The following is a 72,089-nucleotide window of genomic DNA, read 5'->3' as shown; positions in this document are numbered from 1 at the left end:
GTTGTAGTCTATTCTCAGTGACTTGCAGTTTATGCAAACTGGCTCCTTGGCTTTGTTGGGGCAAGCATTGTAATCATGCCCTTTCTCAGAGCAGTGACCGCAGGTGGGGGTGGTTTGCATGCATGTGTGGGAGGTGTGGCCGTATTTGCAACACCTAAAGCATTTGGACACGGCTATATGCTCCCGGAAGCGGTGGCTTCCCCATTCAATGTAGATCCTGGCTTGATTCTTTATCATCTGCCATGCTTCCGGAGAGAGCTCCACGATCCAGTTTGTACTTGCGCCATTCCTGGATTTAGTAGAGTATCTTGGTATTACTAGATTGTGCGATTCCGCGTCAGGAAGTGTGTTTCGCAAATTTCTCTGATATATTTCTTCTGCTAGGTGTTGTGGTGAGATTTCTTTACTGACGTCAAAAATGGCTATGGACGGTCTCTTTCTTTTGGGTGGCTCAGCTTTCAGTCCAAGGGTTTCAATCTTGGGATTCTTAATGATGCTTTGCACTTCTTTTTCACTCTCTCTTTCAATTACCACTCCCACATTTCTCATCTTTCTAATTCCCTTAATTCTTGTTTGCTTTAAGTCCTCTTTCATGTTGGCTATTATCTTGTTTTTTATGTCCTCGCTAGTACAGGTTTCTTCTGTATCCTTTGGCCGGACTATCACTATATTCGGCGTTGGTAGAAGCGGTTTCGCTGTTGTTGACGGTGTTGGAATCCTCAAGGCATCGGAATAGGAGTGAGAACGCTGTGGCGTTTTATCTCTCTCTCTTCTAGTAAGGCATCAAGTTTTGCCTTAGTTTTTTTCTGTTCCAGATGCTCCGTAAGAAGGATTGTCTCTAACTGGTTCCATAAAGCGACAATGTCGCCGCGAAGGGAAGTAGAAATCCGGCTGGTTGGCTCTTTCATAGGAGTTTCTAGTTTTGTCCTCAATACAAGTACAGTCGGTCCTCGTATAACACGTGTTTACATTACACGATTTATAAATAAGGGAACGTTATCTTATATAACACGAACCGAATTCGCTTATGCACGATTCGCCTTTGTGTTTACAAGAAATGGCAGTCGAATGCAGAATCACCCCAACCGAACGCAACACGATAGGAATGAAGAGATTCTGAAAATGTATTTATGTTTTTTTATATCAGTGAAGGGGAAACACATTTCACCATAATAACGTAAAAACCAACACAATTTCAGCTATCGATATAATCGCAAATGCAATTAGATGGAGTTTACTACCAGTTTATAACAGATTCCACTAGCAGAAATGCAACTGGAAATTGTTTTTATTGTTTTATGGTAGTAACCCCCAGAAATGTGCTTTAGTAAAATGTGAGGAGTTAATAGTGTATCTCTGCCTTTATGGTGTTGTTTATTCAGTTGCTACATGCGCGCAGCTTTGTTTATGCGTATCAAGCGTGCCTCCTCCTTTTGTAATTGTGCTTTATTCCCTAAAAATTAGTAAAATACTTAAAAGGTGTGAAAAGGAAGCGTCCTGGTGAAGACACTGCAGATTCAGAGAGAGAAAAAAAAAAAAAAGCAATATCGATAAACAGAGGCGGACTGGGTCAAAAATTCTTACCCAGGGAAATTTATAGTCGCCTCATACTACGGTTTATGGCCAAAATCACACCGGCCTCCGGCCCACCGTGGTTTCCCCCGTAAGGCTTATGGCCAGTCCGCTTCTGTCGATAGAGAAAAAATATGAAATTGTGAAACGCTTTGAGCGAAATGAAAGACCATGTGATATTGCACGTGCTACAGACCTAAATGAGGCAACGCGGAGAATTACAAAGAATGCAGAGAAAATAAAAACAACTTTCATAGTAGGAACAACTGAAAGTGTAATTAAAATCCATTAGATTAAGACACAAAGAATTGGAAGAGATGGAACGGCTGTCATCTGTTTGGATAGAAAATCAAACAAAAAGCAAGTTTGCTTACGATAGAAGCAAAAGCATTAGCAATATTTTATTACGTAATAGTCGTAATAAAATACGTAAGCATTTTATTACGACTTACGTATTATAAAATACGTATTTTATTCGTAAAAAATACTTTTTAGTATTAAAAAATACTAAAAATACTTTATTATAATATAATAAAACATAAATATTTTTTATTATTTATTATATTATAATAAAAATAAAAATAAATTTATTACCTATTTTAATCGTTATAAAATACGCAAGTATTTTATAACGATTAAAATTACCCGATTATTTATTGTGTTTGGTAATGTTTTGGTTCCAAATGTGTGTTCAATCTTGGGTGGTGGGCACCTAACCCTAGGGCCTGTTGTTTATATTGCAGGATTTTGCATTGCACGAGGGTTTCTAGGAACGCAACTATCGTGCTATATGAGGGCAGACTGTACCTGTTCCAACACTGTACCCTCTGGTAGGGTAGGATCCAAGGATACAAATGATTGCTGTTTGTTTGGGCCATCATTACTTTTTTCTGCTTGCTTTGCTCGGTCGTTCTCTGGGAGAATTTGCGAGTTGTTGTTGTTTCCCTGCGATTCCTTTAGTTCGGATTGGCTCCGTGTCTCACGATCAGAATTGGGTACAACCGTTTTCTTATACTTTTTCTTTGAGGTTGGGGTAGGCTGGGGGTACTCAGTCTCATTCAACAGCTCGACTTCAGGGGCATCTTGGGATTGATTTTCCCTCTTATCCTGGCACACAAATGTTTTCTCCATGATAATTCGCCTTACCGATTATAGTTCGGATAAACGGGATGTCTGTATGTATCTTTTGAAAAAAAATAAAATAAAAAATAAAAATTTTCTTTCCTTTCCCTTTTCTTTCGATTGATGCAAACCACAAGTTCGTGGGATAATTTGTTTTAAAAGCTAAAGTTGATAAACGCTGTCAGACGTCCAAGATTAAGAAAGAGTTGAGAGTCAGCCACGGAAAGTTTATGGAAGTGGGGGAGGGACACAGAATTCATTATAAAATCAGTTGTAGCACAGTGGAAGCGGCGAGCAAGACAATACATGTCTTGGTTTCGCTGTCGTCAGCGAGGGAGGTCAGTGAGACGAGACCTGGTGAGAATTTCAAGGTCAGCAGAGTTCCAGAATGTTCAAATACGCTCAAGTCACAAGCAAATATAAACCCTGTCAGCACACAAGGGGGGATACCCACCCAGTCAAGGTCGCCTAGATATATTCGTGGCGGCCAAAGCACAGAGTGACCGCGCTCTCCAATGCTATGTCTATGGCGGCGTGGTGACCTGACCCATAGACAATAGCGCCAGATAAATAACGAAAATATCTCAGCGCAGAACCCAAAAATCAAAAAATAAACTTACTCCCAGGATAGTCCACACGACGAAGAATCCGGTGGCATAAGTTTTAAAACGAAACTCATTGTTAAGACTAATTTTAAAAGAAAAAATCAGGAGCAGTAAACTTGTGCGACTAACCCTCAGGACACCGAAACACTTCCTCCAAAAATTTTGTGTAATAAAACAACTGAAAACAAAAAATATAAAATAAAATACATAAAATGTGGATTAACTGAATACTTCATACGTATTTTTAAATACCGCCAACTCAAACTTTTTAGAAACCTTCCATTTCATCAATAATCGTTCGTAGATTACGTCAATGTCGATCTCCTGGTGATATTCTGACTTATATTCAGCGAAACTCCAGCAGTTGCTATTGACATTCAAAGGCATTGGCTTGTGTTCGTGTTTGGCATAAGGTCTTTTAAATCAGCTACCATCTTATGGGTTGCCAGCTGTCTTTTCTTATTTTTTTTTTTTCTTTTTTCTTATCGGGAATCCAGTTTTCTGTCTGACTGCTCACTGCGGGTATGATGGTAAATGTCTGTCTTCTAACTTCTCCACTAATGCTGGTATTCCCCAAGGTTCAGTTCTTTCTTCTACTCTTTTCGTGTTTCTGTTATCGGTATCTCTGCATAGATACCAAGCATAAAACTTCACACTACTGACTCAATTATAAAAACACATTTGTCGCATAAAAGCCATTGCTGATGGACTGATCGTTCAAAAATTAAAAAGATTAAAATAATAGCAATCATTAAAAAGAATGCTTAAAGATCAACGAACTGCTAAAATATGTTAGTGTTAAATTGTAATGTTATGCATTTTAATATAACTAATGTTGAAATAAAGTTGTAATGAATGCCATTATATAAAATTTTAACCCTAATATATTTTAACATAGTTCATTGATCTTAGAGGATTCTTTGTAATTAATGCTGATATTACAACCTATTTAAATTTAGAAGGATCAGTCTGTAAATATGCCAAATCTTGGCATACTGAAGGATCAGTATGCCAAGATTAACTCTCTGTCATTTTTATTAGACTGAGGAAACTAATCGTCGTGGCTTAACTTGATTTAGCAAACTTCTATTACGGACGTACGTACCCGAGAAAAGAAATTACCGGGAAAGAAAATGAAAAGTACGTTAAAATATTTATAATTAATCTATACAGCATAAATATAAATAAAATAGATAAATGTAATTTTCAGGAAATGTTGAAATTTCTTTTAATTTTAATTTTTATTAGAAGAAATGTATTAAACACCTTTTCCCTGTATATTTAGCGTTTTTTCTATAGTTGTAATTGTCGAGTTGATTTTATTTTACTAGCACTTACGTGTATAAAAAAAAGTATTTGTGGATATTAGGTGAAAGTTTCAATTTCACCTACGCTTAAGAAACTCTAAAGGAAGGTGAAACGCATCAGGTTTTTATTTCAATTCGGTCGGGTGGGAAGATGCCAGAGGTGGGTGGGGTACAAGGTTATCGGATTTGTAATGTATTAACAGGAAGTTGAAACAAATTTCATTTATCTTAGAAATGTTTTACTGCTTTACCTGGAACAAAATTCATTTGATATTGAAAATAGTCCAGCATTGAAGACACATGATTCTCTCTGGAAATAATGGCCAATCCTGATAGGCGTTCTAGTGCTATACTTTCTTCTTTACCCTCGGATGTCTTTATTCCGTTTTCTGTCTCTCCTTGATGTTCTTGCTGAAAGTCTCAAAAAATCCATTTCTGTGGAATAATGTGTTTTACCCTCGCCTATTCAAAATACAGTTCCCTATAATAGAAGAATCTCTACTTTATTTGAAATATAAGTTCCTTTGTTTGATTTAGAATATTTCTGCTGAGTAGAACGGAATTTAACAAGAGGATAGCTTTTCTCCGTATGTTATTCTCTTATTGATCTCTGCTTCAGATGATGTGTCGCTTTGTAAGATTGACCCAAATTATTTCATTTTATCAACTTCTTTAATTTGTAAACTTTCGATAATTAGAATCTCCTCTTCCTGAAGTCATTCCAGTCTTTCTAAAATTGATATTACACCCCAATAGTTTAAATTCTCCAGGTAACTTGTTATGTTCATAGTCGGCATCTTCTGTCTTTTACTGTCACCACTTAAAGTTCCCTAAATGTTTCCAGGACCTTAAAAATGTACCGTTCATGGTGAATGGCATATTCTGAATGGTACCCACCAAGTGAAGGATTTGTTAAAGTAAATATTTTAATAGTATCACGTAAGGGAATGATTTCTGATGATGATGAAGCAGATGCAGCAGTGTTCCTTTAAACTATAATGTTTTTTTGGGGCAGTTAAAGCTCAAGTTTTTGTTGAAATATCCATATTAACAGAGGTTGTATTATTTAAATTCGAATTAAGATATAGTCTTCCAACAAAGACATTATGGGAAAACAATTAAAGTGGGGTTAATATTTTTTACTAAGAGAGTCTCTTGGTCCAGAGAGAAGTTTCCAGTCGATTGATTAAACACTTATATCATTGTACGGTAGATACTCATACAGGACGTCTTTCAATTTTCAATTCTTCTACAAGAACAGAGATCAGCTTCAGATAACCTGAGTTTGTACAATTTTTCATTTAAGGATTAGTATTCCGTTAATAAAAAAAGAAGTGTGCAGATCCATAGAGAACCAAGTTTTAATTTTCTTATTTAAGGTGAAGGCAACGTGAGGAAAAATACTTTATTGCCAATATCCAGAGATGTAGGTACGCAACGTGTTTGCCATATAAAACGTAGTTCTTACACGCCTAATCTTTATTTGAATATTGATATCCAAAAGCTCAACTGGAATCTGTCCAGTTAATGCGATAGCAAAACTCTGTGTATGTTAGGTGTAATGATATATAATATACACAAATGATATATAAAATACACACAACTCTGTGTATGTTATATATCATCTGTTTTTACAGATGATATATAAAGTGGTCAAGTGGTGAACAAAACAGCCAGCTCCAAATGTCACTCAAATCGCTGCTTTAATTATCAAAGCGATAGATAATACAGTACGAAAGTCTGCGAAGGTTTACTAAGTGGAAGAACTGTTTGAATTTCTGCACAGCACATTATTATAATCAAGATATCACAATAATTGTTAAAGTCGGCAAACACTTCATTATAATTGATTTTTAAGAATAGCTTTTTTATTATTATTATTACTTGAAGTAAGAATGCATTTTTCGCCCTGAAACATCAATTTTACTTTTATCTTCTCTCTGATGCTGGTCCAGACATGCCTTTAAAATTAAAATTACAATACCTAAACTGGTAGTATTTTTTTGTCACCTTCTTTACAATTGACAGACTGAAATATTATTTACATCTTACCGCTAACACAATTTTTTGCCAAATACTGTATATGTCAAATCCTTGGATCTTTCAAAACACTCTGGTGGTGGGATTTCTTTGTAGAAATGTGTTATACTGCTTCACGTGGAACAAAAATCATTTCACACTGAAAATAGTCCAGCATTGAAGAAACATGATTCTCTATGGAAAGAATGGCCAATCCTAAAAGGCGTTCCAGTGCTATACTTTCTTCTTTAAGATAAAAGGGTGTGCGCATTTCAATGGGTTCCTCATCACACAAGTAATTTTTGGTAGTAATTTTTTACCGCCGAACAGCTCGATTTTACTTGGAAAATTAAAGCTCAAGTTGTCATGGAGTCCCGTAAGCCATCTATTCAAATCCTCCTAGGCCTTCTCCTTCCAGGAGATGTCCATTGTAGGATAGCCTTTGGATTTCTAGTTTCTTCAATCCATTTTAAAAGCTTTTCTTCGATAGTAGCAATAATCTTTTTCTATTTCATTTTCTCCTTTATGACTTCATTATGCTTTCTGTCTCTCCTGAAAGTTCTTACTGAGAGTAAAAAAATCCATTTCTTTGGAGAACAATGCGTTTGTCCCACGCCTATTAAAAGATCAGCTCTCAGCTCCATATAATAGAAGACTTTTTGTACTAGTTTGAAATATAAGTTCCTTTGTTTGATTTAGAATATTTCTGCTGTGTAGAACGGAATTTAACATGCGGATAGCTTTTCTCCTGTCTGTAATTCTCTTATTGATCTGTGCTTGAGATGATCCATCGCTTTGTCAGATTAACCCTAAATATTTCAATTTATCAACTTCTTAAATTTGGAAACCTTCGATAATTAGAATGTCCTCTTCCTGAAATCATTCCAGTCTTTCTAAAATTGATATTACACCCCAATCGTTTAAATTGGGGTGTAATATCAGAGAATACAAGAAACAGCACCGTATTCAGTAGTAACGGGCTTGAACCCGCGTCACTCAAGGCACGTGTACTTATGCACCCACACGCCTGACCACTCGTGTGGTCAGGCGTGTGGGTGATTTTCTTATTGATTGAAATTTTCGTATTGATTGAAATTAGATTTTCTTATTGATTGAAATTCCAATTTTATTGGTTAATTTTATTGGGTAATTTTTTTTAAAACCAGTATATCCGGTAGATGTCAATATAAATTTTTAAAAGTGTTGGTAATGTGCAACAACCTTGTGATAAGCGTTTTGAAAAACACATCGAAATTCAGGTGCACTTTAATACTGCCTATGTTATTATTCCTGTAAATTCCTGAAAATTTTGGTAATTCCCGCTTGGAGCTTCAGCACAAAGCAAATCAAGTTTTCCAGGACTTGGATATCTGGTGTCAAACACAAACTTCAAATCTCGACTAATAAAACAAAACAAATGTGTTAAAGGGCTTCTTTCGCGTGAATAGACCACCTGTTATTACTCTAAATGTCGAAATGATTAGCAAAAATACTTAGGAATTTATTTGGATGACCGTCTTAAATTTAATTATCATGCGAAATATGTACTTCACAAAATAAAAGCTATAAAATCATTAAAAAATTACCAAGACTACTTTTGGTGTAAAGAAATCTATTAAATTATATTACTCTTGTATATTGATACCACTTGTGTGTTATGCAGCTGGGTCTAATTCCCTTGTTCAAAAATATCTCACTGAAGCACAAAGATTTTTTCTTCTCGCTGTGAATACAGCATTAAAGTCCGCCGTAGCCGAGTGGTTATGGCTTGTTGTTGTTGTTATTTGGTTTTTTTTAGGAGCATTAGCAACCAAGGCCATATTGCTCCGAGAATATGCGGTTGTCATTCCCTGACCTTTCCGCATCCTCCGTATTTGGTGGTGACGGGTTCGAACTCCGGTCTAATCGAGAAGCGTGTGCTACGCACTGCTACTCCTCCCCACGTGGCTACGGAGGCGCCTAGTGGTTATGAAAGCGGGTGCATAAGTACATGTGCCTTGAGTGACCCGGGTTCAAGTCCGTGACTGCTGAATACAGTGCTGTTTCTTGTGTTCGTCTACCTGTGAACTCCTCTGCCCGTGTGGTTCTCCCGGAATATAAACCAAAAATTTCTTTATTTCGAACTCTCTCTACAGCTGCGCGAAAGTATACAACAGCATAACGTTACTGCTTTGCATGAAGTAAACGTAAGAAGGTGAAATTCAGGGGTGCGTATTACACAGCAGCTGCTTACTGCTGAAAACCAAAAAACACGAGATCCATTCTTTGCCGATTTATGCCAAGCAATGGTTGCTGCAAACATTCCTTGGAACAAAGTGAACAATCCGGCCTTCAAAAGCTTCTTGAAAAAATACTGCTCCCGAAAAATTCCTGACGAATCAACGTTACCTTGATGTTACTGTTATAAATCGGTATGCTCTCATTGATTTAATTAGTTTCTTTATTTATTTACTTACTTGCAGTGTGTAAACAATATTCGCGAAGGAATTTTAATCAGCTGCGTTTGGGGTTCAGTTGATGAAACCACGCATTGTGAAGGCAGATTTCATTGTCGGAAAGCTTGATTCAGATGAACCATCTTAAACGTATCTCTCTTCTGCAAAGGTTGTGGATAAAACTAATCATACAACTGTTGCTAGATTTCTTAATGATTCTCCTCTTGTTAAGTACCGTATCTGTCTGATCAACTGAACGATGCTACATTGGAATTGGAGTCTACGCGGTTAAAATTAAACTTATTATTTATATTTAATTAAATAATGAATTAATTACTTATCATTTAATTATTTAAAATTGTAAATGTATAATTTATAAAATGATAAATTAAATTAATGTACAATTACTTATTTGTTTCAGGTATTTTGTGGCCGGAAAATGTAAAAACTGGTCTTTTATTAACGGATTCAGGGTGCCTCCATTGCTAGGTGGGCAGGAGCAGCAGTGTATGGCACTTTTTGATTAGACCGGAGATCGAGCCCGTGACCACCAAATACGTAGGATGCGGAAACGTGATGGAATGACCACCGCATATCCCTGGACAATACGCCTTAGTTGCTAATGCTCCTAAAAAACAAATAACAAACAACCGATTCAGCAGCCTGGATGCTCAGAGCCGGGAAAGCATTGGAAGATTTTTTTTCGAGCATGATACATCTTATTTGTTTACCCCATGGTCTTCACTATGTATCGGAAAAAGTACGTTTTGAATTGAAAGATGTTGACAAGCTGATATCGCTGACTAAAGAGGTCTTCCTTAATTAAGACGCCCTCAAGAGTACAGCTCTTAAAAGAAATGCACGCTGATCTGCCACTTCTACCCGAGCCAGTAATCACAAGATGGGAGACCTGTCGACCGGGGTAGCTGGGTGGGTAAAGTGCCTGCCTGTGGCAACCCAAATGTCACAGGTTCGAATCCCGCCTCGGACTAGGATAGGAGTAGTGCAAAAACCTTGGGAGGTGCATTATGGCCACAGAAGCCGATTCGCAAACAACTAACAAAAAAAAAAAAAAAAAAAAAATGGGGATCCTGACTCGATGCTGTGTGGTATGACTGCTGACATTTTACAGCAAATGTCAGCCGTTTTAAATAAAACTTAAACTTAAACTCATGGTATTTAAAGCCTTGAATAATTTTATTTTTATTTACAGCTAATTGACAACTTGGTACCGGAGGAAGCTAAACCCATATCTCTGAAGCGCAGGAAATTATTGCTAAGGAGAAGGTATCCCACGATGTTGCTTATATTGACAGTAATTTCTCTTCCCTATCTTCCTCGATCTCTAAACTGGAGGCGAAAGATTTGCTTCTAATTAAGGCTATAGAATCGTTAAAAAAGTAGAGAACAAGATGAAACAAGTTCCTGGGGGAATCGAGAGAAAATTGTTAATAAATTAGATGCAGTTTTCGCTAGAAACCCGGCTTATCCCACCATTTGCAAAATTTCCCAAGTTTTAGAGGATACGGCCGTTGAAGGACTTCCTCTAGCTCCAGATGTTATTAAGGCGTTTAATTTTGCCCAGATCGCATCTTGTGATGTTGAGAGGTCCGTCTCTGCCTACAAGCAAATATTAGCCGATGATAGACGGAGATTAAATTCAAAACATTTCGAGTGGATACAGGTATCACAATGTGATGGAAAGTACTTAGCAACTTAAGTGTTAGTAGCCTAGTACCTTAGCCTATACATTTTTGTTTTTGTAGGTTTAAAAGAATTTATTTTAAGGTTTATATTTAAAAAAAAAAAAATTGCAAATTGTGAAATTTTCATTATATTACTCGTTACAAATTTGTATAACAAGTCGTACAAATTTATAAGAATAAAAAAAAAAAAGTAAATATAATTTATAAGGTAGGTACAGGTTTTTAGTCAGATTTAAAGTCATATTTGGTTAAATTTAATGACATATTTTCATAATGTTTTGACCTTTTTAAGGTCATAAAAATCCGAACCCTAATAATTACAGATAAAGTAGTGTAACCGAAAGAGGCTGGAGAGCCTACGGATTTGTTCCTTGGGCGATCTTATCTTGAATAGGGATAAGGGTTGTAGGATTAATGTAATGTTTGAGGTCATTATCGTGGATAGAGATGAGCGTTTTAATGAGGGAACAACCAGTTTGTTCATAACCCACTGAAAGCTCGGAAGGACCAGGAAAGGTTGTATGCCAAATTTGATGTTCTCATGTATCAGGAGAGAGATGGAGAATATAATTATATATATGTGTGTGTAAATATATTTTACGTTGTCAAACACTTCAGAAAAGTGGGTCAAAGATAAGTAAAAGGAGAGAGAGAGAGAGAGAGAGATAAGTTTCCACTATTGTTTGTTCTGAAGCATTTAAAAAAAAAAAAGGTTTGATTAATTGAAAGGGAATAACGAAATTACCTTTTGTCTTATGTACGTAGAAGAAGGGCTAAAAGAATGTGCATAGCATGAACATATGTGTATGTGAGGGTAGGGATTTTACGAGAGGTTATCCATTGGTATTGCAGTGAAGTAGTATGAATGCAGTGAAGGTATATGCTGATTAACTTAGTAGTGTTATTATTTTGCTCATGTGCTTAACAGGATTAGAAAGGCATAGAAAGGAAAGAGGTATGTGTGAGTCTAGTTATTTTTTAAAGTAGACGAAGGCTATGGGTAATTGTATATTTATGATTTATTCAAAGTTTGTATTTTCTTTATGATTATAACTGTGAAATAATCTTTCTTATGTTGGCAGTGTAAATGTCTCATCATTCAAGAGAAATACACACAGCTCTATAGTAAATAACCGGACTTATATGGTCGGGGGAAACGGAAAAGAAAATCCTCATTACATGGAATCTTCTGATACTAGGAAAGGAAAATAAAATAAAATAATTGAGCAGCAGAAAGCTTTTGGACGTTGGAAGAAAGTGAAGACACCTGTTCTGTACTTGAAACAAACAGCAACAGCCCATTGAGGTTCCAAGGTAAGCTGGGGGGATTATAGCAAAAATAGAATTAAAAGAGAATAAAATTAAGAATTTAGCATTCCTATGACCCTGTTTCCACAACATAAAGGCTATTTACAATGATAATGATACAAAATAAACACTGGGCTTCGGAGTCCAGCAGACGGATCAATACATCACGTAAGAGAATCTAAAACGGAAACAGTTTACAAACAAGCGAAAGTGATCAGCCCCCAACAACCCGATAAGCGTTACAAATTTTATAGTTCAGAAGAGTAGTTACAATTTCTGGTTTCCAAAACAATAGAAAAAGGGCCGTAAACCCTTCCATCTAAAATTCAAAACCCAAATAAAGTCTTTCCAACCAACCGACAGATGGCGGTATTTTATTATCAATTGACATTAAGTTTGTATTTCACTGAACCTGAAGAGTAAGAATGCTTTTCCTCCTTTTAAACATTTTCCCCGCGTAGGTGGAGAAGGCGGCATAATACTCAGGACAGGTAACAAATCTTTGCAGTTCAGAGCAATCGAATACATTTGTGAGAAGTCGAAAGTCCAATCATCTTATAGAGGACAATGAAAGACGAGGTGCTCAACAGTTTCTTGAGCACCACAACTGCAGCGAGGAGTGTTACTTATTCCGAATGTTTGTTTGTTATTTGGTTTTTAGGAGCATTGGTGGTCACAGGCTCAAACCCTGGTCTAATCAAGAAGCGTGTGCTACACACTGCTGCTCCTGCCCACCTGACTACGGATGAGCCAATCCGAATGAGAACAATTTAGAGTTAAGACTACCATGACCAGTACATAGAAACGTAACATATACACAGGATTGAACCAGTCCATTTCCTTATCATAATCAGCAACCTCGGGAAAAAGCCTCAAGCTCTCCCTGCCCAAGGTAGAAGTAGACCAAGTGTTTTGCCACGCTCTACAACATTCATTTCTCATTCTTTTAATGTCTACATTTTCTTGTAAACCAGTATTATAAGTAAAACCGCAGGAACATTTTTTCTTCTACAATATAAAAGACAGTGTAACGTACTGCATGTTGGATTGGCAAGCGACACTAAGGACTTGAGAGCAGACACATTTCGACAAGTTCTACTTACACCGAGAAGAAAAAATCTTTGTGCTTGGGTAAGATATTTTTGAACAACGGAGTTACCGAATCTGTATCCCCAGGCCCCAGCCGCATAACACACTTATTAAATTATTGGTATAATTTAATGGAAGATTTCTTTACACCAAAAGTACTCCTGGTAATCTTAATAATTTTATAGGTCATATCTTTTATTTTCTGAAGTACATATTTTGCGTGGTAATTAAAATTAAGACGTTCATCAAAATAAATTCCTAAGTATTTATGGTGCAGAGTACTCCTAATCATTTCTCCATTTAGCCGAATAAGAGGTGGTCTATTCATGTCAAGGAAGCCCTTTAGCAACATTTGTTTTGTTTTGTTAGTCGAGATTTGAAGTTTATGTGTTTGTCACCAGATATTCAAGACCTCACGAACTTCATTTGCTTTGTGCTCAAGTTCCTGGCGGGTATTACCAAAATTTTGTGTATAGTGTATAGTGTGTTTGTGTCTAACGGCACCAGGGGTTTCCCCCATCTCCGCGTTGCTTTCATTGTGGGTGTACCAGTTCACTGGGAAGGCCAGAGATTTAAAAGTGTATGGATTTTGTAAGTGTAGTGTTGTGTTCCGCTGTTCTTCTGGCCATTTAGCCGCTAGACCCCTGCTGGGACCCAACGTTTTCCTCACTATGCCTCGTGGAGGCAGACCAGGTACCCAGTAATTTTAAGTTTTCACTCTGGCAGGTCCTGTTACCTAATTTCCTGAGATTTCAGTGGCAAGGATCTAAAAAAAAAAATAATAATAATAAAAAAAAAAATTTAAAAAAATTAAAAAAAATTAATAAATAAAATAAAATAAAAAAATAAAATAAAAAAATAAAATAAAATAAAAAATAAAAACAAATAAATAAAATAAAATAAAAAATAAAAATAAATAAATAAAATAATTTAATAGTATTGGGAAGTAGTCGCTGAAAGGTAGGCCGAAAGGGGTTTTCATATGCATTTGGAATTTTGACAATTTTTTTTTTTTTTTTTTTTTTTAATTTTGACAACCGCTAGTGTTTAGGCAGAGTAGGGGGAAGACTGAAGACAGGGGGGGAGAGCCAGAAATATGGAGCCAATAGGGAAGGTGACCCCAGGTCAGAGATTTAAATTTAGACTATGTGGGGTTATGCTGTGAAAGTGAAGGCTAGGGGGAAGGAAATAGGAAGTAAGGGGTCGATAGAGGAGGTGACCCCTGTGGTCAGTGGGGCAGGCCCATGTCCCACCAGGAGGAAAAGGAGGGCGAGGAGGGGAAGAGACAGTGAAACCATCTCCTTCCCTCCCCACGGAAGTGGAAAGAAAGTACCGTGCAAGAGAGCACCGGTATAGCCTGTGGCGTTGGCAGCAGAGCTGCAATGAGGTCAAGTCCATGGTAGGTCTTCCATTTGAGTTCTACTTCTTCTAAAGAGATGTCAACTTCTAGGATTGTAGGTCATTCCTGGGACAAGTCCTGTATTTGCAGTTCAGGTTGTGGAGGTTGTGCTTGCAGTCTATCATCAAGTTTTTCGGTTTTAATCTTCTTTAATTTAAAGAGGAGAAATGCTAGTTGGTGATGTGTTTTGTCTTTGTGTTGTCATGGTTGAGTGGCATTTCTTCTTTTCCTCAGTGAATGGCAATTTGCACCCTTCTTCTCGCGAAGAGGTCCTGGGCGAATCGTGACAATGCTTTATAATCCTCTTCGGTTTCAAGGAAGAGAAGTTCTTGTCCTCTTGGAAGATATCTCACTTTTGCAATTAGAATACATCTTAGGTCTTCATATATGGGACAGTCAAACATAAGATGGTTCCAGTCTTCTATTTCTCCACAAGTGCAATGTGGGTTGTCTGTGAGTCTGAAGCCAGCGAGCTTTGCATTGAAGGGGCCATGCCATGTTATTAAGTACGTTGTATGAAGTCCTGGGAAGAACCATGATGGTGATTTCGGGTATACTCTATTTGTGTGTGGAAAAAACTTGCGGGTGATCTCTCCTTTGGTGGTACCAGCCCATCTGTTTTGCCACTCCTGTAGCAGGTGGTTCTGTAAGCGTACTTTTTCTGCCTTCTTATTATTAGTGGGATCAGTTGTAAAATTCAGAAAGGTAACTGGGACTCCTTTGGAAAGGTAATAGAGCATTCCAGTTCTAATGATTTCTAAGTCTAATGGGAGCGTTCCTGCTATTACTTGTAAGGCTGGTGAACTCACTGTACTGCATGCGCGAGTTATGGTGCGGAGAATGGATCGCTGGGTAGAATCCAGCGTTCTTCTATTCACTACTAGCGTGGTCTTATCGTACCATATGGCCGAAGCATACTAGATTGCTGGGATGAAAACTGTCTTATAATAGAGTGCCAGGGTTCTCTTGTTGAGGCCCCAGACTCTATGTGAGACCCTGGTCACCAGGGCCGAGTAGTTCCTGATCTTTGTTCTGATGTATTTAAGGTGTGGCTGAAAGGATAGTTTGCTGTCTAGGAGAATACCTAAATATTTGAGCAGTGGTGCCAATTTTATCGTGCTCTCATCAATTTTAATTTGGGTTGGTCTACGCAGGTCGAGAGAGCCTTTAAGGAGAATGGATGAGGTTTTCGCAGGTGATATTGTGAGAAAGTTCTTTGCTGCCCAAGTTTGAAGCAGTCGAAGGGCATGGTTGGCCTGGGTCTCAAGCTGAGCTCTTGAGTTTGCTTCCACTGTAAGGATCAGGTCATCTGCAAAAGCGTGGGATTTGACTTCTCCTAGGTCCATTCTCAAGAACTCATCGAAGACAATGTTCCAGAGCAATGGGCCCAGCACAGACCCCTGCGGACAGCCTCTGTAGATCTGTTTTACTATATTCTTGTACGGGGTATTGATCTCGACCTTTCTCTGTGATAGGTAATCTTTTATGGTGTTGAATAGATTTATTGGCACCCTGGCCTCCCTCAGCCTACCGAGGACACTTGGCCACCAGAGTGAGTCAAATGCCCCAGCGAAGTCGATGGAGATCAGGAGGAAGTATTTCCTGCTGCATTCCCTCGCTGCAGTGAGCAGGTTTTTCAATGCATCTATCATGGAGGAACCTGGTTTGAACCCATATTGGTTCACCGCTGGTAGCCCTGCTGCTTCATAGTGCTGGGAAATTCTTTTATGCAGCAATCTTTCATATAGTTTACTCACCACTGATAGAAGTGCAATGGGTCTATACGAGTCTGGATTCTCTGGCTGTTTGGTTGGGTTCTTCAAAATTAACTTAATATTTGCTGTCTTCCATTCACATGGGTATTTTCCTGCTTCCATACAGCAGTTAAACAGATCCAGCAGAAGCTTCGGTGCATATTCAGCTACCCTTTTAACGATTTCCAGCTCGAACAGATCTAAGCCTGGACATTTCTTGGGTTTGATCCCTGCGACGGCTACTAGGAGCTCCTCCCGTGAGAAAGGGGTCTCCTGCTGTGATGTGTCATAATTCTCGTTTTCTTGGCACAATTGGTGCTGTTCTTGTTGGATTGGTATAGCTGGGTCCTTGAAAATAACGCTGAGAATATTTTCCATTGATTGCTCCCAAGTTGTGGTGAGTACACCCTGCGGTGTCCGAGTGGATGTTAAAACTTCGGCTCTGGGGAATATGTTGTTGGTGACTTTGTAAACCACTCCCAAGGGGTTAGAATTTCCTGTTGTGGAGACCAAGCCCTCCCATGATCTCTTTTTACTTTTCTTGATAGTTTCTGTATAATGATTCCTGACATCTCTGTAGTGCTGCCTAAGCACTTCAACTTCTGCAGCTGGCCAGGTCCTCCGTACTCTTTGGAAGTCTTTCCTTCTTTTAATTACTTCTCTCCTTAGTTGCTGAATCTCAGGTGTCCACCAGGGAACTGCACCAGGCATTGGATTTTTTTCTTTTTATAGCTGTTGCACTGGCACTTGTAATAATTTCTGTTACCTTGCGTTGGCATGAGTCAGGATCACTCCATTGGTCCAGCATCTGTTGGTTATTTTCTACCGTTGCAGTCAAGGTGTTCCTGAAGAGCTCCCAGTCTGCTTTACTTATGGAAAATCTGTTATGGAGTTGCTTGATTGGTGGTGTTCTTGTTAGAGTTCTGGTAATTTGAAAGGTTATTACACGGTGATCTGATGTTGTCCATGAGTCTTGCACCCTCCAGTTGGTTACGAACGGTGCAATACTTCCTGTAGCAAGAGAGACGTCAATCGTGGATTCCCAAAGGGTGCTGCAAAAGGTCGGAAGCTGGTGTGGCTAATTAAGGACTGAGATCTGGGAGCCGATGAGGAACTCCTCAAGAAGTTGGCCGTTCCTGGTACACCGTCTGTCCGGTGTTGTGCTAAACCAGGCTGGCGAGCGGCAGTTTACGTCTGAACCAATTATTATCTTTTGATTCGGTAGTACATCAAGGAGGTGTTGTAAGTAATTAATTGCAAAAGTGATTTCTTCTCCGGGCCTACAATATAGTGCGACAATGTAAAAGGCGCCCAAACTGTAATAATGTGGGCACAGGCAGCCCAAGCCGTACAAAGTTGTGTAATTCTGGTAGCAGTAATATTTTGGTTCCTGATTAGGATAGCCGCCCAGGGGGTGTCTACATCCGTCTGAATTATCTTGTAGTTCAGGGGATATCCCCTAACACTCTTTGCGTTCACATATGGCTCCTGGAGTATGACAATATCAGCATTTTCTTCGTCCGCTTTGACACGGATTTGGTCGGCCAATGCTCTGGCCCTCTGCGCATTTACTTTAAAGAACTTAATCATAGTAGTGTTAAACTTTTTAATACGTGTCCCCATAATTGATTCTTCCTTGGTATAAACTTCTGGCTTTTATGTAGGTTGGACACTTGGGATCCCTGATTGAATGGTTGTAGTGTGTGTGTGGGGGGGGGGGGTTATGTTTTATTATTCTGTTACTTTTTATTAGACCTTATTTTAAGACCCTATTTATATCTATCCCTTAGCTATTTCTTTCCCCCTTTTTCTTGGAACCATAAAGGCTGTTGTTGTTATTTTCTTTATTCCTTTAAACAGGGGGGTCCTCACTTCCCTTCCAAGGCCCACACACTACCTGCTGCATAATATATTATTCCCTTAATTTTATCCTGTTTGTTCATTAGAAGATCCAAGTACTGAGGACTTTATTTTATTATTTTTTCTCTTTATATTAGCTTCCCTAGCTTGGATAGTTCGTACTACTAATTATAGCTCTGAGATCCGTCTATTAAGACGATACAAGGGGAATTAACGTAACAAGTATTTATTTGCCATTGTACAAGGATTATTTACACATTCATCATTATTCATAATATCAAAACTTTACAACACAGTAATTATCATATACATGAAAAGGTGTCTTCCCTTAATTACTCTTCTTAAACAATCCATAAACTTCCACTATGTTTCATTACAAATTCTTAAATATTTTTTCCTATACATATGGTCATATATATATATCCTTTTCAACATATACAGAATAACTCCAATAATATTTCAATCTCTCTCTTACATACTTTAAGGAGGAGATTTCTATCGAATACAATTAACTCCGTTAATAGCAATTAGGCAATTCCTGAAACCCACTGTTTTACTTTTAACACATTTCTTTAAAATTTCTCATCAATACCTCTAGTCACAGATGAGTAACATTCACTCACTCTCTCTCTCTATTTCTATTATATCTTATTCCTATCTTTACAAATTAGTATTCTACACGTTACAATACTTCTAAAACTGTCCTGTCCAATTTTCTCCCATGGATTTCTTTACAACCCCGTTCTCGTTAGTAACATTCACTAAGCTGACTTACTTGGTATCTTTCTCTACCACCTGGGTGAGTTTCTGATCCTTCAGGTCTTCCTTCGATTTCTTCCCTGATCTGCTGGACTTACGGCTCTTTTCTGTCTCCACGTTGACTTTCCCACACTCAGGACTTCCTCCAGGTCATTCTTCCTTTCGCTACTATCTACACCCACTAAACTATGATTTTTCGGAACATTCTATATGCGTTTCCTGCACTCCCAAAAAAAATTATCTTTCCGCCACTCTCACGCCTCTCCCCGGAATTTTCTCCGGACCCTTTCTTCCAGTTTTCGGGACACTGACTCACGGGCTCTGGCTCATCAGAGTTTTGTTTTCCTCTCTCCCTTATTTTCCGTCCAATCATAGTTTTTCTCTCCCTCTTCATCTTTAACCTCATTTGCTCATCTTTTCTTTCGCGTCGTCCCGACCCGCGTCTGGTAGGTCGAGCTCCCTTCTTTGTGTCGAGAACATCCGGGCTCTAACCAATCTCAAGAACTATCTTTGGGATGCCCGCTACCACTTACCTCTTCCTTCACGCTTCCTTCCAAGACACCGCCTGTGAAATTTGTGAGAGTGCCTCCCGTGTCGGCCTGTTTGTACTTTGTTTACAGCACGGACACGGTGAGCTCTCTGATCTGGGTCTTCCCTTTGGACGGAGTCCGAACCACTTTAGGGGTGTGGGCGTTCTTTTGTCCCCCACTACCGTCAGCAGGCCACAGCCCTATTTTTTCTGTAGGCACGAACTGCGTCAAACTGGCCTACCCATTGTATCACAGTCTGGTCAGTGTCCCTCCTGCTGCTACACTAATCTCTCACTTTCGAAGTGTAAACAGACCAGCAATTCTGCTGAGTGCTTGACTGTTTTTAACTTAGTTATTTATTAAAATTTGATAATTTATAAATTCCTAAAAATAAGTGTAAGAATAGTTCTTACAGTAGTCTATTCTCAGTGACTTGCAGTTTATGCAAACTGGCTCCTTGGCTTTGTTGGGGCAAGCATTGTAATCATGCCCTTTCTCAGAGCAGTGACCACAGATGGAGGGTGGTTTGCATGCATGTGTGGGAGGTGTGGCCGTATTTGCAACACCTAAAGCATTTGGGCACGGCTATATGCTCCCGGAAGCGGTGGCTTCCCCATTCAATGTAGATCGTGGCTTGATTCTTTATCATCTGCCATGCTTCCGGAGAGAGCTCCACGATCCAGTTTGTAGTTGCGCCATTCCTGGATTTAGTAGAGTATCTTGGTATTACTAGACTGTGCAATTCCGCGTCAGGAAGTGTGTTTCGCAAATTCCTCTGATATATTTTTTCTGCTAGGTGTTGTGGTGAGATTTCTTTACTGACGTCAAAAATGGCTATAGACGGTCTCTTTCTTTTGGGTGGCTCAGCTTTGAGTCCAAGGGTTGCAATCTTGGGATTCTTAATGATGCTTTGCACTTCTTTTTCACTCTCCATTTCAATTACCACTCCCACATTTCTCATCTTTCTAATTCCCTTAATTCTTGTTTGCTTTAAGTCCTCTTTCATGTTGGCTATTATCTTGTTTTTTATGTCCTCACTAGTACAGGTTTCTTCTGTATCCTTTGGCCGGACTATCACTATATGCGGCGTTGGTAGAAACGGTTTCTTTGTGATTGGTTTCTTTCCCTCTGTTGTTGATGGTGTTGGAATCCTCAAGGCATCGGAATAGGAGTGAGAACGCTGTGGCGTTTTATCTCTGTCTCTTCTAGTAAGGCATCAAGTTTTGCCTTAGTTTTTTCCTGTTCCAGATGCTCCGCAAGAAGGATTGTCTCTAACTGGTTCCATAAAGCGACAATGTCGCCGCAAAGGGAAGTAGAAATCCGGCTGGTTGGCTCTTTCATAAGAGTTTCTAGTTTTGTCCTCAAGACAAGTAGAGTCGGTCCTCGTATAACACGTGTTTACATTACACGAATTCGATCATACACGATTTATAAATAGGGGAACGTTATCTTATATAACACGAACCGAATTCGCTTATGCACGATTCGCCTTTGTGTTTACAAGAAATGGCAGTCGAACACGGAACCACCCCAACCGAACGCAACACGATAGGAATGAAGAAGATTCTGAAAATGTATTTGTGTTTTATATCAGTGAAGGGGAAACACATTTCACCCTAATAAGGTAAAAACCAACACAATTCCAGCTATCGATATAATCACAAATGCAATTAGATGGAGTTTACTACCAGTTTATAACGGATTCCACTAGCAGAAAGGCAACTGGAAATTGTTTTTATTGTTTTATGGTAGTAACCTCCAAAAATGTGCTTTAGTAAAATGTGAGGTGTTAATAGTGTATCTCGGCCTTTATGGTGTTGTTTATTCAGTTGCTACACGCGCCCAGCTTTGTTTCTGTGTATCAAGTGTGCCACCTCGTTTGTAATTGTGCTTTATTCCCTAAAAATGAGTAAAATACTTAAAAGGTGTGAAAAGGAAGGGTCCTGGTGAAGACACTGCAGATTCAGAGAGAAAAAGAAAAGCAATATCGATAAACAGAGGCGGACTGGGTCAAAAATTCTTACCCGGGAAAATTTATAGTGGCCTCATACTACGGTTTATGGCCAAAATCACACAGGCCTCCGGCCCACCGTGGTTTCCCCGGTAAGGCTTATGGCCAGTCAGCCTCTGTCGATAGAGAAAAAATATGAAATTGTGAAACGCTTTGAGCGAAATGAAAGACCATGTGATATTGCACGTGCTACAGACCTAAATGAGGCAACGCCGAGAATTACAAAGAATGTGGAGAAAATAAAAACAACTTTCATAGCAGAACAACTCAAAGTGTTAGATTAAGACACAAAGAATTGGAAGAGATGGAACGGCTGTCATCTCTTTGGATAGAAAATCAAACAAAAAACAAGTTTGCTTACGATAGAAGCAAAAGCATTAGCAATATTTTATTACGTAATAGTCGTAATAAAATACGTAAGCATTTTATTACGACTATTTTATTTAATATAATAATTTTTTACGAATAAAATACGTATTTTATTCGTATAAAATACTTTTTAGTATTAAAAAATACTAAAAATACTTTATTATAATATAATAAAAAATAAATATTTTTTATTATTTATTATATTATAATAAAAAATATATATATTTTTTATTACCTATTTTAATCGTTATAAAATACTTGCGTATTTTATAACGATTAAAATTACCCGATTATTTATTGTGTTTGGTAATGTTTTGGTTCCAAATGTGTGTTCAATCTTGGGTGGTGGGCACCTAACCCTAGGGCCTGTTGTTTATATTGCAGGATTTTGCATTGCACGAGGGTTTCTAGGAACACAACTATCATGATATACGAGGACAGACTGTACCTGTTCCAACACTGTACCCTCTGGTAGGGTAGGATCCAAGGATACAAATGATTGTGTTTGTTTGGGCCATCATTACTTTTTTCTGCTTGCTTTGCTCGGTCGTTCTCTGGGAGAATTTGCGAGTTGTTGTTGTTTCCCTGCGATTCCTTTAGTTCGGATTGGCTCCGTGTCTCACGATCAGAATTGGGTACAACCGTTTTCTTATACTTTTTCTTTGAGGTTGGGGTAGGCTGGGGGTACTCAGTCTCATTCAACAGCTCGACTTCAGGGGCATCTTGGGATTGATTTTCCCTCTTATCCTGGCACACAAATGTTTTCTCCATGATAATTCGCCTTACCGATTATAGTTCGGATAAACGGGATGTCTGTATGTATCTTTTGAAAAAAAATAAAATAAAAAATAAAAATTTTCTTTCTTTCCCTTTTCTTCCGATTGATGCAAACCGCAAGTTCGTGGGATAATTTGTTTTAAATGCTAAAGTTGATAAACGCTGTCAGACGTCCAAGATTAAGAAAGAGTTGAGAGTCAGCCACGGAAAGTTTATGGAAGTGGGGGAGGGACACGGAATTCATTATAAAATCAGTTGTAGCATAGTGGAACCGGAGAGCAAGACAATACATGTCTTGGTTTCGCTGTCGTCAGCGAGGGAGGTCAGTGAGAGGAGACCTGCTGAGAATTTCAAGGTCAGCAGAGTTCCAGAATGTTCAAATATGCTCAAGTCACAAGCATATCTAAACCCTGTCAGCACACAAGGGGGGATACCCACCCAGTCAAGGTCGCCTAGATATATTCGTGGCGGCCAAAGCACAGAGTGACCGCGCTCTCCAATGCTATGTCTATGGCGGCGTGGTGACCTGACCCATAGACAATAGCGCCAGATAAATAACGAAAATATCTCAGCGCAAAACCCAAAAATCAAAAAATAAACTTACTCCCAGGATAGTCCACACGACGAAGAATCCGGTGGCATAAGTTTTAAAACGAAACTCATTGTTAAGACTAATTTTAAAAGAAAAAATCAGGAGCAGTAAACTTGTGCGACTAACCCTCAGGACACCGAAACACTTCCTCCAAAAATTTTGTGTAATAAAACAACTGAAAACAAAAAATATAAAATAAAATACATAAAATGTGGATTAACTGAATACTTCATACGTATTTTTAAATACCGCCAACTCAAACTTTTTAGAAACCTTCCATTTCATCAATAATCGTTCGTAGATTACGTCAATGTCGATCTCCTGGTGATATTCTGACTTATATTCAGCGAAACTCCAGCAGTTGCTATTGACATTCAAAGGCATTGGCTTGTGTTCGTGTTTGGCATAAGGTCTTTTAAATCAGCTACCATCTTATGGGTTGCCAGCTGTCTTTTCTTATTTTTTTTTTTTTCTTTTTTCTTATCGGGAATCCAGTTTTCTGTCTGACTGCTCACTGCGGGTATGATGGTAAATGTCTGTCTTCTAACTTCTCCACTAATGCTGGTATTCCCCAAGGTTCAGTTCTTTCTTCTACTCTTTTCGTGTTTCTGTTATCGGTATCTCTGCATAGATACCAAGCATAAAGCTTCACACTACTGACTCAATTATAAAAACACATTTGTCGCATAAAAGCCATTGCTGATGGACTGATCGTACAAAAATTAAAAAGATTAAAATAATAGCAATCATTAAAAAGAATGCTTAAAGATCAACGAACTGCTAAAATATGTTAGTGTTAAATTGTAATGTTATGCATTTTAATATAACTAATGTTGAAATAAAGTTGCAATGAATCCCATTACATAAAATTTTAACACTAATATATTTTAACATAGTTCAATGATCTTAGAGGATTCTTTGTAATTAATGCTGATATTACAACCTATTTAAATTTAGAAGGATCAGTCTGTAAATATGCCAAATCATTCCTTATGGATTAACTCTTTGGCATTTTTATTAGACTGAGGAAACTAATCGTCGTGGCTTAACTTGATTTAGCAAACTTCTATTACGGATGATCGTACCTGAGAAAGGAAATTACCGGGAAAGAAAATGCAAAGTACCTTAAAATATTTATAATTCATCTATACAGAATAAATACAAATAAAATAGATAAATGTAATTTTGAGGAAATGTTGAAATTTCTTTTAATTTTAATTTTAATTAGAAGAAATTTATTAAACACCTTTTCCCTGTATATTTAGCGTTTTTTCTATAGTTGTAATTGTCGAGTTGATTTTATCGTACTAGCACTTAGTTCATAAAAAAAAGTATTTGTGGATATTAGGTGAAAGTTTCAATTTCACCTACGCTTAAGAAACTCTAAAGGAAGGTGAAACGCATCAGGTTTTTATTTCAATTCGGTCGGGTGGGAAGATGCCAGAGGTGGGTGGGGTACAAGGTTATCGGATTTGTAATGTATTAACAGGAAGTTGAAACAAATTTCATTTATCTTAGAAATGTGTTTTACTGCTTTACCTGGAACAAAATTCATTTGATATTGAAAATAGTCCGGCATTGAAGACACATGATTCTCTCTGGAAATAATGGCCAATCCTGATAGGCGTTCTAGTGCTATACTTTCTTCTTTACCCTCGGATGTCTTTATTCCGTTTTCTGTCTCTCCTTGATGTTCTTGCTGAAAGTCTCAAAAAATCCATTTCTGTGGAATAATGTGTTTTACCCTCGCCTATTCAAAATACAGTTCCCTGTAATAGAAGAATCTCAACTTATTTGAAATATAAGTTCCTTTGTTTGATGTAGAATATTTCTGCTGTGTAGAACGGAATTTAACATGAGGATAGCTTTTCTCCGTATGTTATTCTCTTATTGATCTCTGCTTCAGATGATGTGTCGCTTTGTAAGATTGACCCAAAATATTTCAATTTATCAACTTCTTTAATTTGTAAACTTTCGATAATTAGAATGTCCTCTTCCTGAAGTCATTCCAGTTTTTCTAAAATTGATATTACACCCCAATAGTTTAAATTCTCCTGGTAACTTGTTATGTTCATAGTCGGCATCTTCTGTCTTTTACTGTCACCACTTAAAGTTCCCTAAATGTTTCCAGGACCTTAAAAATGTACCTTTCATGGTGAATGGCATATTCTGAATGTTACCCACCAAGTGAAGGATTTGTTAAAGTAAATATTTTAATAGTATCACGTAAGGGAATGATTTCTGATGATTATGAAGCAGATGCAGCAGTGTTCCTTTAAACTATAATGTTTTTTTGGGGCAGTTAAAGCTCAAGTTTTTGTTGAAATATCCATATTAACAGAGGTTGTATTATTTAAATTCGAATTAAGATATAGTCTTCCAACAAAGACATTATGGGAAAACAATTAAAGTGGGGTTAATATTTTTTACTAAGAGAGTCTCTTGGTCAAGAGAGAAGTTTCCAGTCGATTGATTAAACACTTATATCATTGTACGGTAGATACTCATACAGGACGTCTTTCAATTTTCAATTCTTCTGCAAGAACAGAGATCAGCTTCAGATAACCTGAGTTTGTACAATTTTTCATTTAAGGATTAGTATTCCGTTAATAAAAAAAGAAGTGTGCAGATCCATAGAGAACCAAGTTTTAATTTTCTTATTTAAGGTGAAGGCAACGTGAGGAAAAATACTTTATTGCCAATATCCAGAGATGTAGGTACGCAACGTGTTTGCCATATAAAACGTAGTTCTTACATGCCTAATCTTTATTTGAATATTGATATCCAAAAGCTCAACTGGAATCTGTCCAGTTAATGCGATAGCAAAACTCTGTGTATGTTAGGTGTAATGATATATAATATACACAAATGATATATAAAATACACACAACTCTGTGTATGTTATATATCATCTGTTTTTACAGATGATATATAAAGTGGTCAAGTGGTGAACAAAACAGTCAGCTCAAAATGTCACTCAAATCGCTGCTTTAATTATCAAAGCGATAGATAATACAGTACGAAAGTCTGGGAAGGTTTACTAAGTGGAAGAACTGTTTGAATTTCTGAACAGCACATTATTATAATCAAGATATCACGATAATTGATAAAGTCGGCAAACACCTCATTATAATTGATTTTTAAGAATAGCTTTTTTTATTATTATTATTACTTGAAATAAGAATGCATTTTTCGCCCTGAAACATCAATTTTACTTTTATCCTCTGTCTGATGCTGGTCCAGACATGGCTTTAAAATTTAAATTACAATACCTAAACTGGTAGTATTTTTTTGTCACCTTCTTTACAATTGACAGAGTGAAATATTATTTACATCTTACCGCTAACACAATTTTTTGCCAAATACTGTATATGTCAAATCCTTGGATCTTTCAAAACAGTCCGGTGATGGGATTTCTTTGTAGAAATGTGTTGTACTGCTTTACGTGGAAGAAAAATCATTTCATACTGAAAATAGTCCAGCATTGAAGAAACATGATTCTCTATGGAAAGAATGGCCAATCCTAATAGGCGTTCCAGTGCTATACTTTCTTCTTTAAGATAAAAGGGTGTGCGCATTTCAATGGGTTCCTCATCACACAAGTTATTTTTGGTAGTAATTCTTTACCGCCGAACAGCTCGATTTTACTTGGAAAATTAAAGCTCAAGTTGTCATGGAGTCCCGTAAGCCATCTATTCAAATCCTCCTAGGCCTTCTCCTTCCAGGAGATGTCCATTGTAGGATAGCCTTTGGATTTCTAGTTTCTTCAATCCATTTTAAAAGCTTTTCTTCGATAGTAGCAATAATCTTTTTCTATTTCATTTTCTCCTTTATGACTTCATTATGCTTTCTGTCTCTCCTGAAAGTTCTTACTGAGAGTAAAAAAATCCATTTCTTTGGAGAACAATGCGTTTGTCCCACGCCTATTAAAAGATCAGCTCTCAGCTCCATATAATAGAAGACTTTTTGTACTAGTTTGAAATATAAGTTCCTTTGTTTGATTTAGAATATTTCTGCTGTGTAGAACGGAATTTAACATGCGGATAGCTTTTCTCCTGTCTGTAATTCTCTTATTGATCTCTGCTTGAGATGATCCATCGCTTTGTCAGATTAACCCTAAATATTTCAATTTATCAACTTCTTAAATTTGGAAACCTTCGATAATTAGAATGTCCTCTTCCTGAAATCATTCCAGTCTTTCTAAAATTGATATTACACCCCAATCGTTTAAATTGGGGTGTAATATCAGAGAATACAAGAAACAGCACCGTATTCAGCAGTCACGGGCTTGAACCCGCGTCACTCAAGGCACGTGTACTTATGCACCCACACGCCTGACCACTCGGCTACGGCGGCCTAGATTTTCTTATTCATTTACAATCCAATTTTATTGGTTAATTTTTTTTTAAACCAGTATATCAGGTAGATGTCAATATAAATTTTTAAAGTGTTGGTAAGGTGCAACAACTTTGTGATAAGCGTTTTGAAAAACACATCGAAATTCAGGTGCACTTTAATACTGCCTATGTTATTATTCCTGTAAATTGTCTTAATAATGCTAATCAATTATTCATTAGTACTTGCTTCTTTCAGTGCTGCAAAGGGAAAACATGCAACGGTAAGAACACGGCTGACCTTGAACAACAATTTCATGTCCTGTTTCTTGCAAACCCCATTTCTTCACACCCCCATTCACGCAGACACCTGAAGCCCACTTAAACGCATGTGAAATCACAGAGCAAAATCATCTCAGTTATTGAGGCAATGACAATTACATACATAGAAAAAAGGCTAAATATACTTCGAAAAGGTGTTTTAAAAATTTCCTCTAATTCAAAATAAAGTTAAAAGAGATTTCAACGTTTCCTTAAAGTTACATTTACACTTTTTCTTTTATTTATTCTGTATAGAGGAATTATAAATATTTTAACTTACTTTGCATTTACTTTCCCGTTAATTTCTTTCCTCATGTACGAGCATCCGTAATAACAGTTGGCTAAATCAAGTTAAGCCACAATAATTAGTTTCCTCAGTCCAATAAAAATTCCAAGCGTTAATCCATAAGGAATGATTTGGCATACTTACAGACTGATCCTTCTAAATTTAAATGAGTTGAAATATCAGCATTAATTACAAAGAATCCTTTAAGATCAATGAATTATGCTAAAATATATTAGTATTAAAATTTAATGGCATTCATAACAACTTTATTTCAACATCAGTTATGTTACGATGCATAACATTACAATTTAATACAAACATATTTTAGCAGTTCGTTGATCTTTAAGGATTCTTTGTAATGATTGCTGTTATTTTAAACTTTTTAATTTTTGAAGAATCAGTCCGTAAGTAATGTGTTTTGGGCGACAAATGTGTTTTTCTAACTCAATCAGTAGCGTGAAATTTTACATTTGGTATCTATGCACAGGTACCGATAACAGAAACACGAAAAGAGTAGAAGAAAGAACTGAAGCTTGGGGAATACCAGCATTAGTGGAGAAGTTAGAAGACAGATATTTACCATCATACCCACAGTCAGCAATCAGACAGAAAACTGGATTCCCGATTAAAAAAAAAAAAGAAAGAAAAGAAAGTTGGCAACCCATAAGATGGAAGCTGATTTAAAAGACATTTATGCCAAACACAACACAAACCACTGCCTTTGAAATGTCAAGAGCAACTGCTCGAGTTTCACTAAATTTCTCCGTTGAATCACTCCTTAGATGGGTAATATAAACCAGTAGATCGACATTCACGGAATCCACAGTCGCGATTATTGATCAAATAAAAGGTTATTAAAAAGTTTGAGTTGGCGGTATTTAAAAATAGGTATGAAGTATTCAGTTAATCCAATTTTTTTATGTATTTTATTTTATACTTTTACATTTGCAGTTGTTTTATTACCCCTGTTTATGTCCAATAGGAAAATTTTGATAATTCCCGCTTGTAGCTTCAGCACAAAGCAAATGAAGTTCTCGAGGAATTGGATATCTTGAATATCTGGTGTCAAACACAAACTTCAAATCTTGACTAATAAAACAAAACAATTGTTGTTAAAGGGCTTGTTTCGCGTGAATAGACCACCTGTTATTACGCTGAATGTCGAAATGATTAGCAAAAATACTTAACAATTTATTTGGATGAAATTTAATTATCATGCGAAATATGTACTTCTGAAAATAATAGCTATAAAATCATTAAAAAATTACCAAGACTACTTTTGGTGTAAAGAAATCTATTAAATTATATTACTCTTGTATATTGATACCACTTGTGTGTTATGCGGCTGGGTCTAATTCCCTTGTTCAAAAATATCTCACTGAAGCACAAAGATTTTTTCTTCTCGCTGTGAATACAGCATTAAAGTACGCAATAGCCGAGTGGTCATGGCTTGTTGTTGTTGTTATTTTTTAGGAGCATTAGCAACCAAGGCCATATTGCTCCGGGCATATGCGGTGGTCATTCCCTGATCTTTCCGCATCCTCCGTATTTGGTGGTGACAGGCTCGAACCCCTGTCTTATCAATAAGCGTGTGCTACGCACTGCTGCTCCTTCCCACCTGGCTACGGAGGCGCCTAGTGGGTATGGAAGCGGGTGCATAAGTACACGTGCCTTGATTGACCCGGGTTGAAGCCCGTGACTGCTGAATTCGCTGCTGTTTCTCGTGTTCTATCTACCTGTGAACTCCTCTGACCGTGTGTTTGTCCCGGAATATAAACCAAAAATTTATTTATTTCGAACTCTCTCTACAGCTGCGCGAAAGTATCCCAATTACAACAGCATAACGTTACTGCTTTGCATGAAGTAAACGTAAGAAGGTGAAATTCAGGGGTGCGTATTACACAGCAGCTGCTTACTGCTGAAAACCAAAAACACGAGTCCATTCTTTGCCGATTTATGCCAAGCAATGGTTGCTGTAAACAATCCTTGGAACAAAGTGAACAATCCGGTCTTCAAAAGCTTCTTGAAAAAATACTGCTCCCGAAAAATTCCTGACGAATCAACGTTACCTTGATGTTACTGCTGTAAATCCTATGCTCTCATTGATTTAATTAGTTTATTTATTTATTTACTTACTTGCAGTGTATAAACAATATTCGCGAAGGAATTTTAATCAGCTGCGTTTGAGGTTCAGTTGATGAAACCACGGATTGTGAAGGCAGATTTCATTGTCGGAAAGCTTGATTCAGATGAACCATCTTAAACGTATCTCTGTTCTGCAAAGGTTGTGGATAAAACTAATCATGGAACTCTTTCTAGATTTCTTAATGATTCTCCTCTTGTTAAGTACCGTATCTGTCTGATCAACTGAACGATGCTACATTGGAATTGGAGTCTACGCGGTTAAAATGAAACTTATTATTTATATTTAATTAAATAATGAATTAATTACTTATCATTTAATTATTTAAAATTGTAAATGTATAATTTATAAAATGATAAATTAAATTAATGTACAATTACTTATTTGTTTCAGGTATTTTGTGGCCGGAAAATGTAAAAACTGGTCGTTTTCTTCTTTTATTAACGGATTCAGGGTGCCTCCATAGCTAGGTGTGCAGGGGCAGCAGTGTATGGCACTTTTTGATTAGACCGGAGATCGAGCCCGTGACCACCAAATACGTATGATGCGGAGAGGTTAGGGAGTGACCACCGCAAAATCCCTGGACAATACGCCTTAGTTGCTAATGCTCCTAAAAAACAAATAACAAACAACCGATTCAGCAGCCTGCATGCTCAGAGCCGGGAAAGCATTGGAGGTATTTTTTCCAAGAATGGTACATCTTATTTGTTTAGCTCATAGTCTTCACCATGTATCGGAATTTAAAGATGTTGACAAGCTGATATCACTGACTAAAGAGGTCTTCCTTAATTAAGACGCCCTCAAGAGTACAGCTCTTAAAAGAAATGCACGCTGATCTGCCATTTCTACCCGAGCCAGTAATCACAAGATGGGAGACCTGACGACCGGGCTAGCTGGGTGGGTAAAGTGCCTGCCTGTGGCAACCCAAATGTCACAGGTTCGAATCCCGCCTCGGACTAGGATAGGAGTAGTGCAAAAACCTTGGGAGGTGCATTATGGCCACAGAAGCCGATTCGCAAACAACTAACAAAAAAAAAAAAAGGGGGGGGGGACCTGACTCGATGCTGTGTCGTATTACGGCTGACATTTCACAGCAAATGTCAGGCGTTTTAAATAAAACTTAAACTTAACACATGGTATTTAAAGCCTTGAATAATTTTATTTTTATTTACAGCTAATTGACAACTTGGTACCGGAGGAAGCTAAACCCATATCTGAAGCGCAGGAAATTTTTGCTAACGAGAAGGTATCAAACGATGTCGCTTATATTGACAATAATTTCTCTTCCCTATCTTCCTCGATCTCTAAACTGGAGGCAAAAGATTTGCCTCTAATTAAGGCTATAGGATCGTTCAAAAACTAGAGGATAAGATGAAACAAGTTCCTGAGGGAATCGAGAGAAAATTGTTAATAAACTAGATGCAGTTTTCGCTAGAAACCCGGCTTATCCCACCATATGCAAAATTTCCCAAGTTTTAGAGGATACGGCCGTTGATGGACTTCCTCTAGCTCCAGATGTTATTAAGGCGTTTAATTTTGCCCAGATCGCATCTTGTGATGTTGAGAGGTCCTTCTCTGCCTACCAGCAAATATTAGCAGATGATAGAAGGAGATTAACGTCAAAACATTTCGAGTGGATACAGGTATCGCATTGCGATGGAAAGTACTTAGCAACTTAAGTGTTAGTAGCCTAGTACCTTAGCCTATACATTTTGGTTTTTGTACGTTTAAAAGAATTTATTTTAATGTTTATATTTAAAAAAAAAATTGCAAATTGTGATATTTTCATTATATTACTCGTTACAAATTTGTATAACAAGTCGTAAAAATTTATAAGAATAAAAAAAAAAAAAAGTAAATATAATTTATAAGGTAGGTACAGGTAAATTATTTAGTCAGATTTAAAGTCATATGTGGTTAAATTTAATGACATATTTTCTTCATGTTTTGACCTTTTTAAGGTCATAAAAATCCGAACCCTAATAATTACAGATAAAGTAGTGTAACCGAAAGAGGCTGGAGAGCCTACGGATTTGTTCCTTGGGTGATCTTATCTTGAATAGGGATAAGGGTTGTAGGATTAATGTAATGTTTGAGGTCATTATCGTGGATAGAGATAAGCGTTTTAATGAGGGAACAACCAGTTTGTTCATAACCCACTGAAAGCTCGGAAGGGCCAGGAAAGGTTGTATGCCAAATTTGATGTTCTCTTGTAACAGGAGAGAGATGGAATATATATATATGTGTGTGTGTAAATATATTTTACGTTGTCAAACACTTCAGAAAAGTGGGTCAAAGATAAGTAAAAGGAGAGAGAGAGAGAGAGAGAGAGAGAGAGAGAGAGAGAGAGATAGAGATAAGTTCCCACTATTGTTTGTTCTGAAGCATTTAAAAAAAAAAAAGGTTTGATTAATTGAAAGGGAATAACGAAATTACCTTTTGTCTTATGTATGTAGAAGAAGGGCTAAAAGAATGTGTATAGCATGAACATATGTGTATGTGAGGGTAGGGATTTTACGAGAGGTTATCCATAGGTATTGCAGTGAAGAAGTATGAATCGAGTGAAGGTATCTGCTGATTAACTTGGTAGTTTTATTCTTTTGCTCATGTGCTTAACAGGATTAGAAAGGCATAGAAAAGAAAGAGGTATGTGTGAGTTTAGTTATTTTTTAAAGTAGAAGAAAGCTATGGGTAATTTTATATTTATGATTAATTCAGTGTTTGTATTTTCTTTATGATTATAACTGTGAAATAAACTTTGTTATGTTGGCAATGTAAATGTCTCATCATTCAAGAGAAATACACACAGCTCTAGAGTAAATAACCGGACTTATTCTGGTTGGGCGAAACGGAAAAGAAAATCCTCATTACATGGAATCTTCTGATACTAGGAAAGGAAAATAAAATAAAATAATTGAGCAGCAGATAGCTTGTGAACGTTGGAAGAAAGTGAAGACACCTGTTCTGGACTTGAAACACACAGCAACAGCCCATTGTGGTTCCAAGGTAGGCTGGAGGTATTATAGCAAAAATGGAATTAAAAAAGAATAAAATTAAGAATTTAGCATTTCTATGACACAGTTCCCACAACATAAAGGCTATTTACAATGATAATGATACAAAATAAACACTGGCCTTCGGAGTCCAGCAGACGGATCAATACATAAAGTAAGAGAATCCAAAAACGGAAACATTTTACAAACAAGCGAAAGTGGTCAGCCCCCAACAACCAGCTAAGCGTTACAAATATTTATAATTCAAAAGAGTAGTTACAATTTCTGGTTTCCAAAACAATAGAAAAAGGGCCGTAAATCCTTCCATCTAAATTTCAAAAACCCAGTAAAGTCTTTCCAACCAACCTACAGATGTCGGTATTTTATTATCAATTGACATTATGTTTGTATTTTACTGAACCTGAAGAGTAAGAATTCTTTTCCTCCGTTTAAACATTTTCCCCGCATAGGTGGAGAAGGCGGCATAATACTCAGGACAGGTAACTAATCTTGGCAGTTCAGAGCAATCGAACACATTTTTGAGAAGTGAAAGTGCAATCATCATGCAGAGGACAATGAAAAACGAGGTGCTCAACAGTTTCTTGAGCACCACAACTGAAGAGAGGAGTGTTACTTAATCCGAATGAGAACAATTTAGAGTTAAGACTGCCATTACCGATATATAGAAAAGTAACCTGTAAGCCAGGATTGAACCAGTCCATTTTCTTATTATAAACCGCAACCTCGGGAAAAAGCCTCAAGTTCTCCCTGCCCAAGGTAGAAGAAGACCAAGTATTTTGTCACGCTCTACACCATTTATTTCACATTCTTTTAATGTCTACATTTTTTGCAAGTCATTATTTTATGTTATACCATTTACAATCTCAAGAAGGTTTTTTCTTCTACAATATAAAAGATAGTGCAACATTACTTCATATTGGATTGGCAGTCGATGACTGAGAACCTGGAGAGCAGCTGTAGACACAGTTCGACAAGGTCTACTTAAAGCGAGAAGAAAGAATCTTTGTGCTTGAGGAAGATATTTTTGAACAAGGGAGTTACCGATTCAATATCCCCAGGCCCCAGCCGCATAACACACAATTGGTATAAATATACAAGAGTAGTATAATTTAATGGAAGATTTCTTTACACCAAAAATACTCCTGGTAATCTTAATAATTTTATAGATCACAGCTTTTATTTTCGGAAGTACATATTTTGCGTGGTAATTAAAATTAAGATGTTCATCAAAATAAATTCCTAAGTATTTATGCTGGCTAATACTCGTAATCATTTTTCCATTTAGCCGAATAAGAGGTTGTCTATTCATGTCAAGGAATCTCTTTAGCAACATTTGTTTTGTTTTGTTAGTCGAGATTTGAAGTTTATGTGTTTGACACCAGATATTCAAGTCCTCGTGAACTTCATTTGCTTTGTGCTCAAGTTCCTGGCAGGAATTACCAAAATTTTGTGTAATGAAACAATTGCAAACGAAAAATATAAAACAAAATACATAAAAAAATTGGATTAACTGAATACTTCATACATATATTTAAATACCGCCAACTCAAACTTTTTAGAAACCTTCCATTTGATCCATAATCGCGAGTATTTAATACGTCTATGTCGATCTACTGGTGATATTCTGACTTATATTACCCATCTAAAGAGAGATTCAATGGAGAAATTCAGCGAAACTCGAGCAGTTGCTATTGACATTCAAAGGCATTGGTTTGTGTTCGTGTTTGGTATAAAGGTCTTCTAAATCAGCTTCCATCTTATGGTTGTCAGCTGTGTTTTCTTGTTTTTTTTTTTCTTTTTTCTTATTGGGAATCCAGTTTTCTGTCTGACTGCTCACTGCGGGGATGATGGTAAATGTCTGTCTTCTAACTTCTGCAGTAATACTGGTATTCCCCAACGTTCAGTTCTTTCTTCTACTCTTTTCGTGTTTCTGTTATCGGTATCTTTGCATAATACCAAACATAAAACTTCAGGCTCTGACTCAGTTATAAAAACACATTTGTCGCCCAAAAGCCATTACCGATGTACTGATCCTTCAAAAATTAAATAGATTAAAATGATAGCAATCATTAAAAAGAATGCTTAATGATGAACGAAATGCCAAAAAATGTTAGTGTTAAATTGTAATTTTATGCATTATAATATAACTGATGCTGAAATAAAGTTGCTGAAATAAAGTTGTTATGAACGCCATTACATTAAATTTTAACATAGTTCATTGATCTTAAAGGATTCTTTGTAATTAATGCTCATATTCCAAACTATTTAATTTTTGAAGGATCAGCTGCAAATATGCTAAATCATTGCTTATGAATTAACTCTTTGGCATTTTTATTAGACTGCGGAAACTAATCGTTGTGGCTTTACTTGTATTAGCAAACTGCTATTATGGATGATCGTCCCTGAGAAAAGGAATTACCGGAAAATAAAATGGAAAGTAATTAAATTTTTTATAATTCATCTATATAGAAAACGTATACATAAAATGTATATTTTTAAAAATTTTGACATTTATTTTAATTTTAGTTTGAATTAGTGGATATGTCTCAAACACCTTTCTAAGTATATTTAGCGTTATGTCTAGTCGCGTTATCCTTGGTTTCAAGGTACACTGAAGGGCGCTTAGGCTCTTATTTCAATTACTGCTTTACTGCTTTACTTGCAACAAAATTCATTTGATAAAGAAAATAGTCCAGCATTGAAGAAACATGATTCTCTCTGGAAAGAATGGCCAATCCTGATAGGCGTTCTAGTGCTATACTTTCGGATGTTTTCTGTCTCTCCTTGATGTTCTTGCTGAGAGTCTCAAAATCCATTTCTGTGGAGAACAATGTGTTTTCCCCTCGCCTATTGAAAATCCAGTTCTCAGCTCCATATAATAGAAGAATTTCTACTTGTTTGAAATATAAGTCCCTTTGTTTGATTTAGAATATTTCTGCTGTGTAGAACGGAATTTAACATGCGGATAGCTTTTCTACCGTATGCTATTCTCTTATTGATGTCTGATTGAGATGATCTGTCGCTTTATAAGATATACCCTAAATATTTCAATTTATCAACTTCTTTAATTTTGAAACTTTCGATAATAAAAATGCCTAAATTGATATTACACCCCAATAGTTTAAATTCTTCTAGTAACTTGTCATGTGCATAGTCTGCTTCTTCTGTCTTTTACTATCACCACTTAAAGTTCACTAAATGTTTCCCGGATCTAAAAATGTACTGCTCATGGTGAATGCCATATTCTGAAAAAAGATCCATAGAGAAACAAATTTTAATTTTCTTATTTAAGGTGAAGGCAACGTGAGGAAAAATACTTTAGTGCCAATATCCAGAGATGTAGGTACGCAACGTGTTTGCCCTATAACACGTAGTTCTTACACGAGTAATCTTTATTTGAATATTGATATCCAAAAGCTCAACTGGAATCTGTCTAGTAAATGCGATAGCAAAACACTGTGTATGTTAATCGTAAAGATATATAATATACACAAATGATATATAACAGACACAAAACTCTGTGTATGTTATATATCATCTGTTTTTACAGATGATATATAAAGTGGTCAAGTGGTGAACAAAACAGTCAGCTCAAAATGTCACTCAAATCGCTGCTTTAATTATCAAAGCGATAGATAATACAGTACGAAAGTCTGCGAAGGTTTACTAAGCGGAAGAACTGTTTGAATTTCTGCACAGCACATTATTATAATCAAGATATCACGATAATTGTTAAAGTCGGCAAACACTTCATTATAATTGATTTTTAAGAATAGCTTTTTTATTATTATTATTACTTGAAATAAGAATGCATTTTTCGCCCTGAAACATCAATTTTACTTTTATCTTCTCTCTGATGCTGGTCCAGACATGCCTTTAAAATTAAAATTACAATACCTAAACTGGTAGTATTTTTTTGTCACCTTCTTTACAATTGACAGATTGAAATATTATTTACATCTTACCGCTAGCACAATTTTTTGCCAAATACTGTATATGTCAAATCCTTGGATCTTTCAAAACACTCCGGTGATGGGATTTCTTTGTAGAAATGTGTTGTACTGCTTTAAGTGGAACAAAAATCATTTCATATTGAAAATTGTCCCGCATTGAAGAAATATGATTCTCCACGGAAAGAATGGCCAATCCTAATAGGCGTTTCAGTGCTATACTTTCTTCTTTAAGATAAGAGGGTGTGCGCATTTCAATGGGTTTCCTCAGCACACAAGTTATTTTTGGTAGTAAATTTTTACCGCCGAACAGCTCGATTTTACTTGGAAAATTAAAGCTCAAGTTGTCATGGACTCCCGTAAGCCATCTGTTCAAATCCTGCTAGGCCTTCTCCTTCCAGGAGATGTCCATTGTAGGATAGCCTTTGGCTTTCTAGTTTCTTCAATCCACTTTAAAAGCTTTTCTTCGATAGTAGCAATAATCTTTTTCTATTTCATTTTCTCCTTTATGACTTCATTACGTGTTCTGTCTCTCCTGAAAGTTCTTGCTGAGAGTCAAAAAATCCATTTCTTTGGAGAACAATGTGTTTATCCCACACCTATTAAAAGTTCAGCTCTCAGCGCCATATAATAGAAGGCTTTTTGTACTAGTTTGAAATATAAGTTCCTTTGTTTGATTTAGAATATTTCTGCTGTGTAGAACGGAATTTAACATGCGGATAGCTTTTCTCCTGTCTGAGATGATCCATCGCTTTGTCACATTAACCCTAAATATTTCAATTTATCAACTTCTTAAATTTGGAAACCTTCCATAATTAGAATGTCCTCTTCCTGAAGTCATTTCAGTCTTTCCAAAATTGATATTACACCCCAATCGTTTAAAGTGGGGTGTAATATCAGAGAATACAAGAAACAGCACCGTATTCAGCAGTCACGGGCTTGAACCCGCGTCACTCAAGGCACGTGTACTTATGCACCCACACGCCTGACCACTCGGCTACGGCGGCCTAGATTTTCTTATTCATTGACAATCCAATTTTATTGGTTAATTTTTTTTTTAAACCAGTATATCAGGTAGATGTCAATATAAATTTTTAAAAGTGTTGGTAATGTGCAACAACCTTGTGATAAGCGTTTTGAAAAACACATCGAAATTCAGGTGCACTTTAATTCTGCATATGTTATTATTCCTGTAAATTGTCTTAATAATTCTAATCAATTATTCATTAGTACTTGCTTCTTTCAGGCTGCAAAGGGAAAACATGCAGCGGTAAGAACACGGCTGACCTTGAACAACAATTCCATGTCCTTTTTCTTGCAAGCCCCATTTCTTCACACCCCCATTCACGCAGACACCTGATGCCCACTTAAAGGTATGCGAAATCGCAGAGCAAAATCATCTAAGTTATTGAGGCAATGACAATTACATACATCGAAAAAAGGCTAAATATACTTCAAAAAGGTGTTTTAAACATTTCCTTTAATTCAAAATAAAGTTAAAAGAGATTTCAATATTTCCTTAAAGTTACATTTACACTTTTTCTTCTATTTATTCTGTATAGATTAATTATAAATATTTTAACTTGCTTTGCATTTTCTTTCCCGTTAATTTGTTACCTCAGGTAGGAGCATCCGTAATAACAGTTGGCTAAATCAAGTTAAGCCACAATAATTAGTTTCCTCAGTCCAATAAAAATTCCAAGCGTTAATCCATAAGGAATGATTTGGCATACTTACAGACCCTTCCAAAATTATATAGGTTGAAATATCAGCATTAATTACAAACAATTCTTTAAGATCAATGAACTATGTTAAAATATATTAGTGTTAAAATTTAATGTAGTGGCATTCATAACAACTTTATTTCAACATCAGTTATGTTACAATGCATAACATTACAATTTAATACAAACATATTTTAGCAGTTCGTTGATCTTCAAGGATTCTTTGTAATGATTGCTGTTATTTTAAACTTTTTAATTTTTGAAGAATCAGTCTATAAGTAATGTATTTTGGGCGACAAATGTGTTTTTATAACTCAATTAGTAGTCTGAAATTTTATATTTTGTATCTATGCAGAGATACCGATAACAGAAACACGAAAAGGGTAGAAGAAAGAACTGTACCTTGGGGAATACCAGCATTAGTGGAGAAGTTAGAAGACAGACATTTACCAACATACCCGCAGTCAGGAATCAGACTGAAAACCGGATTCCCGATTAAAAAAAAAAAGAAAAGAAAGTTGGCAACCCGTAAGATGGAAGCTGATTTAGAAGACCTTTATGCCAAACACGAACACAAACCACTGCCTTTGAAATGTCAAGAGCAACTGCTCGAGTTTCACTAAATTTCCCCATTGAATCTCTCCTTAGATGGGTAATATAAACCAGAATATCACCAGTAGATCGACATTGACGGAATCCACAATCGGGATTATTGATCAAATAAAAGGTTATTAAAAAGTTTGAGTTGGCGGTATTTAAAAATATGTATGAAGTATTCAGTGAATCCAATTTTTTTATGTATTTTATTTTATACTTTTACATTTGCAGTTGTTTTATTACACCTGTATATGTCCAATAGGAAAATTTTGGTAATTCCCGCTTGGAGCTTCAGCACAAAGCAAATGAAATTCTCGAGGACTTGAATATCTGGTGTCAAACACAAACTTCAAATCTTGACTAATAAAACAAAACAAATGTTGTTAAAGGGCTTCTTTCGGGTGAATAGACCACCTGTTATTACGCTAAATGTCGAAATGATTAGCAAAAATACTTAGGAATTTATTTGGATGACCGTCTGAAATTTAATTATCATGCGAAATATGTACTTCAGAAAATAAAAGCTATAAAATTACCAAGAGTACTTTTGGAGTAAAGAAATCTATGAAATTATATTACTCTTGTATATTGATACCACTTTTGTGTTATGCGGCTGGGGGGCTGGGCCTAATTCCCTTGTTCAAAAATATCTCCCTCAAGCCAAAGAGTTTTTCTTCTCGCTGTAAATACACCATTAATGTCCGCCGTAGTGGTCATGGCATGTTGTTGTTGTTATTTGGTTTTTTTAGGAGCATTAGCAACCAAGGCCATATTGCTCCGGGAATATGCGGTGGTCATTCCCTGATCTTTCCGCATCCTCCGTATTTGGTGGTCCCGGGCTCGAATCCCGGTCTTATCAAGAAGCGTGTGCTACGCACTGCTGCTCCTTCCCACCTGGCTACGGAGGCGCCTAGTGATTATGAAAGCGGGTGCATAAGTATACGTGTCTTGAGTGACCCGGGTTCAAGTCCGTGACTGCTGAATACAGTGCTGTTTCTTGTGTTCAATCTACCTGTGAACTCCTCTGACCGTGTGGTTGTTCCAGAGTATAAACCAAAAATTTATTTATTTCGAACTCTCTCTACAGCTGCTTTCCTGGTCCTTAGTCATCGATTATCAATCCAATATGAAGTATGTTACGCTATCTTTTATATTCTAGAAGAAAAAATGTTCCTACGGTTGTAAGTGGTTTAACTTATAATATTGATTTACAAGAAAATGTGACATTAAAAGAATGAGAAATGAATGTTGTAGAGTGTGGCGAAATACTTGGTCTACTTCTACCTTGTGTAGGGAGAACTTTAGGTTTATTTTAGGTAAGTTCGGATTTTTATGTATTATCATATTCATTTTTCGTTTACATAAAGGCATGAAACTTAGTGGGACCACCTTACATGGTCTGAGGATCCTGAAGAAGCCTGTTTGTAATTTCATATTTCATCATAATTTACACATTAGGTCATAATTTTAAAAATATATGAAATATATTTAATAGCATATTTTATACTTGTCGACATAAAATTTTCATATTTCTTCTTAAGATACTCGACAAATTATTTATCAATTTGATTTAAAATATATTTCCAAAAAAAACCGCGGGAATTTACTTTTAAACATTTCACAATCCAGCGTGGGCGGGCACGAGCGTCTAAATTCCAAAGTTATTTTGATTGGCTCTTTACTCACTCACAACTACACTGTACTGTAATCTTAGCTAGAATTTAAAACTTTGCAGTAGTTTTCGCCTTGTACTGAGCTCAACGAATTATTCGTTCAACTTATTTTATACAGTAGAAACTTCAACTGTTGGCGAAATGAAGCCAAAATTGAGCTTTTTTGAACACACATACCAAACGGATGGAAAAATAATATTTTGTAACGCGAGCAATAAAGAGGTATGGAAATTAATTAATAAATATAATATCGGTGTAGATACACCATAGGTAACTCTTAAAGAACAATTACGAAAGTAGCGTGAGAGCCATAATTTCGTCTGTATCTTCTATTGTGCTCTTCCTTCACGAGTTGCCCATATACTGCACTCTTCCTTCATAACGAGTTGCGCATATACTGCACTATAACAAATAAGTAATACTACACTAATAGAGAAGAGGATTTTTCCTTATTCTCAGTGAGTACCATCACACAGGCGGCACCGTTTCAAAGCTAGTTGGCTTTTCATCGGTGTGTGGTGGTAAGACAAGTAACAAAAGTCTTCCCTATTAAAGTAAATTCATTTATTACCTGGTAACAGATCTATCATAATTTTTATTTTTGGATGCTTCCACATATGGACATCCCAAATTGAATGCTCGTGCGTATTTAGTTTTTCCGTACAATTTTTCGTATAAATCGGAAAATAATAATAATTTTTATTTATAAAAATGTTATAAATAACATTGCCGTAGAGAGATTTTATATTGGGCTCCAATTTAGTCAGCTTCAGTCTCAAGTCTCCCCGTTTTGTGATATCCAGTCGATTTCTTTTCTTTAGGAACAAATCATTTATGGCACTAAATCCACATTCAGCTAAATATGAAGATGGTACCAGTAGCTCTCTTGCAAAGTTGGTTGAATTTGGGTATTTAATTTCTGTTTCATCACAAAGCCATGCCATCGCTCCTTTTATATTGAATAAAGTTTTAACTGACTCATCATTTTGCATTTCCGAGAGTTCTTCTTGGTACTGCGTTGATACCTCAGACAAATCCACTAACATTGGTTGTATCATCCAGATTGGAAAATCAATTTGTTTTAAATCAGAAAACCTTTCTTTTAAATCAGCGGACAGAATTTTCAGATGATCGACAATAACAAGTACAGCGGTATCAGTCACTTCACATTTTTGCAGCCAACGAAACTGTTCAAAATTTTTGTTACAAATATATTTTTGACATAATTCAATAAATGCAATGAAACCAAATGTCTTCGCTTTTGCATCGACGAGAGTTTTATTTGTTCCTCGAAGTTGTTTATTTAATATATTTAGTTTTTCAAAGATATCAGCTATATAACTCACAAATGCTTTACCATTGACCATTAACAGATGCTTCATTTCAAGTTTGTCACTTAAAAAGTCACCAATAGTATCAAATAGTTCCATAAATCTTTTCAAGCAGTTCCCTTTCGAGAGCTACCTTACTTCGGTGTGAAGTAAAAGTCTCACATGGTCTGCATTTTGTTCTTCACAAAAAAGCTTGAAGAGACACTCACATTTGGCATTAGCTTTAATAGCATTGACACACTTTATAACTGATTTTAGTACTTCATTAAGAACAAGCGAAATATTTTTAGCTACCAAGTTTTCCCTATGAATAACACAATGCACAAGAAGCATTTCTGGAGTCTCATCTTTCATCAATTTTAAACATCATTGTTGTTGAGAAAGGAGGCGGAAGCCCCCGAAAGCTTCAGTCAATGTTTTATCACTTTTAATTTTATTGTATTTTAAATACTTTTATCTATATTTTATTGTATATTTTAAAAATTTTATCCTACATTTTATTTTGTAAATTAGTTTTTTGCATATATTATTTTACAGTACAGTATCGATTGGTACATTTTATAGTTTTCAATATTAAACCACTATATTTAAACGGTTGGTGTATTTGTTTTAAATTCTGGATATCTTCACTCATTTCATCTATTCTTCTGCTAACAGTATTGTTATTGAGTGGCATAGCTTTCACGTCTTTGTCATCTTTTTCCAGAACTGTTTTAAGAAATGCTGATATTGATGGTTTGATTAGATTCTCTCCTATAGTATGATTTTTCCCAGATTTAGCAATGAGTAAATAAATTTCATAACTAGCCTCAAGAGTACGATTGACAGTTGCAGTATGAGCAATACACAGAGACTTTAATGTTGCTCTTTTTTCAAAATTCTTCTTTAAAGTTTGAAAGTAATTTAAATCTGAATTTACACGAGCATTATGTTTCGCCTTCAAATGCGCCTCAAGACGACCTCGCTTCATTGATTCGTTGGTCAAGCATTGTTGGCATAAAAGTCAAAAAGGTGACCTTTGATCGTGGACAGCGGGTATGAAACCAAATTTTAAGTATTCCTCTGAATACTGACGAACTTTTTTTGTTCTTGCACTACTCATTTTACTGCGCAACTGAAAGAAAGAAATATAAGATAAATCAAAAACTAAAAATAAACTATGCATTAAAGTTAATTTAATTTTATTTTAATATATCAAAATTAATTATTAGTATGCTTTTTTTGAATGAATAAATCACACAAATTACTGAATTCGGGTTATTAAATCTGTGGTCTCTGTGAACAAGCAGATAGGTCTAAGTTGTCAAAAATGAGATAAGTGCACTATAATAAAATATTTATTATTTACTATTATGTGAAATGCAGATATCTTCGTTATTGTAGTTTTAGCGTGAGTAATAAATATTTGTATATTCAAATATATGCATGTTTATATGAGAGTGTGGAGTTTATTTTTCCTCTCCTGCAAATTCGAGTTTTTGGACTTATTTGCTTATTTACTGAGACCACAGAAATATACATATACGACAAATAGATACCATTGTGTATCACAGTTCTTCATTAATAATAATTCTGTGCGCAGACAAAGTAATTTTTTATTTTAATCTGAGATCGCCGAAACTATTCAAATGTACAGTCACGACGCCCAAACGAGCGTTTGTATGAAAGGAATTTAAAGATGTTGACAACCTGATATCACTGACTAAAGAGGTCTTCCTTAATTAAGACGCCCTCCAGAGTACAGCTCTTAAAAGAAATGCACCCCGATCTGCCACTTTCCCCCGAGCCAGTAATCACAAGATGGGAGACCTGCCGACCGGGCTAGCTGGGTGCGTAAATTGCCTGCCTGTGGCAACCCAAAGGTCACGGGTTCGAATCCCGCCTCGGACTTCGATAAGAGTAGTGCAAAAACCTTGGGAGGTGCATTACGACCACAGAAGCCGATGCGCTAACAAAAAAAAAAAAAAAGAAAAAAAAATGGGGGACCTGACTCAATGCTGTGTCATATTACGGCTGACATTTTACAGCAAATGTCAGCCGATTTAAATAAAACTTAAACTTAAACTCATGGTATTTAAAGCCTTGAATAATTTTATTTTTATTTACAGTTAATTTACAACTTGGTACCCAAGGAAGCTAAGTCGATATCTGAAGCGCAGAAAATGTTTGCTAACGAGAAGGTATCAAACGATGTCGCTTATATTGACAGTAATTTCTCTTCCCTATCTTCCTCGATTACTCAACTGGTGGCGAAACATATACCTCTGATTAAGGCTATAGAGATCGTTAGAAAGTAGAGGACAAGATGAAACAAGTTCTGGGGGGAATCGGAGAGAAAATTGTTAATAAACTGATGCAGTTTTCGCTAGAAACCCGGCTTATCCCACCATATGCAAAATTTACCAAGTTTCAGAGGATACGGCCGTGGAAGACCTTCTTCTAGCTCCAGATGTCATTAAGGCGTTTAATTTTGCCCCGACCGCATCTTGTGATGTTGAGAGGTCCTTCTCTGCTTACAAGCGAATATTAGCAGATGACAGAAGAATATTAACTCGAAAACATTTGGAATGGATACAGTTATCTCAATGCGATGGAAAGTACTTAGCAACTTAAGTTTTAGTAGCCTAGTACCTTACCCTATACATTTTGGTTTTTGTATGTTTAAAAACGTTTATTTTAATGTTTATATTTAAAAAAAAATTGCAAATTATGATATTTTCATTATATTACTCGTTACAAATTTGTGTAACAAGTCGTACAAATTTATAAGATTAAAAAAAAAAAAGTAAATATAATTTATAAGGTATGTACAGGTAAATTATTTAGTCAGATTTAAAGTCATATTTGGTTAAATTTAATGACATATTTTCATCATGTTTTGACCTTTTTAAGGTCATAAAAATCCAATCTCTACTTATTACAGATTAGGTAGAGGGTTTCTGTAACCGGAAGTGGCTGGAGAGCGTAAGGATTTGTTCCTTGGGTGATCTTATCTTGAATAGGGATAAAGGTTGTAGGATTATTGTAATTTTTCAGGTCGTTATCGTGGATAGAGATGAGCGTTTTAATGATGGAACAACCAGTTTGTTCATAACCCAGTGAAAGCTCCGAAGGGCCAGGAAAGGTTGTATGCCAAATTTTATGTTCTCTTGTAACAGGAGAGAGATGGAATATATATATATATATATATATATATATATATATATGTGTGTGTGTGTGTTTGTAAATATATGGTAGGTTGTCAGATTCTTCAAAAAGGTGGGTCAAAGATAAGTAAAAGGAGAGAGAGAGAGAGAGAGAGAGAGAGAGAGAGAGAGAAGTTCCCACTATTGTTTGTTCTGAAGCATATAAAAAAAAAGGTTTGATTAATTGAAAGGGAATAACGAAATTACCTTTTGTCTTATGTATGGAGAAGAAGGGCTAAAAGAATGTGTATATGATAAACATATGTGTATGCGAGGGTAGGGATTTTACCAGAGGGTATCCATAGGTATTGCAGTGAAGAAGTATGAATCGAGTAAAGGTATTCTTAATTAACTTAGTAGTTTTATTATTTTGCTCATGTGCTTAACAGGATTAGAAAAGCATAGAAAAGAAAGAGGAATGTGTGAGTTTAGGTATTTTTTAAAGTAGAAGAAGGCTATGGGTAATTGTATATTTATGATTTATTCAGTGTTTGTATTTTCTTTATGATTCTAACGGTGAAATAATCTTTCTTATGTTTGCAGTGTAAATGTCTCATCATTGAAGAGAAATACACACAGCTCTATAATAAATAACCGGACTTATTCTGGTCGGGGAAACGGAAAAGAAAATCCTCATTACATGGAATCTTCTGATTCTAGGAAAGGAAAATAAAATAAAATAAAATAAAATAATTGGGCAGCAGATAGCTTTTGGACGTTGGAAGAAAGTGAAGACACCTGTTCTGGACTTGAAACAAACAGCAACATCCCATTGAGGGTCCAAGGTAAGCTGGGGGTATTATAGCAAAAATAGAATTAAAAGAGAATAAAATTAAGAATTTAGCATTCCTATGACCCAGTTCCCACAACATAAAGGCTATTTACAATGATAATGATACAAAAGAAACACTGGGCTTCGGAGTCCAACAGACGGATCAATACATCACGTAAGAGAATCCAAAAACGGAAACAGATTACAAACAAGCGAAAGTGATCAGCCCCCAACAACCAGCTAAGCGTTACAAATATTTATAGTTCAAAAGAGTAGTTACAATTTCTGGTTTCCAAAACAATAGAAAAAGGGCCGTAAATCCTTCCATCTAAAATTCAAAACCCAAATAAAGTCTTTCCAACCAACCGACAGACGGCAGTATTTTATTATCAATTGACATTATGTTTGTATTTTACTGAACCTGAAGAGTAAGAATTCTTTTCCTCCGTTTAAACATTTTCTCCGCATAGGTAGAGAAGGCGGCATAATACTCAGGACAGGTAACTAATCTTGGCAGTTCAGAGCAATCGAATACATTTGTGAGAAGTTGAAAGTCCAATCATCATACAGAGGACAATGAAAGACAACAGTTTCTTGAGCACCACAACTGAAGAGAGGAGTGTTACTTAATCCGAATGAGAACAATTTAGAGTTAAGACTGCCCTGACCGGTATATAAAAGCGTAACGTATAAACCAGAATTGAACCAGTCCATTTTCTTATCATAATCAGCAACCTCGGGAAAATACCTAAAGGTCTCCCTACCCAAAGAAAGAAGTAGACCAAGTATTTTGCCACGCTTTACAACATTTATTTCTCATTCTTTTAATGTCTACATTTTCTTGCATGACAATATTTTATGTTATACCATTTACAATCTCAGGAACGTTTTTCCTTCTACAATATAAAAGATAGTGCAACATTACTTCATATTGGATTGGCATTTGGTGACTGAGGACCTGGAGAGCAGCTGTAGAGACAGTTCGACAACCTCTACTTACAGCGAGAAGAAAGAATCTTTTTGATTGAGGAAGATATTTTTGAACAAGGGAGTTACCGAATCTGTATCCCCAGGCCCCAGCCGCATAACACACAATTGGTATACATATACAAGAGTAGTATAATTTAAGGGAAGATTTCTTTACACCAAAAGTACTCCTGGTAATCTTAATAATTTTATAGGTCACAGATTGTATTTTCTAAAATGCATATTTTGCGTGGTAATTAAAATTAAGACGTCATCAAAATAAATTCCTAAGTATTTATGCTGGCTAATACTCGTAATCATTTTTCCATTTAGTCGAATAAGAGGTTGTCTATTCATGTCAAGGAAGCCCTTTAGCAACATTTGTTTTGTTTTGTTAATCGAGATTTGAAGTTTGTGTTTGAAAACAGATATTCAAGTCCTCGGGAACATCATTTGCTTTGTGCTCAAGTTCCTGGCTGTAATTACCAAAATTTTGTGTAATAAAACAATTGGAAACGAAAAATATAAAACAAAATACATAAAAAAATTGGATTAACTGAATACTTCATACTTCATAGGTATTTTTAAATACCGCCAACTCAAACGTTTTAGAAAACGTCCATTTGATCCATAATCGGGAGTATTCATTACGTCCATGTCGATCTACTGGTGATATTCTGACTTATATTACCCATCTAAAGAGAGATTCAATGGAGAAATTCAGCGAAACTCGAGCAGTTGCTATTGACATTCAAAGGCATTGGTTTGTGTTCGTGTTTGGCATAAAGGTCTTCTAAATCCGCGTCCATTATGGGTTGCCAAATGGCTTTTTTTTTTTTTTTTCTTTTTGGGAATCCAGTTTTCTGTCTTACTGCTCACTGCGGGGATGATGGCAAATGTCTGTCTTCTAACTTCTGCACTAATACTGGTATTCCCAAGGTTCAGGTCTTTCTTCTATTCTTTTCGTGTTTCTATTATCGGTATCTCTGCCTAGTTAGCAAACATAAAACTTCCGGCTACTGACTCAGTTATAAAAACACATTTGTCGCCCAAAAGACATTACCGAAGGACTGATCCTTCAAAAATTAAATACATTAAAATGATGGCAATCATTAAGAAGAATGCTTAAAGATGAACGAACTGCCAAAAAATGTTAGTGTTAAATTGTAATGTTATGCATTTTAATATAACTCATGCTGAAATAAATTGGTTATGAATAACATTACATTAAATTTTAACATAGTTCATTGATCTTAAAGGATTCTTTGTAATTAATGCTGATATTCCAAACTATTTAATTTTAGAAGGATCAGTCCGTAAGTATGCCAAATCATTCCTTATGGATTAACTCTTTGGCATTTTTATTAGACTGAAGAAACTAATCGTTGTGGCTTAACTTGATTTAGCAAACTTCTATTATGGATGATTGTACTTGAGAAAAGAAATTACCGGAAAATAAAATGCAAAGTAATTAAAATAGTTATAATTAATCTATACAGAATAAGTATAACTAAAATGTTCAATTGTAATTTTCAAAAATATTGCAAGTTATTTTAATTTTAGTTTCAATTAGTGGATAGTTCTCAAACACCTTTTCTAAGTATATTTCGCGTTATTTCTAGCCGCGTTATCCTTCGATTAACCCAACTCACTAACCGAAATCTCAACGTATTTGTGGATATTAGGTGAAAGTTTCAGATTCGCCTACACTTAAGTAAGCGAAAGTTATACGCTGGGGGGCGTTGCGGTTCTTATTTTAATTCGGGAGGGATGCAAGGTTATTGTAATGTGTTAATAGCAGTTGAAACAAATATCATTGCTATTTACACATATAGTTATAGTTATTACCCAGTTTATTAACAAAAACAAATTATAATAAAATATAATAAGATAAAACCAGTAGCTTTCGGACGCGTGTCCCTTTGTCAACAATACAACGAGCAAAGTGGCACGTTACTCATGCGTCATTGTTGTAGCACGAACGTGTGCTGCTTCTACCCCACTGATCATCCAGCAATAAAACGGTAGTTTTTCCAGGATGGGATGTAGACGCATGCCTTTCTGGCGATTTAATGCCTTAGGATTGTTTATTATATTGAGTGACTCTAGCCATAGTCGGTGGCGAAAGTGTCGTGAGTGGTCCACTATCTCAAAGTCGCGTTTGGGGTCAAGATCGTGGTTGGTGGCCCAAAAATGTTCTGCGACCGCGGACTGGTCAGTTTCGGCAAGCCGGATTGCTCTGTCGTGTTCCGTGAGGCGATCTTGGAGACGTCTTGATGTCTCCCCTATGTACCAACTGTTACAGTCTCTGCAGGTGATACGACACACCACATTGCTGCGTAAGACAGGTGTGACAAGGGTCTTCACGTTGGAGACAAGTGACCGTAGGTTCCTGCAGGGTAATTGCACTCATTTGATGTTGTAACTTCTCAGGATCTTCGAGATACGTCCTGACACTCCTGGATAGTACGGAATGTAGGCGGACGATATACCGACCTGCTTCGGAGGTCTTGGGTTGGATGTGAGCTCTTCTGCCTGTAACAGGCATCTGCTTAGTACATGGGGTGGATAACCGCATTTGGTTAGGTCCATCTTCACACGGGAGATCTCGTTACGCCTAATTGTGTCGGTCCTGGAATGGCTCCAAGCCCTGGAGAACAGGGTGCGGGCAGTGCTATTGAGATGGCTTGGTGCGTGGCCGGACCGTAGTTGGTGAATTGACCGCACCACATGGGTTTCCGGTATACTGAGGTCTCTAGATGTGGGCCTACGCGATGTACCAGGACACCTTTTCTAAGTATAGAAAAGCCGGATTGCGGCTTTTTGCGGAAATTGCGGTAGTCTAGAAACGGGAGCGAACCGTTCACCTCTGATTCTATGGTAAACTTGATGAAATTAGACAGGGAGTTGAGATATTCCAGCAGTGCAGTTTCAGAACCCCGTGGTATTACGGTAAAGATATCGTCAAGGTATCTACACCATGTTGTAATAGGTGTAGGTGGGTTCTGGTGTATCTGCTCCTCTAGGTCTTCCATGGCGATGTTAGCTACTACGGAACTGACAGGGGCACCCATAGCAGTGCCATGTACTTGTTTGTAGAGTGAGTCTTCAAAGGAGAAGTTGCTGCTTGATAAGCATAGGTTGAGGGCGGTACAGATGTCATCAGTGGATAGTGATGTCCTGGATTGGAGGCTTAAGTCGTTCTCGAGGAGCCTTCTGGCGCAGCGCACGGCCTGTTGGACGGGAATTGAAGTGAATAAAGAAACCACGTCAAATGATGCCATGACAGAGTTGTCAGGGATTGAAAGGTCCTTAATGAGGTGGATGAACTCACTGCTATTTTTAACGGTGTGCGATGTATTACCTATAAGAGGTGAGAGGAGGCGCGCGATATGTTTGGACAGTTCATACGTTGGGGTACTGCAGCAGGACACTATAGGTCTGAGGGGAATATCCGGTTTGTGGATCTTTGGTAATCCGTAGAATTGCGGTAGTTGGCAGCCAGTAGCACGTAGAAGATGCTGAGTTGTGGTCGAGATCTTCTTATCTTTAAGCCATGCGTGGACAAGTTTATTGACATGTGTCTCTAGACGTTTCAAGACTTTAATGGGTGGATCAGGTAGAGGTTCATATACGTTTGGGTCTAGTAGTAGGGTCAAGGCTTTCTCTCGGTAGGTTGATCTGTCTAACACAACGGTCCGGCGCCCTTTATCCGCAGGAAGTACGACGATGGAGTTGTCTTTTCTTATAAATGATAGGGCGGCACGCTGACGATGGTTGAGGTTTGAGTAAGTTTTCCGAGTGCTGCGGAGGATTGCGGCAGTCTTGAAGCGGATCTCGTTGGCAGTTTCTTCGGGAAGGTTGGTAATACTGGATTCTATACCCATAGCGAGCTGCGTGATAGGAGGTTTTGATGGTATAACGGCGAATTTCATACCGTTGGATAAAACATTCAGCTGCTCGCTGGACAGTTGTCCATTTCATTGGAGAACAATTTGTTTTCCCCTCGCCTATTGAAAATCCAGTTCTCAGCTCCATATAATAGAAGAATTTCTACTTGTTTGAAATATAAGTCCCTTTGTTTGATTTAGAATATTTCTGCTGTGTAGAACGGAATTTAACATGCGGATAACTTTTCTCCTGTCTGTAATTCTCTTATTGATCTCTGCTTGAGATGATCCATCGCTTTGTAAGATTGACCCTAAATATTTCAATTTATCACCTTCTATAATTTGGAAACCTTCGATAATTAGAATGTCCTCTTCCTGAAGTCATTCCATTCTTTCCAAAATTGATATTACACCCCAATCGTTTAAATTGGGGTATAATATCAGAGAATACAAGAAACAGCACCGTATTCAGCAGTCACGGGCTTGAACCCACGACACTCAAGGCACGTGTACTTATGCACCCACACCCATGACCACTTGGCTACGGCGGCCAAGATTTTCTTATTGATTGACAATCCAATTTTATTGGTTAATTTTTTTTTTTAAACCAGTATATCAGGTAGATGTCAATATAAATTTTTAAAAGTGTTGGTAATGTGCAACAACCTTGTGATTAGCGTTTTCAAAAAAACACATTGAAATTCAGGTGCACTTTAATTCTGCATATGTTATTATTCCTGTAAATTGTCTTAATAATTCTAATCAATTATTCATTAGTACTTGCTTCTTTCAGGCTGTAAAGGGAAAACATGCAGCGGTAAGGTCACGGCTGACCTTGAACAACAATTCCATGTCGTTTCTTGCAAACCCCATTTCTTTACACCCCCATTCCCTGATGCCCACTTAAACGTATGCGAAGTCGTAGAGCAACATCATCTCAGTCATTGAGCCAATAACAATTACATCAATAGAAAAAAGGCTAAATATACTTCAAAAATGTGTTTTAAAAATTTCCTCTAATTCAAAATAAAGTTAAAAGGGATTTCAATATTTCCTTAAAGTTACATTTACACTTTTTCTTCTATTTATTCTGTATAGATTAATTATAAATATTTTAACTTACTTTGCATTTTTTTTCCTCAGGTACCAGCAACCGTAATAACAGTTGGCTAAATCAAGTTAAGCCACAATAATTAGTTTCCTTAGTCCAATAAAAATTGCAAGCTTTAATCGATAAGGATTGATTTGGTATACTTACAGACCGATCCTTCTAAAATTAAATAGGTTAAAATATCAGCATTAATTACAAAGAAACCTTTAAGATCTATGAATTATGTTAAAATATATTAGTGTTATTATTGTGTTGTTAATATATATATAGTTAATATATATATAGTGTTGTTAATATATTAACAACTTTATTTCAACATCAGTTACGTTACGATGCATAATATTACAATTAAACACTAACATATTTTAGCAGTTCGTTGATCTTTAAGGATTCTTTGTAATGATTGCTGTTATTTTAAACTTTTTAATTTTTGAAAGATCAGTCCGTAAGTAATGTCTTTTGGGAGACAAAGGTGTTTTTATAACTCAATCAGCAGCCTGAAATTTTATATTTGGTATCTGTGCACAGATACCGATAACAGAAACACGAAAAGAGTAGAAGAAAGAACAGAACCTTGGGGAATACCAGCATTAGTGGAGAAGTTAGAAGACAGATATTTACCATCATACCCGCAGTCAGCAATCAGACAGAAAACCGGATTCCCGATTAAAAAAAAAAAAAAGAAAAGAAAGTTGGCAACCCATAAGATGGAAGCTGATTTAGAAGACCTTTATGCCAAACACGAACACAAACCACTGCCTTTGAAATGTCAAGAGCAACTGCTCGAGTTTCACTAAATTTCCCCATTGAATCTCTCCTTAGATGGGTAATATAAACCAGAATATCACCAGTAGATCGACATTGACGGAATCCACAATCGGGATTATTGATCAAATAAAAGGTTATTAAAAAGTTTGAGTTGGCGGTATTTAAAAATATGTATGAAGTATTCAGTTAATCCAATTTTTTTATGTATTTTATTTTATACTTTTACATTTGCAGTTGTTTTATTACACCTGTATATGTCCAATAGGAAAATTTTGGTAATTCCCGCTTGGAGCTTCAGCACAAAGCAAATGAAATTCTCGAGGACTTGAATATCTGGTGTCAAACACAAACTTCAAATCTTGACTAATAAAACAAAACAAATGTTGTTAAAGGGCTTCTTTCGCGTGAATAGACCACCTGTTATTACGCTAAATGTCGAAATGATTAGCAAAAATACTTAGGAATTTATTTGGATGACCGTCTTAAAATTAATTATCATGCGAAATATGTACTTCTGAAAATAATAGCTATAAAATCATTAAAATTACCAAGAGTAATTCTGGTATAAAGAAATTATTAAATTATATTACTCTTGTATATTGATACCACTTTTGTGTTATGCGGCTGGGGGCTGGGGCTAATTCCCTTGTTCAAAAATATCTCCTCCAAGCACAAAGAGTTTTTCTTCTCGCTGTAAATACAGCATTAAAGTCCGCCGTAGCCGAGTGGTCATGGCTTGTTGTTGTTATTTTGTTTTTTAGGAGCATTAGCAACTGAGGCCATATTTTTCCGGGAATATGCGGTAGTCATTCCCTGACCTTTCCGAATCCTCCGTATTTGGTGGTGACGGTCCTGAACCCCGGTGTAATCGAGAAGCGTTTGTTTCGCCCTACCGCTCCTTCGCACCTGGCTACGGAGTCTCCTAGCGGTCATGGAAGCGGTTGCATAAGTACACGTGCCTTGAGTGACCCGGTTTCAAGTCCGTGACTTCTGAATTCGGTGCTGTTTCTTGTTTTCTATCTACCTGTGAACTTCTCTGACTGTGTGGTTGTCCCGGAGTATAAACAGAAAATTTATACTCTAAAGGAAGCCCTTTATCAACATTTGTTTTGTTTTGTTAGTCGAGATTTGAAGTTTGTGTTTGGCAACAGATATTCAAGTCCTCGAGAACTTCATTTGCTTTGTGCGCCAAGATCCTGGCGAAAATTACCAAAATTTTGTGTTAGTCAAAGTCAAGTCAAAGTATTTTATTATTTTTTAGCGGGCTCCAGGGTTTCCCCTAGTCGCCGCTGAAAGTAATCTATACATTGTGTACAATTTATAATGATTAATTATACATGAAAAGTAGAATGATTAATTATACATAAAAAGACTATTTACAATGATGGTATAGAAAAAGACTATATACAGTGAGGATACATAAATAAATACTGGGCTTCGGAGTAGCCCAGTATTTATTTATGTATCTTATTTACTAATTATGTATATTAATTGTGTAATAAAACGATTGAAAACGAAAAATATAAAATAAAATACATAAAAAAATTGAATTAACTGAATACTTTATACGTATTTTTAAATACCGCCAACTCAAACTTTTAGAAACATTAGATCCACAATCGCGAGTATGGATTACGTCTATGTTGAGCTACTGGTGATATTCTGACTTATATTACCCATCTAAAGAGAGATTCAATGAAGAAATTCAGCGAAACTCGAGCAGTTGCTATTGACATTCAAAGGCATTGGTTTATGTCGTGTTTGGCATAAAGGTCTTCTAAATCAGCTTCCATCTTATGGGTTGCCAACTTTCTTTTTTTTTTTAATCGGGAATCCAGTTTTCTGTCTGATTTCTGACTGCGGGTATGATGGTAAATGTCTGTTTTCTAACTTCTTCACTAATGGTGGTATTCCCCAAGGTTCAGTTCTTTCTTCTACTCATTTCGTGTTTCTATTATCGGTATCTCTGCATAGATACCAAACATAAAACTTCACGCTACTGACTCAGTTATAAAAACACATTTGTCGCACAAAGGACATTACTGATGGACTAATCCTTCAAAAATTAAATAGGTTAAAATGATAGCAATCATTAAAAAGGATGCTTAAAGATCAACGAACTGCTAAAATATCTTAGTGTTAAATTGTAATGTTATGCATTGTAACATAACTGATGTTGAAATAAAGTTGTTGTGAATGCCATTACATTAAATTTAAACACTAATATATTTTAACATAGTTCATTGATCTTAAAGGATTCTTTGTAATTAATGCTGATATTTCAACCTATTTAATTTTAGAAGGATCAGTCTGTAAATATGCCAAATCATTCCTTATGGATTAACTGTTTGGCATTTTTATTAGACTGACGAAAGTAAACGTTGTGGCTTAACTTAATTTAGCAAACTTCTATTACGGATGATCGTACCTGAGAAAAGAAATTACCGGGAAAGGAAATGCAAAATAATTTAAAATATTTCATCTATACAGAATAAATAAAAATAAAATGGAAAATAAACACTTATCCATAAATGTTAAAATTTCTGTTAATTTTATTTTTATTTTGAGGAAATATTTATAACACCTTTTCAAAATATATTTAGCGTGTTTCCTTTAAATGTAATTGCCGAATTGTCTTTTACTTAGCGAAATTTCTCTCAAGTTAGGTATCGTTTCTTTTTCTATTTTGTTGGTCAGGCAGGACACGGGATTTTAATTTTCATTTTCATTAAGGAACCGAGATTAATTAAGGGGAGTGACTCAGGCTGTTTCGGTTCACGAGATAAAAGGATTAACTCCATTATGGAGGCAAGAAATATCAGTTGGTCTTGAAAACAAGAGAAAGGGGTTTTCTATTAGAAACGTAAACCTGTGCAAATTGGTAACATACGCAAAGTGGTTACTATTGACAGGTTTCCGGTAGAAATGTCTAACAGTCTTGTCGAGAGTTTTTTTTAACAAGTTTCGTAAGGTTGTTAAAATTCATAGGAAAGAATATGAGGAATGGCCAGGCGTGGAAACAGGTACGGTGCAAATTCATATTGATTTGATGAGTCATCGATTTAATGGGTCATAGGTTATTAATAAATTACCCTGGCGTTCAGAAAGTTTGTTTGAGGTGTGGAGGTAAAGACGATTTTGGAGCAGAATGCCAATAATCACGTTGTTTTAATTGTAATGGCACCGGTCATATTACGGCCAACTGCCTTAATAATTGTAAAAAATGCGGAGCTTCCACGCATAAATTCATTCAATGTCCGGAATGCACATTTGCCGAAAGAGTTGCTGGTGGGGGAGGACAGCAGAAAGCGAGCGAGCCGCTAAAAGATATGCCTAACGCTGAGAGCGCGGAAACTATAGTTTCGCAGAGGGGTGAGACGCAGATTAAAGAAATCACACCAACGTTTACAATAGCGTACGATATGTCGGCAACACAAGCGGAACACGCAGAACGAACCGAGGATATGGAAGCGGAAAATACAGTACAAAATGTACATAAACGGGGGGAGAAGGAAGAAATAAGCGGTAAAACTAAAAGAGCAAAAGGGGAACAGAGGAAATTCAAGAAGAGACCGAAACAAAACAAATGGAGGGGAAAGAGGTATCAATTTTGTCAGGCGGTAAGAAAGATTGCAAAACAATTTCGGGGTCTGATTCGGATTCAGGTGGCATACAAACGAGGGAATACGAAGGAATAGAATGGTTAAATGTAGTAGGAAACACAAAAGAATACAGGGAATATAGGCGAAGCTTGGCGGAAATTGTTAAAACTCGAGGAGAACCGAATTTTCTTTGGAATGAAAACGAGGAGGGTCAGGTAGTTAATATTCAGTTCACCTGGGGTGATTTCGTTATTTCTAATATTAAAAACAAGAATGTTGGAGATCTCACCGTATTGCTCACTAGTAACAAGTTAAAATTAAATGCCGAACATAGGAGTGTCTTAGCAGAAGTTCTAGTAAAGTTCTGCTCATAATGTCTGGAATAACATTTATGTCGTTAAATGTACAGGGTTTGAGAGCGATTAACAAACAAATGATGATATGGCAAATTATGATGAACATGGGGGTGAAGATTTGGTTTCTACAAGAAACCCACTTCGCCAGCTTAGCAGACATCCAGCAGTTTCAAAACAGATACCGGTTGTTAGGATTTTGGAGTTTTGGGACAAATCGATCCACAGGGGTGGGAATAGTAGTGGTTCCTCAAATTTTAGGGACTGTACAACTGGCAGGTAGGGATACAGAAGGTTGGGTTGTGGCAGTGGATTGGAGTTATGGGGAGCGCACAATTAGACTAATCTGTGTCTATAGTCCAAATTCCACTTTAGAAAGGAAAACTCTGTTTCAGGGGCTGGGCTATATGGGGAGGGGGGGCAGTGGATTATAATGGAAGGGGACTGGAACTGCGTTCCTGACCCCATTATGGACAAAATTCTGGCGGGTGCCCCACATCATGGTACAGGGAGGGGGTTCGTGAATTAATCGAGGTTTGTGCTAAATTAGACTTGGTAGACGTCTGGAGGGAAAAAAATCTGGGGAAACGAGCGGCCACGAGAATAGCCAATAATATAGGAACTAGGATAGATCGCATTTATGCAACAAGTCAGTTGAAGGATAAGATAACACTGATACGGCATGTGAAATTTGCGGGAGGTCGACAAGTTTCAGATCACATGGCAGTAATGCGGAAGGGAGATTTATTTACGAACGTTAGTCTGGGTAATGGCTATTGGAAGCTCAACCCAGCAGTTCTGGAGAGAGAGGACTGGGACTTTACAACAGTTATTAAACAGATAGTAGAGCAAGGTGGAAATGTTGGCGAAAATTAAAGAAAGTGCTAAATCATTTTATTACTCCAAAATTAAGGAAAGAAACGAATAACGCAGAAATAGACTGAAAGATCTCCTACAAGAAAAAAGAATTTACCACCGATGCGGGGATGAAAGTGCAACAGCGGAAGTACAAGCGATTATTGACGGGATAATATTGGAAGAAGAGAAAGAAAAGGCGCGAAAAATACAGCTGAAATTTAGGGAGGCTGATAGTCCTTCAGCTGCGTTTTACCAAAGAAGACTAAGGTTAAATAATTTAGCCAAAACTGTTCAGGAATTACAGACGATGACAACACACATTGAACAACGCTAACTATTATGAATAGTTTTGTAAATTACTATGAAAAAGAGCTTGCTTTGCAAAAAAAAAGAGAGAGACAACTCCATTTGGACGATTGGACAATTCACACCCGAGCAAAAAGCATTACAGGACAGGGAAATAATTATGGGGGATCTAACCGTGGCTCTAAAATCATGTAAATTACGAAGCGTGCCAGGACCGGATGGTTTGGAGTTTGAATTTTATAAGAAATTTTCGAACTTGTTAGCGCCTATTCTTCTGGCCGTCTTTAACAATTTTTTTCAGGAAGGGGTTGTACCCAAAGCTTTTTAAATGCCTATTCTACTTTCATTCCGAAGCATGGACGGGATTTAACGAAAATTGCTAACTGGAGACCTATAACGTTGGCTAATTGTGACTATAAAATATTTGCAAAGATTTTTATAACTAAGTTAAAACGCGACGTAACCCAGGTAGTTAGAAGCACACAGTGCTACGGTATACCGGGGAGGCGGATAGAATATAACCTTTGGCTATTAAAAGATATATTAGAATATCGGAAACGAAAGAGTTACAATTTAGCGTTAGTGGCAATCGACCTAGAAAAGGCTTTCGATAGAATCGACCACGACTACCTTTTCTCTATAATTAAAGATACGAACGTAGGATCTCAGTTGTTTACAGTCCTGAGAAATCTATATACACGTAGTAGCACGCGACTTTTGGTAAATGGAGAAATTTCGAAAAACATTAAAATTGATAGGGGAGTAAAACAAGGATGTCCGCTTAGTCCTTTGTTATTTACGTTAGCACTGGAACCACTACTGGGAAGAATAGACAGAACTGAAGCCATTCAGGGGATACCATTGCCAAAGCCGGCAGAGCAGTGTAAATGTATAGTGCATGCGGATGATGTTACCGCCACTCTCACTACGAGTTATGCGGTGGAAGAATTTATGTCCTCGTTAGTTCTTTTGGTAAAAAGTCGAGGTTAAACATAAAGGAAGATAAAACTAGAATAAAACTGTTAGGGGAATGGGTACATCGGCCTTTACCACAACGAGAAGTGGAGTCGAATAAATCGATTCAAATATTGCGAGTTCCGTTTAGAGAGAGTCCCATGCTACCTGTAGGAGGGCTCACCACTAAAATACGGGAAAGTTTAAAAGAGTGGGAAGTGGGACAATTTTCTTTTGAGAACAAATCCATTATTGTTAGAACCGTAATTCTTCCTAAAATATTATACACGGGGTTTATAACAGGAATCACAGCTAGGACAATGAGACGATTTTACGTTCCAACATTTCAGTTTTTATGGGGAGGAAAACGGCAAGAAATAGCGCAGAAATTTTTATTTTTACCGTGGGAAGATGGGGGAATAAGTATTCCAAAAATTAATTTGAGGTGTAGCTGTAAGAGGCTGCTGGATGTGGCTGATATGGTGCCATCTAACCATTTAGTAGCGGTACTAATAAAATATTTTATGGGATTTAATACAGCCTTAATTAAAGGCGGCAATTATCTAGGGCCAAAAGCAGAGACAAATCCCATATATTACAAAAAAATTCGGGATATGTGCACGCAGTTAAGGGAGAAAGATATAGATCCTTTTAAGGGGTGGTTAAAACGACTCTACTGGACACTGTTTAACTCAGAAAAGCCAAATTTAGGGAATAATGCCCAGTTGTTTTTTAAAAATTTAAAAATTAGCGGAAACTACCCGTCGCGTATTGACTTTTCGTGGAGGGTTGGTTACGGAAACATACCAGTGAACGATATCACGTATAGATTTAGTCAGACAGGCAACAGATTATGCGAATTTTGTACCGAAATTGAAACAGTGTACCATTTATTTTATTACTGTCGATTCGCGCAGGAAGTTTGGAAAAGAATTTGTAGATTTTTGAGGATGAGACAGTTCACACTAGAGGAGGTAATTTACTTGCAATTCCATCATCCCTTGGGCAAGAAAAAAATGTTCACCATATTTTTAATTACAGAGGCAAAATATCATGTGTGGAAGCTTCGAAAACGGAAAAGGTTTGGGACCTTTAGGGGATATCTTTGGGACTTGAAACAAACAATGTCTGCTTCCATGCAAAGGTTTTTACAGTTGGAAAAATGGCGTTTAGGGTCTGATAAGTTTCTGAAAAGGTGGGGAGAGCCACCTCTTCTGTGCAGTTTAGTTGGAGATGAGGTTCAACTAAAGTACTGGTTTTAGTTATTTGAGAAAAAAAAAAGCAGCACCTGGGTTTTTTTTCCCGTTCATTACAAAATTCAGTTTTCTTGATAAAAAAATCTAGATGTCTTAGGTTCTCATCAAAACAGTTCCATGATATGGGTTTGAATTTTATAACTCAAAATTTGTTTGGTTAAATAGATCTGGTCCAATGGGTTTTTTCACATTTAATTCACAATATCTTTGAAACGATCGTCTAAATTTAGATTTTTTATGATTTAGATTTGAATTTTATAATTCATTTGTTTGGTTTAATAGATCTGGTCCAATGGGTTTTTTTTGTTTTTTTTCACATTAAATTCACAAACGTATTTGTGGATATTAGGTGAAAGTTCCAATTTCACCTACAATTAAGAAAACTTAAAGGAAGCAGAAACGCGTGAGGGTTTTATTTCAATTGGGGTGGGAAGATACCAGGGGGGAATGCAAGGCTAGTGCAATTGTAATGTATTAACAGGAAGTTGAAACAAATTTCATTCATCTTAGAAATGTTCTTTACCTGAAACAAAATTCATTTCATATTGGAAATAGTCCAGCATTGAAGACACATGATTCTCTCTGGAAATAATGGCCAATCCTGATACGCGTTCCAGTGCTACACTTTCTTCTTTACCCTCCGATGTCTTCATTCCGTTTTCTGTCTCTTATTCTTGCTGAGAGTTTCCATTTCTGTGGAATAATGTGTTTTCCCCTCGCCCATTCAAAATCCAGCTCCCTATAATAGAAGAATCTCTACTTGTTTGAAATATAAGTTCCTTTCTTTGATTTAGAATATGTCTGCTGTGTAGAACGGAATTTAACGTGCGGATAGCTTTTCTGCCGAATGTTATTCTCTTATTGATCTCTGCATGAGATGATGTGTCCCTTTGTAAAATTGACCCTAAATATTTCAATTTATCAACTCCTTTAATTTGGAAACTTTCGGTAATTAGACTGTCCTCTTCCTGAAGTCATTTCAGGCTTTCTAAAATTGATATTACACCCCAATAGTTTCAATTCTCCTGTCATGTGCATAGTCTGCATCTTCTGTATTTTACTATCACCACTTAAAGTTCCCTAAATGTTTCCAGGACCTAAAAATGTACCCTTCATGGTGTGAGTGGCATATTGTGAAAAATATGTTATATTCTGAATGGTACCCACCAAGTGAAGGATTTGTTAAAGAAAATATTTTAATAGTATCACGTAATGGAATGATTTGTGATGATGATGAAAGAGATGCAGGTCTAATCGAGACGCGTGTGCTACACATTGCTTCTCCCTCTCACCTGGCTACGGAGGCGCTTAGTGGTCATGGAAGCGGGTGCATAAGTACACGTGCCTTGATTGACCCGGGTTGAAGCCCGTGACTGCTGAATTCGGTGCTGTTTCTCGTGTTCAATCTACCTGTGAACTCCTCTGACCGTGTGGTTGTCCCGGAGTATAAACAGAAAATTTATTTATTTCGAACTCTCTCTACAGCTGCTCTCCAGGTCCCCAGTCATCGATTATCAATGCAATATGAAGTATGTTTTATATTTTCTATCTTTTATATAATAGAAGAAAAAATGTTCCTGCGGTTGTAAGTGCTTTTACTTATAATATCGATTTACAAGAAAATGTGACATTAAAAGAATGCAAAATGAATGTTGTTGAGCGTGGAGAAATACTTGGTCTACTTCTACCTTGGGTAGGGAGAACTTTAGGTTTTTTCCCGAGGTTGATGAATGTGATAAGTAAGGTTCGAATTTTTATGTATTATCGTATTCATTTTTCGTTTTCATAAAGGCATGAAACTTAATGGGTCAACGTTACATGGTCTGAGGATCCTGAAGAAGCGTGTTTGTAATTTCATATTTCATAATAATTTTAAAAATATATGAAATATATTTAATAGCATATTTTATACTTGTCGACATAAAATTTTCATTTTTCTTCTTACGATACTTGAAAAATTATTTATCAATTTGATTTAAAATATATTTATAAAAAACCGTGGGTATTTACATTTAATTATTTCATAATCCAGCGTGGGGGAGCACGAGCGTCTATACTGAGTTCAACTAATTATTCGTTCAACTTGTTTTATACGAAATGAAGCTGTTGGCGAAATGAAGCCAAAATTGAGCTTTTTTAAAAAAAAATTATTTCTTCTGTGTTTAAAGGAAAGTCTAAACACACATACCAAACGGATGGAAAAATAATATATTGCTGCAACGCATGCAATAACGGAAATTAATTAATAAATATAATATCGGTGTAGATACAGAATAGATAACTCTTAAAGAACAACAACGATAGTAGTGCGAAAGCCATAATTTCTTCTGTATCTCATATTGTGCTCTTCCTTCACAACGAGTTGCCCATGTATTGCACTACATCGAATAAGAACACTACACTAATAGAGAAGACGATTTTTACTTATTCTCAGTGAGTACCATCACACAGACGGCGCCGTTTCAAAGCTAGTTGGCTTTTCATCGGTGGGTGGTGGTGGTAAGACAAGTAACAACAGTCTTCTCTATTAAAGTAAATTAATTAATGACCTGGTAACAGATCTATCATGATTTTTATTTTTGGATGTTTCCATATATGGACATTCGAAATTTAATGCTCGTGCATATTTAGTTTTTCCATACAATTTTTCATATAAAACGGAAAATAATAATAATTTTTATAAGTTATCATAAATAAATACATTTTTAAGGTTCAGAGCGTGAAAGTATCCCAATTTCAACAGCATAACGTTACTGCTTTGTATGAAGTTAACTTAAGGAGGAGAATTTCACGGTTGCGTACTACACAGTAGCTGCTTCTGCAGAAAATCAAAAAAAAAAAAAAAACAGATCCATTCTTTGCCGATTTATGCCAAGCAATGGTTGCCGCAAACATTCCTTGGAAAAAGTGAACAAGCCGGTCTTCAAATGCTTCTTGGAAAAATACTGCTCCTGAAAAATTCCTGACGAATCAACGTTACGGAAAAATTACCTTGAGGACGGCTATAAATCGGTATGCCCTCATTGATTTTATTAAATGTTTTATTTAATAGAATCCTAAAGACTGAACGCTGGTAGGCTATATTTTAATTAGTTTATTTATTTATTTACTTACTTGCGGTGTCTAAACAATATTCGCGAAGATATTGGTAGCAGCTGTGTGTGGGGTTCAGTTGACGAAACCATGGATTGTGAAGGCAGATATATATCTAATTTTATTGTGGAAAAGCTTGATTCATCTTAATCGTATCTCGGTGCTTCAAAGGTTCTGGATAAAACTAATCATGCAACTTTTGCCAGATTTCTTAATGATTCTCCTATTGGTACGTACCGTATCTCTGGTATCGACTGAACGATGCTACATTGGAATGGTTTGTTTGTTATTTGCTTTTTAGGAGCATTAGCAACTAAGGCCATATTGCTTCGGGATATGCGGTGGTCATTCCCTGACCTTTCCGCATCTCCGTATTTGGTGGTAACCGGCTCGAACCCCAGTCTAATCAAGAAGCGTGTGCTATGCATTGCTGCTCCTTACCACCTGGTTAAGGAGGCGCCCCATTGGAATGGGAGTCTACGCGGTTAAAATTAAACTTATCATTTTAATATTTAATTAAATAATTAATTACTTATTATTTAATTATTAAAAATTATAAATGTATAATTTATAAAATGATAAATAAAATTAATGTACAATTACTTATTTGTTTCAGGTATTTTGTGGCAGGAAAATATAAAAACTGGTCGTTTATTTCTTTTATTAACGGATTCAGGGCGGCTCCATAGCTAGGTGGGCGGGAGCAGCAGTGTATGGCACTTTTTGATTAGACCGGAGATTGAGCCCGTGACCACCAAATACGTAGGATGCGGAAAGGTCAGGGAATGACCATCGCATATTCCTGGAACAATACGCCTTAGTTGCTAATGCTCCTAAAAAAACAAATAACAAACAACCGATTCAGCAGCCTGCATGCTCAGAGCCGGATAAGCATTGGAGGTATTTTTTCCGAGCATGAAAATTCTTATTTATTTATCCCATGGGCTTCACCGTGTAGTAGAAAGAGTACGTTCGGAATTTAAAGATGTTTAAACCGGAATTTAAACCAGCTGATATCACTGACTAAAAAGGTCTTCCTTAATTAAGGCGCCCTCAAGAGTACAGGTCTTAAAAGGAATGCACTCTGATCTGTCACTTCCACCCGAGCCAGTAATCACAAGATGGGAGACCTGCCGACCGTGCTAGCCGGGTGGGTAAAGTGCCTGCTTGTGGCAACCCAAAGGTCATGGTTTCGAATCCCGCCTCGGACTTGGATCAGAGTAGTGCAAAAACCTTGGGAGATGCATTACGGCCACAGAAGCCAATGCGCCAACAACTAACAAAAAAAAAAAAAAAAAAAAAAAAAAAAATTGGGGGTCTTGACTCGATGCTGTGCGTATTACGGCTGACATTTTACAGCAAATGTCAGCCGTTTTAAATAAAACTTAAACTTAAACACTTGGTATTTAAAGCGATGAATAATTTTATTTTTATTTACAAGTAAATGACAACTTGATACCCGAGGAAGCTAAATCGATATCTGAAGCGTAGAAAATTTTTGCTAACGAGAAGGTATCCCACGTTGTTGCTTATATTGACAGTAATTTCTCTTCCTTGTCTTCCTCGATTACTAAACTGGAGGCGAAAGATATGCCTCTAATTAAGGCTATAGAGATCGTTCGAAACTAGAGGACAAGAAGAAACAAGTTCCGGGAGTAATCGGAGAGAACATTGTTAATAAACTAGATGCAGTTTTCGTAAGAAACCCATATTATCTCACCATATGCAGAATTTCCCATGCTTTAGAGGATACGGCCGTTAAAGGTCTTCCTCTAGCTCCCGACGTCATTAAGGCGTTTAATTTTGCCCCGATCGCATGTTGTGATGTTGAGAGGTCCTTCTCTGCTTACAAGCGAATATTAGCAGATGATAGAAGGAGATTAACTTCAAAACATTTCGAGTGGATACAGGTATCGCAATGTGATGGAAAGTACTTAGCAACTTAAGTGTTAGTCGCCTAGTACCTTTTAGCCTATACATTTTGGTTTTTGTAAGTTTAAAAGAATTTATTTTAATGTTTATATTAAAAAATTGTAAAAAAAATTTTTTTTTTTAATTAAAAAAAATGCAAATTGTGATATTTTCATTACTCTTTACAAAGAGTAATGAATACTCTTATTACTCTTTACAAAATTACTCTTTACAAAATTGTATAACAAGTCATACAAATTTATAAGAATAAAAAAAAAGTAAATATAATTCATAAGGTATGTACAGGTAAGTCAGATTTTATTTGGTTAAATTTAATGACATATTTTCTTCCGGTTTTGACATTTTTAAGATCATAAAAATCCGAACCCTAGTAATTACAGATAAGGTACAGGGTTTCTGTAACCGGATGTGGCTGGAGAGCCTAAGGATTTGTTCCTTGGGTGATCTTACCTTGAATAGGGTTAAGGGTTGTAGGATTAATGTAATGTTTGAGGTCGTTATCGTGGATAGAGTTAAGCGGTTTAATGAGAGAACAACCAGTTTGTTCATAACCCACTGAAAGCTCCGAAGAGCCAGAAAGTTGTATGCCAAATTTGATGTTCTCATGTCATGGAGAGAGATGGAAATATATATATATGTGTGTGTGTGTGTGTAAATATATGTTAGGTTGTCAGACATTTCAGAAAGGTGAGTCAAAGATAAGTAAAAGGAGAGAGAGGGATAAGTTTCCACTATTGTTTGTTCTGAAGCATTTAAAAAAAAAAGGTTTGATTAATGAAAGGGAATAACGAAATTACCTTTTGTCTTATGTATGGAGAAGAAGGGCTAAAATAATATGTATATGATGAACTTATGTGTATGTGAGGGTAGGGATTTTACCACAGGTTATCCATAGGTATTGCAGTGAAGAAGTATGAATCGATTTAAGGTATATGCTGATTAACTTAGTAGTTTTATTATTTTGTTCATGTGCTTAACAGGATTAGAAAGACAGAAAAGAAAGAGGTATGTGTGCGTTTAGTTATTTTTTAAAGTAGAAGAAGGCTATGGATAATTTTATATTTATGATTTATTCAGTGTTTGTATTTTCTTTATGATTCTAACGGTGAAATAAACTTTCTTATGTTGGCAGTGTAAATGTCTCATCATTCAAGAGAAATACACACAGCTCTATAGTAAATAACCGGACTTATTCTGGTCGGGGGAAACGGAAAAGAAAATCCTCATCACATGGAATCTTCTGATACTAGGAAAGGAAAATAAAATAAAATAATTCAGCAGCAGATAGGTTTTGGACGTTGGAAGAAAGTGAAGACACCTGTTCTGGTCCATTCTGTTATCATAATCAGCAACCTCGGGAAAAAGCCTCAAGTGCTCCCAGCCCAAGGTAGAAGAAGACCAAGCATTTTGCCACGCTCTACAACATTTATTTCTCATTATTTTAATGTCTTCAATTTCTTGCAAGTCAATATTTTATGTTGCACCATTTACAACCGCAGGAACGTTTTTTCTTCTACAAACAACATAAAAGATAATGTAACATTACTTCATATTGGATTGACAGTCGATGACTGAGGACCTGGAGAGCAGCTGTAGACACAGTTCGACAAGGTCTACTTACAGCGAGAAGAAAGAATCTTTGTGCTTGAAGAAGATATTTTTGAACAAGGCAGTTACCGATTCAATATCCCCAGGCCCCAGCCGCATAACACGCAATTGGTATAAATATACAAGAGTGGTATAATTTAAGGGAAGATTTCTTTACAACAAAAGTACTCCTGGTAATCTTAATAATTTTATAGGTCATAGCTTTTATTTTCGGAAGTACATATTTTGCGTGGTAATTAAAATTAAGACGTTCATCAAAATAAATTTTTAAGTATTTATGCTGGCTAATACTCGTAATCATTTTTCCATTTAGCCGAATTACAGGTTGTCTATTCATGTCAAGGAAGCCCTTTAGCAACATTTGTTTTCTTTTGTTAGTCGAGATTTGAAGTTTATGTGTTTGACAACAGATATTCAAGTCCTCGAGAACTTCTTTTGCTTTGTGCTCAACTTCCTGGCGGGAATTACCAAAATTTTGTGTATTCAAAGTATTTTATTATTTTCTGCGGGCTCCAGGGTTTCCCCTATCCGCCGCTGAAGAGGAACTGTACATTGTTTACAATTTGTGGTTTAGCAAAACGCCTTCTGATCCAGCATCTTCACAGGAATTTTTAAAAAGAATAAGTCCTTGTCTGAGACCAATGTAGTACAGCCGCACATTTGACCGTACTGTATATCCATAACACTTGCAACTCAGTTATTACAATTTGATGAGGGCACCAATTTCTACATTACCCTTCACAACTTATACAACCATACAGATAATTAGGACCTTCCAGTTCGGTTACAATGAGGTCCGATGTATATCTTACAATTTATACAATTTAAGATTTGCAATTTATCTACCTTATTACAGGCCGAAGTCCCAGGACACCGTCCACCATCCTGGCACATCTCCTGATATATTTTGAACGCTAATATTGCCTTCCGGCAATAAATACAAATAAATTTCCTCATCAGAGGTCTTGTAACAATACGATTAATACCAATGAGGCAACTATATACAGCGGTAGTACACTTATTACATAATTATTCTCAGTCGGCAAGTCCTTTCCTTCTGAAAAAAGCCTTGTCTGCAAAGTTAGCCAGTGCCTCATAATATTCTTTTCATTCTAAAAACTTGGTGAAGTTATTTACATCGTAAACTTCGGTCAATGCCTGAAGTTCAAATCGAATGTCTACATAATATCGACATTCTAAGATTATATGTTGGACTGTCTCCTCTGAGCCACATTTACAAAGAGGAGACGCAGCCAAACAAAAAGTAAATAACTTTGAGTTTAGGCTGCCATGCCCGGATGGAAGGAAAGTTAGGTGAAGACCCGGGTTAAACCAGGGCCAATGGTTTTCGTCAACCTGAGGTATAAAAAGGGTAGTAATCCTTCCAGTGTTGGCATTAGTCCATTCGTTTTGCCATTCCTGGAGGAACTGGTTTCTTAATCTAGTGTTGTCTTCTTTCACTGGCAAGTGCGGGTTAACAGAAAACTGGTTGAACTGTGCCGCAATACCCTTCCTTCTACAATACTGAAAGTAATTGTACAGCACTTCGTGATTTGCTTAGTTGTGTGCCGTTGATTACCTGTAGTGCCGAAGTTGAAACTGTGCGACAAGCCCTTGAAGTTGCAATCAGAAACAAGCGCTGGGCTTGAGTCAAGATTTTTTCCACCGTGACTCTGCGTATACTGGGGCCCCGAGTGCCCGCAGCATAACAGACAATAGGAATAAATATACATTTGTAGTACAGCTTGAGAGTGGAGCGTTTCAGACCCCAAGAACCTTTGGTAATTCTGATTATTTTGGCTGTCAAAGTCTTCATTTTGCTTAGTACATATTTAGCATGGGTAATGAATTGAAGTTTGTTATCCAACATAATTCCTAGGTATTTGTACGAGTTAACTAATTTTATTGATTGTTCTTTAATCTTAATACATGAAGGTCTATTTGGGTGGTCTAATTTTCCTTTGAGAAGAATTTGTTTCGTTTTTGGAACAGGAATAGTTAATTTATGTGTACTACACCACTCGTCTAGGTCTGATAGGGCTTCGTTAGCACGGATTTCAAGTTGTAGTCTGGAGTTTCCAGAAACAAGGATAATGAAATCGTCTGCGTAAGCCATCTTAGTAGTGCAATTATGTTCGGTAGCCAGCCACCCATCAAGGACCACGTTCCAGCATACTGGTCCGAGAACTGATCCCTGAGGACAACCGCGAGTCACAGGTCTCGCAACAGACCAGGATCCACTGGAGCCCACAAGTGAGCGATTCTGGAAATAATCCGTGATGAGACGATAAATAGGAACGAAGACCCCGGCCTCTCGGAACCTCTCCTGGACACTTTGCCACCAAACTGTGTCAAAGGCCCCTTTGAAGTCCACAAGAAGGCCAAGAACCTACTTTTCATTGGAGGCTGAAACGTTATTAATAACTAGGTTAATGGCATCCACTGTAGATATCCCAGCAGTGAAACCAAACTGATATTTGTAGTTTAGGTTTCTTTCTCTATAGTGCTTTTGGAATCTCGCTACAATCAGCTTCTCTAGTATTTTTCCGAAGACCGGAAGTAAGAGGGATTGAGCGGTATGAATTTGCCTGATTTGCTGTTTTGTTGGGATTCTTAATGAGTAATTTAAGATTTGCTTTTTTCCAAGGAGAGGGGAAGGATCCATATTGTAGGCAGGCATTAAAGAGGTTCATCATCAGTTGGGGACAGGTGCTCCAGATTCTTTTAACTATGGTAACTTCTAATAGGTCCAGTCCAGGGCATTTGCCATCACGCAAAGTTGCAACAGCAAGACCTATTTCGTGTCTGTCAAAATCATCTTCGTGGCTTTGGCCTACGTAGGAAAGATGTTCTAAACGAATGCCTGTTTGTACCGGACTTTCTGGTACAGTTTCATCCTGCATAATCAATTCATCCCAAATTGTTTCCATAGTCTCGGCCCATGTCAGAGTTTCGGAATTATCAGGTCTAAGTACAGAGGAGAATATTTCCCCAGGATGAATTTTGTGTAGAGTCAGCTTGTAGATCAAGCCCCAGGGCTCCTGGTCCATAGTTTGTTTAACTAAGCGTTCCCAAGCGGAGCGTTTTTCTTTGTAAATATTGTTGAAATATGTCATTCTCGCGGTTTTGTATATTTTATTCAATCGGTTTATCTCGTCTTCAGGTCGACAATCTCTCCTAGCTCTCTGAACATCTCGTCTTGCGCTCTTTGTATGATTCCTTAGAGAAGAAAGGTTCTGGGACCACCAAGGAACCGTCTCGTCGCATATTTCGGTGATGATTGCCATCAATTCTTTTAGATGTTGGTCGACAGTAAGGGCTCTCAGATTTGTCAGTTTTTCATCTGTAAATTTTTCCTTAAGTAGTTTCTCAAAAGGAATCGAAGTGATTTGTCGACTTTTGTATCTGGGGAAGTCATGAGTGCCTCTCCAAGTTGCTGCGTTTTCATTAGATATTATGTCAAAGGTTATTACATTGGGGTCGCTTACCGACCAATAGGGGTGAACAGTCCAGTTTTCTATGCAACTCCCGAATATTGCATTCGACAGAGTGACATCTATGTAAGACTGACCAGAAGGGAATGAGTAAGTGGGCAGATGCCCGGGGGAGTTCCAGACAATCAATCCGTTAGTTATTATATATTCCTCCAGTAATTCACTTTTATTAGTCGTTACGGGGCTGTTCCACACGGTGGAAGAAGCATACAGATCCTCCAAGAACTCTTGGTCTGACATATCTTTTTGTATGTCATAAAATATCACAGTCGGGTTTAGTTTTCGGGGCGAGTGTACAATTAATTTGTGTTCCCCAAATTTCGGGCAGTTCTTTAATTTAGTAATGTCTTCGTCAGTGGCAGTTTCAATTGCAACGCCTTTTTCTCTAACTTTTGTGATAGAGTTTATTTTAATCCGTTTAAGTTCGGATTTAAAATTTGTTGCAATCATCCGTTTAACTTCTTCACTCGTTTTTAATTCACACTTTTCACTAGCTTTAATCAACACTACATGCTTTGACCGAGTTCCCGAGGGAATCAGTTCAGCAGCAGTCTTTATGCCTGCGCTCGCTGCAGCCACCTTAGCATAAGTGGCCACAGGGGTGGACGTAGGCAAAACTCTTAAGTCTAAATTTGTTTTTAAGCTCTCATTGTCGATGGTGAGATCAATCACCAATCGTTCCATACTGTTCCAGATTTTACCAGCTTCCACCACCATGTAGGGGGTAACGGTGGATCCTGATTTAAAAATTATTTTTCAGAACACTTAAGTAATCTAAATTAAGCGTACAGTTCGAATGCCCAGGGTTATATTAGATCTCCAGGCATGTCCGATTAAGAATAATCATCAGACCTCATTACACTGGTTAACAGTTTTCCTGTTAGAAAACTAAACCACACCTGGAAGAAACACCTGTCTTTAACTTAGTTCAGTAAGCCTTGAGTTTTCGTTCACACCAGGAGCAGTGTACAAGGAGAATTAGGGTTAAGCGATCTGGCTGCGCTGTATAGTAGTCGCAGTCTTTGTCCTTGTAATCAGTCCAGCAAGGTAAGATCAGTTGGAGTAAGGCTACTTGACCCACATGCAGTCTGCGCGGGTAGCACAGTGGTATCGTCACCGTCCTCCCCACACCGGGTGGAAAAGGCCTGGGTTCGAATCCCGTCGATGACGCGAGGAACTTTAATGGGCTTTTTTCACTCCGTGGCTGAGTTAGTTGGTCTCAGGCGTAGATAGCAAGGTTTTTCTCCCCAGTAATTGGGGTTTTTTCGTCCAGCAAAAGAGGCAAATCAACCATAGAACATACGCAATTTACAGACACAAATACGGGTTAATGTATTTAATTACGGGCAACCCT

This window comes from Mastigoproctus giganteus, chromosome 8, assembly GCF_048544385.1.
Source record: "Mastigoproctus giganteus isolate SK-2022 chromosome 8, ASM4854438v1, whole genome shotgun sequence".
Taxonomy (NCBI): Eukaryota; Metazoa; Arthropoda; class Arachnida; order Uropygi; family Thelyphonidae; genus Mastigoproctus; species Mastigoproctus giganteus.
This window is presented reverse-complemented; position numbering follows the sequence as displayed.